Source organism: Rhinolophus sinicus, linkage group LG03 (genome assembly GCF_036562045.2).
Source record: "Rhinolophus sinicus isolate RSC01 linkage group LG03, ASM3656204v1, whole genome shotgun sequence".
NCBI lineage: Eukaryota > Metazoa > Chordata > Mammalia > Chiroptera > Rhinolophidae > Rhinolophus > Rhinolophus sinicus.
The window spans coordinates 162,949,965-163,022,053 of record NC_133753.1 but is presented as its reverse complement, the minus strand read 5'-3'; the positions used below and the strand labels follow the sequence as shown (position 1 = coordinate 163,022,053).

The 72,089-nt window shown below is 37.7% G+C and overlaps 2 protein-coding genes across 4 annotated transcripts; one reads left to right on the top strand and one right to left on the bottom strand.

Moving 5' to 3' along the window:
- Positions 1–32,098: 32,098 nt before the first annotated feature.
- On the bottom strand, positions 32,099–38,158 carry PLK2 (polo like kinase 2). Of its 2 annotated transcripts, none has more exons than XM_019743347.2 (14): positions 37,766–38,158; positions 37,072–37,179; positions 36,811–36,927; positions 36,484–36,613; positions 36,162–36,249; positions 35,606–35,701; positions 35,299–35,497; positions 35,063–35,210; positions 34,620–34,717; positions 34,170–34,299; positions 33,657–33,897; positions 33,408–33,537; positions 33,042–33,152; positions 32,099–32,905 (listed from the first exon to the last, which is right to left on the bottom strand). In XM_019743347.2, exons 1-14 carry the CDS (start codon positions 38,033–38,035, stop codon positions 32,714–32,716), a joined length of 2,058 nt encoding a protein of 685 aa, XP_019598906.2. In that variant the 5' UTR covers positions 38,036–38,158; the 3' UTR covers positions 32,099–32,713. The 2 variants fall into 2 exon arrangements, with proteins under 2 accessions (XP_019598906.2, XP_074185022.1); XM_074328921.1 differs by having other exon boundaries at positions 36,162–36,253; positions 36,488–36,613.
- Positions 38,159–62,179: 24,021 nt separating this feature from the next.
- On the top strand, positions 62,180–66,824 carry GAPT (GRB2 binding adaptor protein, transmembrane). Of its 2 annotated transcripts, none has more exons than XM_074328920.1 (2): positions 62,180–62,297; positions 65,039–66,824. In XM_074328920.1, exon 2 carries the CDS (start codon positions 65,050–65,052, stop codon positions 65,911–65,913), a length of 864 nt encoding a protein of 287 aa, XP_074185021.1. In that variant the 5' UTR covers positions 62,180–62,297; positions 65,039–65,049; the 3' UTR covers positions 65,914–66,824. The 2 variants fall into 2 exon arrangements, with proteins under 2 accessions (XP_074185021.1, XP_019598541.2); XM_019742982.2 differs by having other exon boundaries at positions 62,182–62,297; positions 65,141–66,824.
- The last annotated feature ends 5,265 nt before the right edge of the window (positions 66,825–72,089 follow it).

Sequence of the window (72,089 nt, the reverse complement as noted above, 5' to 3'; positions counted from 1 at the left end):
CTTTGCTTGTCTGTCTTGCAACCTAATGAACATTGTAATAATAGCTTTCGATACCACGTTTTGCAACTTCATATTTTCATGCACCCTTAAATTGCATCCTTCCAATGTACAAGAGCACATTAAAATAAATTTTTAATCTTATTTTATATGTTAACTTATAGAAATTCATATATTTTAATTTACCAAAAATGTGATTAAAATAAATGTTTTATTATAATGATAACTTTTGTGATTCATTCTCACAGCTATGGTATCATTTAAAGTTGATAAAGACTTTCCTTCTTTAGTTGCCAATCATGGAAAGGAACACAATTTCATTAAAAGTCTACTGATTTTGGAGAAGAGAGTGCTAAATCATACATCTAAATCACATCAAACTATGAGAAATACTTTTTTATCTTCCTCTACTCTCTCTAATATTCTGTCTAGATAAACTAACTAGAAGAGAAATATAACTTACAATTTGAATCATAATGAAACTGTTCTCTTTTCTTAAGACATGTCCTGTTTCTCTTTTATCAGTAATAGCCAAATCTTATTACATATCAAAGTAATACTTTTTCAAGAACTTTTAAGTGAAAACAGAGGATCTATTGTTGCCTGGCTTGACCTCTGACTTATGTCTCTTGGTAAAGTGTTACATGAATTATACGATATTCCTCTGAGAAAATGTAAGCTATCATTTTGAGTGAGAATTACGTTAATTTTATTTGCTGTATAAGAATGAGGTGTTAGAGTCGTGGCGTCCAGCCTGGGTCATCCAGAGCAAGGAACAAATGTACTTAAAGTGATCAGGAACTGCTTAGAAAGATGCCAGTGAAAGACCACATTTAATTGTAAAGAATCTGCTAGAAATAGTGCCCAAAGTGTTAAAATTGCCTCTGATTCCCCAAACTGATTATGTCATTTTGGTATATTATTAAGTCTTCCTCCATTCTCTGTTAGTATGCCACAGTTAATTGTATAGTAATTAATAAAGGATGTCTGGTATTAAGATAAAATTTTACTTTCCAATCCAGTAGAATCATTTATTGTTTCAGAAAACCCAAGTTCTAAAGCACATCTTAAAAGTATCACCCTATGTTCTCACAGTCCAGTTGTTTTATAGACGTTCTTACTGGAAGTGATCTTTTTGTGCATACTTTCCCTTACTTCTTCCTAGGTAGAGAGATACCCTGTTGTTGTTTTTCTCTTCCTCTCCTTATAGGAAAACATCAATGAAAAGTGGGAGCTTCATGATATTTTTTTTCAATTCTGCAAAAATATAAGCTATTCAGATTTGAAAGTTGACTTTTTCCACTAAGGTAAAAAATGTAAGTTAGAAAACAGAAACTCTTACCTCCTCTTGTGAGAGCCCATGTGATCACATGGGGCCACCTGTATAATCCATGATAGTCACCCCATTTGAAGATCCTTAACTTAATCACATCTGAAAGTCTCTTTTACTGGGTAGGGTGACATAGTCACAGGTTCCAGGCATGATTGGAAATCATTGGGAAGGGGGACATTATCGATCCTATCATACACGTAAACCTGATGGGAAAATAGGGACTGGACAAGAGGAAAGTTAGTTGGAGTTATAGTTCACTGAACATCCAAACCCATTTGTTAATGAATGTAACAAGAATGTTCTAGTTTTTGTTCTCAGACTCTATGCCACAACTCCTTCTTGTTAAAGAGATTAGAGACACTTTTATCAATTTCACAGATAAGACAAATTTGGAGAGAATAATTAATATGCTAGGTGGCCAAATCAGTATTGAAAAATATTTCGAAAGAATAAAGTATTAAGTTTAATTCAGAAGGGTAAAATTTAACAAATGTACACGCCTAAATTTAGTGCCCCATATCAACTTTGCAAACATCTTTATTCATTCATTCACCCGACAACTATTTATTTAGTGTGTACTATTCTACAGGTACTATTCTCAGCTGTGGAGATGTAGCGCTGAACAAGCCAGTAAAGATCCCACATTAATGGATCTCAAATACTAGTAAGAAGAAGCAAACAGTGAATTAATAAATAAATTGATATATTTTTTTAAATGTAAGATATTGTTAAGTGATAATAAGAATGACTGATGGCTACTTTATAATGGGTGGTCATGGAGGGTCCAACTGTGCATAGATCAGGGAGAAGAGCATTCTTGACAAAGAGAACAGCTACTGCAAAAGCCCTAAGGAAGTAGAGTAAATACGGAGTGAGGGATGTTGTGATGAGATGTAGCTGGAGAAGAAACCAGGAGCCAGATCATACAGGGATTTATGAGTCAGTGTTGTAGAAATTCTCTACTTCTACATTTTCCTCGCTTCCATTTTCCTTTGATCTTAGGCACCCAGCCAGACTACATATTTGTGCCTCCCTTTCTATTAGGTGAAATTATGTGTCTAAGTTCTGGTCAATGGACTCTGAGCAGAGAGGATGTTGTTTGCTTTTCAGTTGGGACTGTGAAGTATAACTGCTTTATCCATGGCTTCTCACGTTACATTCTTTTCCGATATGTGCAGAGTACCTATAGGAGAGCAGAGGCATAAATAATAAAATGGCAATAGTTACATAGCTATCAACAGTTATTTTCAATGTCAATGGATTAAATGCTCTAATCAAAAGACATAGGAGGGCTGAATGGATAAGTAAACAAACCCTTATGTATGTTGCCTACATGAGACTCACTTCAAATCCAAAGACAGACACAGACAGAAAGTAAAGGGATGGAAAAAGATATTTCATGAGAAAACAAAAAAGCTGTGTTAGCAATATTTATACCAGAAAAAGTAGACTTTAAAACAAAGGCTGTAAGAAGAGACAATGAAGGACTCACTTCAGGGTACTTATTTGATGACACCCAAAATTCTACTTCGAGAGGATGTGTGCATCCATATGTTCATTGCAGCATTGTTTACAGTGGCCAAGATGTGGAGGCAGCCTGGGTGACCGTTGATAGATGAATGGATAAAGAGTAGGTGGTACATATACACATACAATATTCCATAATACAATGGAATATTGCTTGGCCCTGGAAGGGAATGGGGTCTTGCTATCTGTGGTGGCCTGGATGGACCTGAAGAGTATTGTGCTGAGTGGAGTGTCAGAGAAAGGCAGATGCAATGCAATTTTGCTTATAAGTGGAATCTAATGAACAAAATTAAAAAAAAAAAAAATCAGAAAGAAATTCAGAGATGCAGAAAACATTTTGATGTTTGCCAAATGGTAGCGGGGTTGCAGACATGGGTGAAAAAAGGGGAAGGGATGAAGAAGTACAAATGGTTGATACAAAGTAGTTATGGGGACGTAGGGTATAACATTAAGGAATATAGTCAGTAATATTGCAATAACTATGGTGTCAGATGGGTAGTAGATTTGTTAGGGTGATAGAAGAGAGGGGTTTAGGGACAGGTTTAAAAATGTGAAGGCATTATAAAGTACAAATCGGTAGTTACAAAATAGTCAATGGGAATGTAAAGTAAAGCGTAGGAAATATAGTCAGTGGTATGGTAATAACTATGTATAGTGCCAGGTGGGTACTAGACTACTCAGAGGGGTCACTTTTTAAATTATATAAGTGTCTAACCACTATGCTGTACACCCGAAATTAATGTAAAATAATATCGAATGCTAACTGTAATTGAAAGAGGGGGAAGGTGAAGGGGAGTAAAAGGTTCAAATTTCCAGGTATAAAACAAATAAGTCATGGGAATGTAATGTACAGCATAGGGAATATAGTCAATAATATTGTGATAGCATAGTACGATGTCAGATGGTTGCTGGACATATCATGGTGATCACTTTTTTAGGTATATGAATGCTGAATAACTATGTTGTATCCCTGAAACTAATATAATATTGTATGTTAGCTATATTTTTAATATAAATCTTTAAAAAAATTTAAAAAGAAAGTGTTGGAAATATTGCCCACATCAAAAATACAAGTATACATTTATGCAGATCCATGCAACTTACTTGACAAATATTAATTTAGCTCTTACAATGTGTCAAAAATGTTTCCAGGTACAAGAATCCAATGGTGAACAAAGTAAAACAAAAAAGCACTCAGTATACTGTCCTCACAGGCAAGTGGGAAAGTCAGATAAACAAAAGTAAAACACATATAAAATTATAACTTCGACTAATACTATGGATGATCAAATGGAGGGATACAAGGTATCATTAGAACTTATAATAGGAAGATTTGACATTATCAAGGAGTTTAGGGAAGGTTTCCCTGGAGAAGTATTAATTGAGCAAAGATCTAAACAATGAGAGTTAACTCATTGGATATGAGAAAGGTCAAGGGGATATCAGGAAAATGAAATCACTTGTACAAAGGCTCAGAGGTTGAAAGAAACATGGAGAATATGAAACACTGAACTGAGGCTAAAGGGCCTGTATCCAACAGAGAAGGGCAAGAGGGAGTGAGGGATAAAGAGGCAGCTCAGGGCTAGACCATGCAAAATCTGATGGATCATCTCAGGAACTTTTGTTTGCAAGTTTGCGGTGAGAAGCAATGAAAGAGTTTCAAGCCTAGGGAGGGGAAAGGAAGGTAACACGATTAGATTGCCTTTTGGTGAAAATGTAACTCTGACCCCAAGTAGAGGAGCAGTTGAACAGCGAGCAGAATGGAGTCGAGCAGATCAATAGTTCAGGTGAGGGGCGATGGTAACTTGGAATGAGATAAGCTATGGGTTGGATGGAAGGAAGTGGATGGATTTCTTTGGGAAGGCCTTGACAATTTCATGTGTGAGAGACGGAGGTGTCAAGGATGATTGTGAGCTTTCAGACTAATACAACTATGTCGTTGAATTGGGGAGTGGAGGGGCATGTTAGTCACTGAGAAATTAAATAGTGAAACAGGCCTAGGAATTAAGCAAGAAGACTAGAAGTTCAGTTTGGGATATGCTAAATTTAATCTAATTTGAAGCCTCCAAGATGAGTTTTCAAATAGGCAAATACATGGGTATGTAGCTCAGAAGAAGTCAGAGCCAGAGACACCTACTGTGTGTTACTTGTAAATATGAAATAATTGAGTCAGGAGTGGAAAAGAGTGAACCATGGACCTCATTGTAAAAAAAAAACAAAAAAAACTCCAGCATTTAAAAAATGAGATGGAGACAAAATTCTTGTAAGGGAGACTGAAAAGTGGCCAAGGAGAGACGTGAATAACTAGGGGTGTGTTGGGTTTAAGAAGCCAAGGAAAAAGAGTATTTCAAGGATGAAGTTGTTCATTGAGTCGACCAGGGTTGAAAGATCAAGTAAGAAGACAATATGAAGAATAGATTCTTCTGTGCTAAATAGAAGATTATTTAAAGCTTTCAGAGGAGTTTAGCTTGATTGATTCCCTAAATCTCATAATTGTGGGAAGGACTAAGAAGGTTTTCAATCTACTGGTGTCGTCATCAAGGACTGTATGAGAGTCTGGCTGATATACCCAAATTCACAAAGATGCACAATACTGTTTTTCCCAAGTGTAGAAAGTGATATTTACAGGTTATGATTTTAATAGGTTTAAGTGGCCCCCATAGCCATCATTCTAATTTCATTTTGGAAATATGGAGAAGCATGCCTGATATTTCTAAAAGTTGTTTAGTAAATCAATATGGAAACAATTTTTAATAATAGTGTGAGTGGGAAACTGAGGAGAAGGGGAAAACTAAAGAAAAGTAGCCCACAAATATATCACCTCAAGACTCTAAATCATCTATATTTATTTACTTTTATTTCTTATGAGATATGAGGATGTATTGCTGTGGCTTTGCATACTCTTGGTACTCAATGCTTACTACACAATTTTTCAGACAATGAAAAAGAGGTAAACTTAAATCAGACAAACAAGAATTTATTTTTAAAGAAATACAAAAAAATCCACATGTATCTTCAAAAAGAGCATGGGCTCACTCCTTCTGACTAAATGGAAAATTATTGATAATAGGGAAGGTTTGGATACTTTTCTGATTACATAGTACATTTCCTGATCTTCTTCCTTCCTTTTCTTTTATTATTATAACCAATATGCTTAAAAAAAATTACTCTGTAGGCCAGAGACAGACTCTCCTATGGGGTGAAAAAGAAGAGGGAAAGGAGAGCCACCATTAAATGAAAAGCTGCCCAACAGTGAGAACACAGCTAGAAAACTTACAAGAGACATTTCATTTAGTCCTCAAAATAAACTCATGAAATTCATCATAGTCTCCCTTATCTTACACACACATAAAATAAGACGCTGAAAGGAATTTTCCTGCTGCAGCACAAACAGTGAGTTTCACACCTCTAAGCTAGACTTCTTGTTCCTCATACCACATCATGCTGCCCACGTTGGGTTTTAAGACTGCACAAAGGAATATTCTGTCATTTCAAACATCATATTTACTTGGCTATGGAAGCCTGAAGTTCTTTTATATGAAGGATACATGTTTGTTCTAAATTAGACTTAAAGAAGTAATACATTTGGGCGAAAACTCAGGGTGTTGGATTGTTTTCTCTGAGAAGATAATAAAAGATGGAGAGGTAAAATGTCACTGGACAGCTGAGAGGAATAGAACATGAGATAACAGAAGAAGAGAGTATCAAGAAGGACATACGGATACCCAGATATCTCCATAGTTTTCCCTTCAACCTACGCTGTTGAAGGCAGAGTCACTGTGTAGTTGATGAAACATTGCCTCTACCTGGCACAATTAGCTAGGTACTACTAATATTTTTCTCCCCTCACATAGTCTCCAAAATAATTTATCTCCATTTCTGAAGCTACAATTTTAAGCAGAAAATAATAAGGACCCTTGTACAAGTTGGCTTTGAAATAGTGCAAGGTGCCCAGATAGAATGGCCCATCGATTAACTCTTAACCACACTGGTTATGATTAAAAAAAAAAAAAAGGAACAGAGTAAGTTCATGACTAGAGAATTGTGAGTTCTAGCTAGTGTCTTTCTCAACATTTCCCAAATAGAATCTCTATAAATAGTCACTCTCCACCCAGTAGAATTTGATTTGGAAATTAACAGCTGCCTCAGTGAAGAATTTTAGCCTCACGGGGGGAAAAAAGTTTATTAGAGAAACAGCTGTTAATTGCACTACTGCAGTTCTCCAATGTTTGATCTGAGCCACACCACACTGCTCTTTCTTGTACACAGCAGGGCTGTTTCAAAAGTGGAACATCACATCCTTAAAGTGACTTCAGCGTTGTTTTAAAATCCCATCTCGTATCAGTCAATACAACCACAAGGCCAGATACCTGATTCAGTGCCTTTTCCTCAGTCCTCTTGGTGGAACAGTCCTGGGCTTGTTCTACTAGTTACTCTGAGCTCAGCACTTCCCTTTTCCTTCATGGCGCTTTGCTGGCATATAGAATGTGGTATGCACGCTGCAGCTAGACTACATCATGAGCCATCACAGGGGCCTTTTTACTGTGCAGTAGAGACTGTTGGAAGGCTCTCATCACAAAGGGCCTATTTAACCTCTGTAGGGAATTCAAAATATGTTTTCGATGTTTTGGTTTTACTGAAACATTTCAAGTATTTTTTAGAAGACATTATATAGACTACTCAAATTTTCTTTACTTGAATGATTCCTCTTTCCCTCAGTTCCTCAGTATTTGATTTGCTTAATTACAGATTCCTATGAATATCAAGCAATAAAGGAATAAAAAACAAGAATAGGATACATTACTAACCTCATTTATTTACTAAATATGCAGTAAAATCTGTTATGTTCCGGAGGCTGTTGTAAACTTCTAGAACATGTTTATAAGTGGCTACAATATAAAGTCATATGTAAGAAGTTCCAAAAAAGGGATATAAAGATGGTGACAAACTACTTTAGAGAAGTGGCTGGGATGATGAACAAAGTACTCAAGAAAAACAGATTGTCTATTGTCAAGTTAGAACACTTTCTGTTCTCTTCTGTTGTTCTTCTGTATCATACGGGCGGGAAGTCTGGGAGGTACATTTCCATGAATCTCTTGCTAGTTACATTTTGGGTAAGATTCTATCAATGAGAGGCACTTATACAAAATTTGGAGGCAAGAGAGACACAAAACCATATTAGTGTTCCTTTAACAGTAGCAATCCAATGCGTGAGCTACAGTACAGTTGAGGTTTTTTAGTGGTTTTTGGCATTTTCTAATAATTACCTTTTCTCATGCTCCAGGCAGTGGTGAACATTGATGGCAATTTCCTGTGGTTGCTTGAACTTCCTGATTCTATGACTGTTAGTGGCAAACCTAAGAACTAGCAGTAGACTTCCCTAATCTTTATTTCCTGCAGTCCTTTCAAGCACCTACATCCTTGTATTAAATCCATTCCTACCTAAATCTCCTACATACGGCACTCTAGTATAACCTATAGCAGTAAGGAGGATGGGGATAGGGGGGCAGTGGGGGGTGATCGGAAACCAGCACTGTCTGGAGAGCAGCATGAGCACAAGTACATTGTATTATCATCATCATCACTATCATCATTGCCAGTATTTGTAGGCTGTTTACTATGTGCCAAGCACTATTCTAAACACATATTATCTCACTTAATCCTTAAAATGACTAACCTAGTTGTGATTATTGTAAAAACAAGGAAATGTGTGCCAAGAGGGGTTAATTAAACTTGCCTAAGGTCACAGAAATACCAAGTGATGAAACCAGAATGCATCATGTTTGAACAATGAGGATATACATTTAAAAAAAAAAAAAAAAAAAGAAGAAGAAGATATGGCCAGAGACATCGGGCCAGAACATTGAAGGGTGGTCTTAAATAGTGTAAATTACTGATTTTGTTAAAACATTTTATTTTAAAATATCTATAAAGTTATAGGAAGTTACTAAAAAGCAACAGAGAGGTCTTGTGTACCCTTCCCCCAGCTTCCACCAATGAGAACATCTTATATAACTATAGTGCAATACCAAAAGCAGAAAACTGACATTGGTATATGCTACGAACTAGGTTACAGCTTATTTAGATCTTATTCACCAGTTTTTATGTGCACATATGTTGTGTATAACATGGTCAAATAAATTACCATTTTATTTCAAAAAACTTAATTCTACAATTTTAATATGCCCTAACATATTTTAAGCATCTCCTATGTAGTTACTAAAATTTCTAGAATATGTCCTGTGGATCTTCCACTTATTAGTTGTGTAATGTTATACAAATTACTGTATCTCTGGGCCGCAGTGTACAACTTTATCTCTAAAGTAGTTCAAACGCATCAATTTGGGCCTTTTGAGAATTAGGTTAATTAATTAGTGTTAAATGCTTAGGACAAAACAACACTCGATAAGCCCTCAATAAATGTTATCTGTTACTATGGCTACTGTTATTACCTAACAGTAACAATTATCTCCCCCCATTTGTGAGCCAGCAGGCTCTGCTAGAATATGATCAGAGACAAGGAATTCATTACTTTCTAAGATAGCCTTTTAGATGATTAAACAGCTCTACTTATTGAAAAGCTCTGCTTTATGCTGAGCCAAAATATGCTTCCCTGGAATTTCCATCCATTGGACACTCTTTTTTTCCATTCCAGCACTACATAGAAAGATCACTATATATATATATATATATATATATATATATAAAATTTCTTTTAATGTATGAAGTTACTGCCATTTCTTCTTTCAGATTCTCTCTTGTTTGGTGAACAGTTTTCTAATGACATAACAAGAGCAGTAACGCCTGCCTTACACTTTCTAAAGCTCTATCACATGTCTTATGTGTGCCTCTCAATACATAGGATAAAATTACCACCATCAACATTTTATAGGTCAATAAATTCGGATTTGGAGAAGTAATTGACTCATGCAAGATCACAACTAACAGGTGGTGGTACTGAGAGTTAAATACAAGCTGCCTCTTAAACACAGGATGTCCGAGCCTCTCTCCTCTAGACCATGTCTATTTTTAAACGTCATACTTTAAGTGTAAACTCCAATTGCACACTGAAGGACACTCTCATGTCTTCAATTGCATCATTTTATTACTGTAACTTGAGTCTGTTATCAGTCAGAATTCAGCCAGGAAAAGATAAACCACCTTACAACTTCCAAACATGGGGAGCTAGAAAAGAAGGAGTTGGTTACACATGTGCTAGAAGAGTGAGACGCCAAATATGGAGGCAACATTAGCAAAAGCAGGAAGTCATTACCACCCCTAGGACACAGAAACAGAGTCCACAGCCAGGTCTGCACAATAGGAGCTGGGAATTGAGACGCAACATGGACTGTCTGGGAGAATGAGAGCCACAAGACACAGGAAACGGGGGTAAACAAATATTCTTGCTTCTCCTCTCTTCCCACTCTCCAACTGTTGACTGAACATAACCAGTAACCCGTATCCGGGGGGATCCTGGAAAATACAGTTCCTAAATTACAGAGAAAGGTGAGGAAGAGTGAGAAATGGGTCTAAGAGCAACCTAGCTGTTGGAGGCACACATCGCACTTCTAATTCACATCGAGCTTATTGTCGAGGTAGAACCAGGTCATTTTTCACATGAACCCTTAATAAACTTGTTCTTTTTATTTTTGTATTTGGAAATTGGCTTTATGAATGTAAGTAATGGCTTTGCTTTTATCTTGCTTAATTTGATCTTTTGACTTTTGGTCAGCCTTTTAGATGCTATGAATGTCTTTTATCCCACCTAGCCTTGTGTAATCTAGAAATTCATAAATATGATTTATATATTTATATTTAAATTATTATTAAATATGCAGCAGAGCTAACACTTCAGATCAACAATAATAGAGAAACTAGGGTAGGGGGTGTGAGGTACACACCTCAAATACAAATTTTAAGGGGATGCCAAAAAACTAAGTAATCAAGATAAACTATATATAGTATTTAATATATATATATGTATTTAAATTAGTTTCAGGTGTACAAAACAATACAGTATTTCACCCCTCACAAAGTGATCACCCCTCCCCCAATCTATTGCCCCTCTGACATCGTATATATTACAATTCCGATAAATAATATTTTAATGCAAGATTTTCTTAAAACCAAAATTGATACAAAAATTAAACCAAAATTCCAAGGTAGACAAGTTATCAAAATTACAGAGACAGAATCCACAGCTGATTAACGTTTATCAAATGCTCATCCAGCTGCAAATTCTCCTTGCTATGCTCTAACCTTCCCCACCCTTTTCATATATTACTGAAACATTAGATAAAGTATATTGTCAGATAGCTTTCAAATATATTTTGTTATGTCCTAGAATCTAGAACACTGATATTCTAATAGTATAAAGAAAGAGAAAAAAATCAAGGTCACACCTGAGCCGATACAAATTGGTGGACATCACTCTCTAAAACCATTTTATACTAAATGAATTCCCAACTCAACAAAACTCTGTGCTAAATCTCCCAAACATGTCCATAACAATGCTACCTGACAAGAGGGAAAGTGTGGGAAATAGAAGTGGATAGAAATAGTGATCTTAATTGATTGTGGTTAAAATATTTTGCAAACTTTACATATCGCATATTCTTGTGAACATGTTCCAATGCTGTGGAAGGGACACTTGCATGCAAAGTTTTATTAATTTTGTAGTAGATCCAACTCTGAATTTAGATGAACTTTTAGTAAAATTCTACTCATGTAAAATAAATAAGAGCAGCACCTTTCATTGTGCATTATTACACAGATCTGATTTCTTCCTAGATCAAATCACACCTTCTGAACAAAATCCCTTCTCTATACAGAAGTAGATTGCAGCAAATGGTTTTGATGTCCTTTAGTTTTTAAAACATGCTTCATTTTGTAAAATAAAAGCTGCTTATTTCAGAAATAGCCCAGAACAAAGGTGACAGTTAACTTTACCGACACCCCAATATAGGTTTTGCAAAAGGAAGTCAGAATATAAAGTATCTTTATTTTATAATATGTCTCATTTACAAAAATGATACCTCGATTAACATAGAGAGCTAAATTCTGTCATTTTGTTGTTGTTTTGTTTTTGTTTATATTTTCTTTTTCTTTTGCTAAAAAAGACAAATATCTTGGTATAGTTTAACCAACAAAAGTAACTAAGCATTAAATCTCCCAAAGGTAGTCTTACCATTGGTACTTGCTACAGAGAAGCATGTCTACAAATAAGCCCTAATTTCTGGATAAGATTAAGGATTTTAAAGAAATGATTCAAAAATGCTAATACAAATGCTGTAAACTGAAATACATAAATGTTTAATAATTAAAATTAATGGTCTTCTGAAAATAGCATCATTGCTTTTTTTTAATAAGTTGAATACAGAGAATGGCAAATCCACAATGAGCATCCTGCTCAGTGTTAGGAGGTATGATAGAATGGTAAGAAAATCAGATCAAAATGATTGATGTCTAAGAAAGATATTTTGGGTCTTTAATCTTGGAGATGGTAAATGCCGATTTTAGAACAAAAGGACCAATCTGACTCAGCTAATACCAGTACATTTCTTTATCACTTTGTTAAAACCACCCACAAACAAGAGACAGCTCTTCTTTGCTCACGTCATAACTTCTCAAATCTCTAAGTTTGTAAAACTACCTGTTGACTCTAACAAAGTGCAATCGGCATAATTTCCTACAGCTTGAGATTTAAACAATGCATTCGATTATTTAATTGATGCTGATTTTTGAACCTCAATTTTAAAATACTAAGATTTGATCATTTAGAAGCACGGATTGCACCTAAAATCCACAGTAAAAAATAAAATAATGTAAAACCTATGCCAATTTATCAGTAGGGTGGTGTTATTTAGACAGTGGTCTAAGTTTTGTCAGTAGCATATTCACAATATTTCATTTAGTTGTTTTGTTCTAGTAAGTGCCATCTATTTTTAGATACATTGTATTATTCTTCATTTGTTAGCCTTATGTTCATTATTCAATCTTCTTAATTGTTTTCAGGAACATCTCTAAATCTATCAGATTAAGTAAAAGTAAAATCCGATTTCCCTCCTCCATAGAACCGTACTTTCAACCAGTATTATCAGTAATAGCTATATAGCTAATGACTTCATATCTTAAAATCCTAGAACCACCATTGTAGCAAAAGGAGCAAAACGTGGGGAAAAATATAAAATATACTGAATTTTGCTACTAGTGAATACCATCAGATGGTTTCAGTTGACCCAAATGGAAGGAAAATTGACATTGTGCCAATGTAAATATTTGTAACAACTTGGTTCCATGTGGTCTTGTTTATGAAAAAGAGGTCAAGAATACCCCTAACAACCCACTCAGTTCAGCATTCACATTCTGATAATAAACTAATTTTTGTCTGTAAAATGTTAAATTACTTGTGGATAGAATGAAATTTATATTAGCATATTCATTATTAAACTTGAAATAAGTTTTGGCACGCATTACTCATGAATAAAAGAATGTTGGTGCAATGAAATCCCCTGAGGCAATTTTCATAATACAAGGGTTTATTTCTTCAACGAAAACCTTACACTACTAAGGCACTTTTTGGAAGTACAATTTAATACTTCAAAGTACCTACGTAAAAAGAAAATGAAATTTATTTTTTGTAGCTTTAAAAAAAAAAAAATCCATAGATTTCTCCTTGAGACGACATGGCAGATACAATTCAGAACATATGAAATAACTCTCTGCTTTGTTTATGCTGATACAAAGATCTAGATTCTCATTCTGACCACAATTTCCTCCTATGTACATGAAAAAGTATTAGGTATCAAGCCTGACTTGAGCAAAAGGTAATGAAATGTTATTTTATTGGAAATACTTGTATTTAGGGATAAAACAGAGTCCTCAATATTGTACCTACCATGTATCTTTATTATTTATAGAGCACTTTGAATTCCAGAGTATTTCAATACATTTTATTAGTAATTTCTCATTGCATACTTTGCAGTTGTATAATTACTGTCATTTGATAAAATCATGAATAGAGATATTAAGGCTATGGTTTACACTGTACCAAAAATATCCATTTCATTCAGTGCAGCTAATATAGTCATGGAGGGAAAAATAGCAGCTCAATCAAGACATTTGGCACTATCCGGACAATAACAAAAATCAAGCAAAAATGAATACACATTTTCATAGAGATGTCCAAAGTGAATTGACTATGGTCACCCAAGATAGAAGCTTGTTACAAAACTTCAGACCTACCATCTGCCCTACATCTGAATTAACTCATAAAGATAGATGAAATGGGAAATCTACTCTTTCCCCCTCAGAAGGTATAAGTAATTTCTAACATGTGCATACAAAACTACTTCTATAAGAGGAGTATTTCCTATGTTCTTTTGAAATTAGTTTATCTCAACTTTTATCACATTAAGAATTGCGCGGAGATTTCCCCAAAATGAATATTTTGAGGAAAAAATATAGCTGATATTTATTGTCTTGACTCTGTGCCACCCGCGATCATGGATTATTTTGCCAAATCTTCAGAAGGTTCATAGTACTGTGACATGGATTTTTGCCTAATTTACAGGGGATGTGACAAAGGCACAGAGAAAGAAATCAAGTAACTTACCCAAAGTCACAAAACTAGTTTCGATAGAGCTGGGACTTCGATTCAGTGGTCTGACCTTTGAACCTGTGTGCTTTACCATCTCATCAGATGGGAGGGGGAAAAAAATCTGTAGCGTTCAGCATGAGGTCTGTCACCGAGATTTGTTCTCATGCTTGACTCCACAGAGTCATGATTCAGTCCCAGATAGAGAAGGTACTTCAAGTAGAAGCTGAAATAGTTTTTTTCACTAAAAACTCATGAAACAGAAATACTTTGACACTCATAAGACAGAGGGCTACACAAAATGGGGGTGGGTGGGTCTTTTTACCCCGTCTGCATGCAATATATGACACTGAAGTTTCCGGAATATACACTCTCACTTTTGCACCTGGAGGGTTCAGCACTAGAGCAGGACATTGCTTACAATAGGTAGGAGCACTCAGCGGATGAGTCTGGTGGAAGCCTCTGCAGTTTCAAGAGGGACTAGAAGAGCAGGAGAAATAAAATGGCCTATGGCTAAAGCAGCAAGACGAACCTGTAAGAGAATGGCAGTGAGATATCCCCTGCAGACTTCATAGATAAGTGAGGAAAGAAGCATTTTACTTGAAGTTAAAGATCTACAATAACAAGTGGGAGTGAGAGCCCAGAAAACCAACATCAGAACTACTCATCTCATTCTATTTTTACTTCCCCTCCCCCGCAAGCCTGGAGCAAAGTAAGACAATGTAAACTATGAATTTAGTCCCCTTACAATGTCCATTGTACACTAATTCTCCGATAGTGTTCTAAACATTTCTCACTCCACTGTTGATGTTTTGTTTTGTTTTGTTTTTCCCTTTTTCCCACCCTGCCCCCTTCCAGTTCAAGCCATTGTTTTTCAGTCTAGTTGTGTAGGACACAGCTCCCTGGCCCATGCTGGTATTATGAGCCTTGCGCTCCCCACCGACTGAGGCAGTTGGTTGCCAGTCCTCAGTGAGCCGCTCACAGCAGCTCACGGCAGCTCACACTGGCTGCTGGCCACTCACGCTGGCCACTGGCCACTCCTGGCAGTGCACAGTAGCCCACGGCAGCACAGCAGCCCGCAGCAGCTCACTCCAACCTCTAGCTGCTCACGGCTGCCCAGCTCCAGGGAGAGCCATTGTTCACAATTTTAGCAGTAGAGGTCTCAGCTCACTGGCCCATGTGAGACTCAAACTGGTGACCTCGGCGTTAGGAGCATGGTGCTCCAACCACCTGAGGCACCGGGCCGGCTCCACTGTTGATGTTTTTGATTTTCCTGTTTTCATTATACATGAGTTCACTGAGCATTATCAGTGCATTATGTCATACTGTGATTAGCAAGGCTTGAGTTTATCTCCTTTATACAGCATATAATTGTCTCTGGCCAAAAAAGTAAATTGACATTGTAGTTGTAGTCAACGTTAATGCATAGGTTTAGGAAGTAATCCAAAGAAAACATGTCAACACAATAGCAGCCATGTAGGTGCCAGGACAGGGCTAGACAGGTGCTATTATCCAAGCCCAATCATTATTTTTTGTTTTGTTTTGTTACATGCTTCTGACATTTTGGGGGCTCTATAGATGAGAAACCTTTATTATTGCTTTTCACGGCTATGACAATTCCCAGTGATTCCTAATACACAGAAGAAAGTCCAGGCATGGTCTGATGGATTTTATATTCAAGGGCAAAAGAGTAGGAAGATTATGACTGGATATATTGAGGAGAATGATTATAATATACATGTACACACACGTGTGTGTGTGGTTGTATGTCCCTTAGAAGAGGGACAGGCAGCTTTCTTTGCTCAGTGTCAGCAGCACCAGAATCACATGCTGGTCATGATAGGCAACTGAGACAAGTGAAGCAAAAATAATCAAAACAGAAGAGAGTCTTCTGAGTTTCCAGGAATATTGCCAAAGGTTAGGAGTCCCCTAACATGTGCAGCAGTAAGGATCTGGGGTTCACCTTACAAACATACTGCCTGCCCAGTGTTTTCCTTGGATGAGGCCTGGCAACGAAGAGTGGCCCAGCCTTATTTTGCCCCTAATGGAAGCATGAACTTTGGGTCCACAATAGCTCTATTTAGATATCTTCACAGTATCTTCCATAGGCCCCTCAACGGAAGAAGTTTCTGCCTATAATTGCTTTGCTTATGACGCTCATATTAATGATTGGTAATAATATCTCCTTTTGGTAGAGCACATTGCATTCTACAAAAACATTTCAAACTCGTTATTCAACGTGATCCTTACAACACCCATAATGTAGAGTTAGGGTGGTGTTAGCCTTGATTTTCAGGCTAGTGAGTGGCAAAGCCAGCACTGCTGACTTGCCTCTCCAGCTGTGGCCTCTCCAGCTGTGGCCTAGTTCCTGAAAAAATGAACCCTAATTGGCAGAGAAAATTCATCTTTAGGTTTTGCTTACTCCAGTGGATTCAGGGGGCAGGGTGGCCTCTTTAAAATGTTGGATGAAGTGAACAAAGAGATGGACTTTATTTTATTTGCAATTTTTGACTTCAGGTTTTATTTACCACTGATTCTGCAAGGATGAACTCATTGTTAACTTCTCTGACAATCAATTTCTGACTTTAAAATGGCAAAAGTACTATTAGTCACCCATTGACATAGCTAAAATTAAGAAACAAATCAAAGAGATGCTCTAGAAATAGAAATGTGTGGTTTATATTGAATACACTTAAATATAATATTTAAACTGAAATTAAGGTTTCACCAACAATTCTTGCCACATTGAACTCATCGTAAATGTTTTTTGTGTTTTCTTTTTCATTTTAAATGCCTCAGCAGTGAATGGACTTTCCAATTTTACAGATTGTGCCATTTTCTAGACCACTGCTACATACAGGTAAAAATGTGTTCTTCAGAGTCTGGCTCAGAAAAAAACCTAAGATGATGAAGCAGGCTTTGTTTCAACACTAAAAGTGCCACTTTATAATCCAGCAATGACACAACAGTTCTGTTGGCCCTGGTCACTGTCTCACTCACAGTGACAGTCTTCATTAGTCAGGCTGGCATGCCTCCCACTCAGGGAAACTATAGAATGTGTATTCTCTCCAAAAAGAGCCCGATGGACAGCAACCAGACAATTCAAGTCTTCTTAATGAATGACTCTATTTCAACAGTCTAGAGTTACTAAGGGTAAAACTATTGAGCCAGAGAGACATCTGTGGCTTGCAAATTTGATATGGTATGCTTATGCTTGAGAAGCCATTTTCAGATAAGAAGTGCAAACTTTCACATTGGATTGGATTGTCTAAAGCACCTGAACCAACAAAATGTTTTCCATAAAGGTGCTGTTGGCCATCAGGGTTGGCCTTGAAATGATACAGAAACATTTTTTGGAAAGAACCTGAAATTATGATTTTCATGAATGATATAATACTTTATCGGCTATACCTAGGAAGTGATTTTCTTGTAAATTGGGTTAGTGTTATTTAGCATACCTACCTTTCTCTTGCTTTCAGGAAGACAACAAGTTAATATACTGTTGAAAGTTTTCTAAGAAGTAGTTAAACACCTGTCTTTTTAAGACCTATATTTTAAAAATCGAAGTGCTTCCCTTTTTCCTAATAAATAGGGTCTACCACAAAGAAAACAAACAAAAACAAATGAAATTGCTTCATTGCCCAAAAGGTTTTAATTATTTGTTTATTTTCTTAAATAGAGGGACTCCTAGTGCAAAGTACTCAAAAATGTTTACCCTTCCTCATGGCACCTGCCTTATATTTTGGACAGGTTGGTTAGAGATGTGGATTTTTTGTTGTTGTTATTTTGCTTTATTATATAAAGTGAGCAATGTACTTCCATTGGCTTGTTAAGATTCTGTCTTTCATGCATCTTGCATGCACTTAAAACAAACACACAATGTTTGGAAAACAATCTACAGTAACTTCAACATAGTTAGTAGATTGGAATATAACCAAACATTAAGATACTGTCTACTTTATTAACTTAAAATTCCTTTATGTTGACAAGAAACTTGCCCCTAAAGACACTGGGTACATGTTAATAATCAGACTGGTACTGTGACAACAGTGCTAGGGAAATAATATCAATATATTTAGTAACTTTTCTGAAAGACTCATAGTACTTCACTGAAAGAAGTCACCAAAACACTAGAGAAATTAAGACCTTGTCTGTGTCACTGAAATAAATGATATTTAAAAAAAAAATAATAAGTTACTTAGGTCATTTTGATGCTTAACAACTAGAGTGGAAGAACAAGAGCCCAAACCTAACTTCTTTACAAAATTTTGAAGTATTGTGATGTGACGTATAGTATCTGTGGAAATCTTTAAATACATGTAATAAAAGTCCAATATTTTTCCCAAAATTTTTATTTAACTTAGATGAATTAGGTGGAATTGTAATTTAATTTTTTTTAAATTTTAGTTTTAGGTGTACAAAACAACATTATTAGACATTTACATCCCACACAAAGTGATAACGCCCGCCCAAGTCTACTATCCCTCTGACATTGTACATTGCTATTATAATACCATTGACTACCGTGTTTCCCAAAAAATAAGACCTAGCCGGACCATCAGCTCTAACACATCTTTTGGAGCAAAAACTAATATAAGACCCAGTCTTATATTGTGTTAGATAAGACCCGGTCTTATTTTACTATATTAACTTTTGCTCCAAAAGACGCATTAGAACAGATGCTCTAGCTAGGTCTTATTTTCGGGGAAACACAGTTTATTCCCTATGCTGTACTTTACATCCCATGACCGTGTGTATGTGTGTATGCCGGGGGTGCCAAAAAAGTATACAGGTGAACTCTTTGGTCAAAGTTGCTCAAGCAGTAGTTTGCCGTAATCTGAAGTGTCTGGAGGCTTCTGGTTTGAGCACCTCATAATTGCAGAAGTCAAATGTGACTTGTATTCATCTTTTGTTATTGGTGTGTACTGAGTATTACAATTTTAATAGTTTTTTCCTTTCTTAAAATGTGTATACTTTTTTGGCACCCTCTGTGTATAATTAATTTATTATAGTTGATATTCAATATTTTTCTACTTCAGCTTCAGGTGTACAGTGCAATGGTCAGGCATCTACACAATCTATGAAGTGATTCCCCTGATAAGTCCAGTACCCATCTGACATCCTACATGATCTTTACAACATTATTGATTATATTCCCTGTACTGTATTTCACATGCCCATGACTATTTTGTGACTACCAATTTGTATTTACTAATCCCTTTACTTCTCCCCTATTCCCCAGCCCCGCTTCTGTCTAGGAACCATTAGTTTTTTCTCTGTATCTCTGAGTCTATTTCTGTTTTGTTTGTTCATTTATTTTGTTCTTTAGATTCCATATATAAGTGAGATCACATGGTATTTGTCTTTCTCAGTCTGATTTATTTCACTTAGCATAATATTCTCTAGGTCCATCCATGTTGTTGCAAATGGTAAGACTTCATTCTTTTTTATGACAGAGTAATACTTCCGTGTATATATGTACCAGAATTTATTTATCCAACCATCTGTTGATGGGCATTTAGGTTGTTTCCATATCTTGGCTATTGTGAATAGTACTGCAATAAACATAGGGGTGTATATATTTTTTTGAATTAGTATTTTAGATTTCTTTGGATAAATACCCAGGAGTGGAATTGCTGGGTCATAAGGTAGTTCTATTTTTAATTTTTTGAGGAAACTCCATACTGTTTTCCATATGGCTGCACCAATTTACAATCCTGTCAACAGTGCATGAGGGTTCCCTTTTCTCCACATCCTCACCAACACTTGCTGTTTGTTGATTTATTGATGATGGCCATTCTGACAGGAGTGAGGTGGTATCTCATTGTGGTTTGTTTTGCATTTCTCTGATGATTAGTGATGTTGGTATTGGCATAAAAACAGACACATAGAACAATGGAATAAAATAGAGAGCCCAGAAATAAATCCATGCCTATACGGTCATTTAATCTATGACAAAGGATGCAATCATTTACACTGGGGTAAAAACAGTCTTTTAAATAAATGGTGCTGGGAAAATGACAGATACATGAAAAAAAAATGAAACTGGGCTACCTTCTTACACCACATACAAGAATAAACTCAAAATGGATTGAAGACTTAAATATAAGACCTGAAACCATAAAACTCTTAGAAGAAAATATAGGAAGTAAACTCACAGACATTACCCTTAGTAATATTTTTACTGATATATCCTCTCAGACAAGGGAAGCAAAAGAAAAAATAAACATATGGAATTACATCAAACTAAAAAGTTTTTCACAGCAAAGGAAACCATCAACAAAACAAAAAGGCACCATACTGAATGGGAGAAGATATTTGCCAATGATACATCTGATAAGAGGTTAATATTCAAAATTTATAAAAAACTCATACAACTCAACATCAAAAAATACAAACAATCCAATTTAAAAATGGGCAGAAACCATGAAGAAATATTTATTTAAAGAGGACATACAGATGGTCAATAGACATATTAATAAAAGTCTAATTTTTTGTTATTATGACTCTCAGTCTCATTTCCTGATTTGTTCTCTCCACTAAAATAAAAAGTGACTTCAAGTAACCATGCTATGTCACTCTTATGCCATAACTACTAAGAGAAAAGCCACTTAGAATCTGGCAAGCCCTAAGTAAAATTTTAAATTGCTATGCAGTATATTTCAGTGTATTATCTGCGTCATTAAAGCCATCCAGCTGTTATATGCCCAGTATAAAGTGCATTCTTACTTTTAATTCTTAGCTAAGCCCATATTTGTACTAATACAATTGCAATTCTAAATGCATCAGTAAATTGACAATGTTACTAAGTTCAAAGTGAAATTCTTTTGCCGTATTTAAGAACTCAGAAGAACATTATTTTATAACTTCCTTTCCTAGATAAATAATTATGACATCTTGGTATGCTTAGGTAGTATTGGCATTTCAGCAAATATTGACTATAGAAGATAGTGTTGACATATTTAAACTTTTTTCTCCATAACAGTTTTACCACACTCCACGTAATATTTTAAATGTTTTAAAGTCAGTGAAACCTATTATTCTCAGAATATATTTAAAATTTATTCATTTTTCCTGTCAAATTATTTTTCCAGTTGTGTCCTCCTGAATTAAAGGAAATCACTTTTATTTCAGAAAGGGATTCTGTATTTCTATTTCAGTCCTTCCTCTTTGAAGCCAGGATGAAATCATGTCACTGTTTAATACAACCATATACATCCAAGTTGAAATGACAAGTAATTGATTATGAGTCAGAGTCTGTAAAAGATTAGAGATTAGAAAAATCATATCCTGCCCAGATACATTTCTTTCATTCTCATTTACCAGATGGCACCCGTGTCATTGACTACCATTAGTCATTTTTACCACCATTTTCATACTGGTCTTAACAGGCAGATGAAATAAGAAAATATGTAGTGTATAGAAGAATCTAAATAAATTTGGATAGCCTGGATTCATTTTTCTGCTGCTCTATTCAATGAAGCATAAAAATAAGGTCATAGACAGTAATAATATTGAAAATTCTAACCTACCTTTCATAGCAGAAGGAATTGAAATCAAATGTGCAGTAACATGAGAATGGGTCATACCAGACGCATCTTAGCTACATGAAATTCACGTGAAATATCAATGAGTACTTCATAGGGCAACCATATATGTATCCTTCGTTTGACTGGGGCAAGACATAGTTAAAACTTTCTCAGGTAAACTGAAACGTGTGGTGGTTACCTCCTACATGAATACATCATATCTTTGGCAGTTCACAACTTTTCTTTCTTTTTTTTTTAACTTTTATTTATTTTAAGTGTGTTTTTCCAAGACCCATCAGCTCCAAGTCAAGTAGTTGTTTCAATCTAGTTGTGGAGGGCGCAGCTCACACTGGCCCATGCAGGGATCAAACCGGCAACTTTAGTGTTACGAGCATCGCGCTCTAACCAACTGAGCTAACTGGCCACCCCCACAGCTTTTCGATACTAGCGAGAAAAAGCCAAATTGGACTGTTTCATTAGTAGCTAGCACAGCATGTTCTATGCCATGTACTGGATGTTGAAAGACCCTCTTCAGTTGAATTGGAACTGCAAACTTATGTTTTAGGAACAGTGTGACATTTGTTCAATTCAGGTTTCCAGACTCTGTACTGAACTGAGTTTCTATGCACTTTTGAATATATAACTCCTTTCCACAGTGTGCCATGAAATTAAATCAATTAAAGCTTGCACTTCTCCAATAATCTCAAAATTAAAAGTTTAATTTAAAAATTTTGCTGTAATATATTCCATATGATACGTCCACCTGCTTTATGAGGTAGGTTCTTCACAGGAGGTAGTATATGGAGAAAGATGCTTTACAGCTTGTACAACTGCCCTGTTCAGTGTAAAGAACTACCATTATGCTGCCTTCCAAACCCAAAGTGTCTTGCAAATCACAGTGAACACGGACTAAAATTTATTTTAAAGCATTGCAATTCTATCATTATAAGGAATTAGAAATGTGAAAAAGTCAATTGTAGGCCATTCTTTATTACCTGGGGAAGAAATGTCTGCATTGAACAGTTAGCTTAGCTACCTGGTCACCCAGTTGATTTGAGGGCATAAATTTCTCTTCTAGAGGGATTTTTTTCTTACTGAGGTTATGGATTAAACATCTAAGGGTTTTGGAACTGTGATCTCAGAGACGATGCTAACTTCCCTGTTTACCTTAATATTGTCCTACTACCGTAAAGATCTGGGCTTTCATCCAAACCTATCTGGCATGTTCAAGATCTTTTCAAAGTAAATTTGGATTATGAAGGACAGTTACTACATACATCAGCAAACTATATCTCCAGGAACATTTCTTGTGATCTGAAAAGTTAATCTAACAAAAATAGTGTTCTAGGCCAAATAAGTTTGGAAAAGCTTTCATAGTCAGTTTCTCTCTTGGAGATTTACAATGCAGACATACCATAGTGAAGTTTCTGGGAAGTCCTGACTTAAAGAAGTCTGTCCACTTTTATTTAACCTTGCATGTCCACCAAATAATTTGCCAGTGAATATGTTTTTCAGGGGATATTTTATGATATCAAAGAAATTTGGTATTCCTTAGAAAACAGTTGGGAAATATTTTTAAAGATAGTTGAAAATGGGCTGTAACAAGAAAAACCAACAAAGGCAGACTCAAAATGTGGAAAATGTTTATGTGACTTCCCTTCAATTTTGTCAGTCATATGAAAGTAAACCGCCCTCATTTTGAGGCATGCCTTACTTGGTTCCCCAGGAGCATAATAAATAAAGCAATTAATAATGAAAAGTGCTAATAATTTAATTGTTAAGTATAAGGTTATACTCATTACTGAATGACAATATAATACGTATGATATGGGATATAGAAAACCACCAGTTTTTATATAAAACAAGGAGGTATTAGGCACAGGGAAATATTAATAAAGACAATGTTAAAATAGGGCATAAAACTTACATTTTTATTTCTCCTCTTTGTTATTCTTTTGAATAATAAGAAATGGCTTGTTCTAGCTCAAAAATGGTCAAATGTCAATATTATATTGTTCAATCTAATAAATTCTAATATAATTTTTATTATCATTATCTTACAGCAGAGAAAAATAAAAATTAAACAGTGTCTTATTCATGATTACTCAGCAAGCAATTGGCTCAGTTGCCTCAAGCTTAATATATCTGATTAAAATTCTAAGCCATTCCTGCCATATCACATATTTTTATAATTTGTTTACTTTTTATTTTGGCCACAAATGTTTCCTATTTGTGGAACTGATTATTTTGCCATAAGTTTTGTATTTTAAGAAAATTATAACTTGCGTATTTTATTTGAAGTTAACTGTAATTTTTTTAAGACTTTGAAAATGTACTAATTTCCATACTTCTATTCAGATCAAACAATTTTATTTTCATTGCTATTTCTGAATGCATTTATAAAAGTCAATTTTTAGTAATATTCCTAATTCAGTTCTTAAATTACTGTATAAAGATTTCTGTACTGTCAACTACATTGTTTGAACTTGATCAACATAATACTTAAATATTGATATGTGGGTGGGGAAAGAACCTGAGATCACTATATCAGATTGCACGAAACTCAAAAGTTATTCTTTTTTAAAAATAGTCTAGGTAATAAAGTTGTATTTGGAGGAAGATTTAACTGCTTCAACTCAAAGTACATTATTTAGCTAAAACTGAAAAGTCTGGTGCTTTTCTTGGACCAATTTAGTCACTTGCCCTTCCCTATGACTAACCTATATGGAGAACATTCTTTAGAGTTGAATCCTTAATCTCTCTGTAGCAAAACTATCAGACATACCAACAGAACAGTGATTGGAAACTTGGAGGTTGTTCATTAAAGAATACATGAGGGCAAGTCCATGTAAGGTAGGCACGACTTGCTGCTATAAAGCTTCGCCTCCAATGATTATGTTTCACTCTCTATTGATACGATAAAAGGAATGAAAAGAGTAGCCACACTAGCCCACACAGTTCCGATATTTCAGAATTAGTAAACTGAGTCTATCAACAAGTCTAAAGAAGGGAACAAGGACAGATTATGGTAACTGCTAATAAAATTTATGTTTGAACCAGCAGTGCAATGAAGTGAGGAATGATCTCATTGTTCCTAGTTTACTAAACTTCCAAATTCACCTTTATCCCAAATTTCATGATGCATTAAGAGAACGACGTGAGATGAATTTAATTACCTTATGTTGATTAGGTAGAAATCCTGAAGAAAAGAAGTAATTCATATTTTGGTGAAACCTTGGTTTAGGAAGGCTTTGGTAGGTCTTCATTTGTCTGTGCCGGGACTTATTGCTTCATTTCTCTTCAGCTCTACCTAACCTTTAACATTGTTGAAACCACTAACACGTAAATATCTCAGAAAGGATCTTTTGGTGAAATCTATACTTTCCCCCAAATCATCCAAAATATACTTTATAGAAATGGAACCAGGTTTTGCAATCAGAATTTGAAAATAGACAGGTTCCCCAAAAGTTTCATCTGACTCTATGAAAGAGGTTCTCATTTGGCTCCGGAGCCAAATGAGTGAAGCAGTCAGATGAGAGCCATGAAGAGGGCTTTCCCTGTTTGCAGGGGGCGGGCACTTCTCGGTTCCAGCTGATTGGCCATACATAGAAATGCAAATGAGACATTGCCAGATATTGAGGTTTTTCAAAAGAAGTCGAAATTTTTAATTTTTATCTGAAAGCTCCCAATGATTAAGTGATGACAAATACTTGACAATGCTTTAAAATCTGTGCTCCAACCAAAAGTCTATTTGCCAGTTTCCAAATGACCTTACCCTTTAATAGATTTGTTTCTTCCCTTTTCATATCTACTAGCTCTTGGCTCATGTCTTGTTCTCAAAAGCATATTACTGGAATGAAATTATATGCCCATATCAGAATAGATTGACATTCATCCCCAAACACCAGGAATAGAATTTGCCAATGAGATTTTTTTCTTGAGATTGACTCTTATGCTCAGAAGTATATTTGATTTTTTTAAAATTAATATTTAATATATTTAAATATCTAGTTGTTTGCACTTACTAGTTTTAAAAACTCATATTCCGTTTTCATGTTTCAACAAAAAGCTTTTAAAGAGACTTTAATATACAGTCCCATTTATAAACTTAAACTCCCTTAAATATTTTATATTGCGTATATAGCACATTTGAATTCCTTTCAAAATGTTGTATTGCAGTTTTCTGATGTATCAGGTGTTCCAAGTATGTAAGCATTCTTTTTTTTTTTTTTTTTTTTTTTTTTAATTGAGGAATATTGGGGAACAGTGTTTTTCCCCAGGGTCCATCAGCTCCAAGTCATTGTCCTTCAATCTAGTTGTGGAGGGCGCAGCTCAGCTCCAAGTCCAGTCGCCGTTTTCAATCTTTAGTTTCAGGGGGCGCAGCCCACCATCCCATGTGGGACTCGAACTGGCAACCTTGTTGTTGAGAGCTTGCTCTCTAACCAACTGAGCCATCCAGCTGCTCCTGTAAGCATTCTTATAGATTGAAAAAGTTAAACTTATAGATATGAGAAATTTAAATTTTCATACATTATATTGCTAAATATAAATGTTATAAAAATTTTATCTTAAAATTCTAAATCTATGTAAGTCTACTAAAATTTCACTTTTTAATTTGGATTATAGTACTAACATTAATGTATTTTAAGTATTAACACACAGTTCTAATGTTAAGCCTAATATGTAGAGATTCTTTAACAAAAATACTAAGTCCGTGATTTTGATTATCTTTAATATTTATGTGCTGAATATTAAATCTTCTTGGAATTAAAAGATACTTTTCTACTAAAGAAACTTATGTCACCTAAATAAATTTTGTCTGTAACTTAGGCTGGCTGAGGTTTTATATACAACCAGTGCTAGGACCAAGATACTTACGGTACTGCTATCTGAGATGTCAAGGGAACATACCAAACTCTATTAATTACTCAGAATATGGGAGTGGTGTCCTAGTTCAGAGCCTACATGGTCTACATCCCTAAGTTTGAATCATTACCCTTGTGGTGCTGAACCTTACCTATACAGGCTCGCAAAAACTGAGAGCTAAAATTTCAGGGATTGTGCAAGCCAATTCATTAAACACAACCATTATTAAAACTTAAATTACATAAACTTACAATGAAATAAATTATATTAAAAAGAAAGGCTGCAGATACTCAAAACTCATTACTATCTAATTGTATTACTACCTTTTACTATTATCTATTTCTTGAAGTTATGTTTATTGTATCAGCATGGTGGAAATATAATGCTAAGCTACTTTGCATCTCTTCCCAATTTTGTGTTCAGGACATCACACGGGTGTCTTGAAATAGGTATGGTGAAATTATTTACACCACAGAAATCAGCACGCACAACCAATCCGGGCTCTCTACTTCCCAAAGAGCTGGTTGTTAACCATTGCCTGGTGCATAAGTAGTTAATGTCATTATCTAATCCTCTCTCTGCTCTCCCTCCCAGGTGGCTGTATCACTTGTTAGGATTTTGCAATATTTTAGCTCTTGAAATATTTCAATATATTTTATTTAGTTCTAAAGTTCTTTGAAATTCACATAATCCTCCATTTCTTGCATTGTTTATGTTTAGTGGGACCACACAAATCAGGCAATAAATTGATAATCCAATGAAACTCTTTTGGCACGTTCGACTACATGACCCTAATTTTAAAGTTCATTGTGCTACTGTTGATTACAAAGCAGTACATAAGAATGGCATTGTTGAGTTTAGTCCATTTAGCCTAGTTGTCTCATGTCTTGTAGAACTGATTTGTTACAGGCCTAGAAGAAATAATCTGTACTCACTTGCGTGGTTAGGTTAAAATATATAAGCATTCAGTATGTTATAGCAGAGATAGCTCAGTAAATTTGCTATTTTTATCTCAACTTGGGATGAAGTTATTGTACTTCAATCACTAGAATCAATTTTCTTTCATGTATAAGTGTATTATAATGCTAATTTCAGGGGCAAAATCCATATGTTCTATTCAATTAAATTCCAAACATTGAGAACCATGATATTGGATTCCAACATTGCATATGGCAGTTTAACTTTTTAGTTGGAATTTACTAAGATAATTAAATTGTGCAAAGAGATGCTTTCCATTACTAAAGTTAATAAGGCATAAAGAAGTGCTAGAACAAAGCACGAATCTAAGCACATATAGAGTAGAATCTCTTGCAAGTAAAGGAAACAAAATGAAATCTACAGATTCTGTTTATAGAAGAGTTTATTCCAAGCCTTAGAAATATACTGACTCTCCCACATATGGAATTACTACAAAGTACCACATCGACTTTTCTGTGTACCTTATGAAAATGTATCTTATTCATTTTTAGTCACATCTATTTTCATTAGACTAAAATCTCTGTAATGTAAAAAAGATTTGATGATGTTTCACATCAGAGAGGCCTCAAACTCAAATGACTCCAGTCTCAGTACCCCTGAGCCTGTTTTATTCCTTCTCTAACTGTCCCCTGCCTCTCATCCTCCAGCCTAGTGAACCACAGCTCCTAGCACTTATGTCATTTTGGAATTTAAGAGGAAGAAAGGGTAGAGGTGGTGCAAAAATAATGGAAGAGAAAAGTTTAGAAAGAACGAAGGCAGGCCATTTATTAAACTCAGATCCATCCCTTCCCTGTCCTGGTACTGTTCCACAAATTATGAATGACCCCTGCAACTACATTTCTCAGGTTTCTTTTCTACTAGATTGCAGTTCTTTTGGTCAATGGGAGATCAGAGAGCAAAAGGAAGAAACAATCTGGACTATTCTGTCCCCTTTCTTTCTCAATCAAATAGGTACAAGAGTCACCTCAAGGGATGACTTGATTTACTTCATGATTTCAAACTCCTGGTTGGCAGTACCCAGCATGATTCTACTTTCTGCCAGAGACCCCCAGTTCTGGCATCTAGTATTACCACTCTTCTCTGTCTCTTTCCAGCCATAGTGTGGTAGTGGCTTTTTCCTCTGCTTATCTTCTGGTTGCATCATCACCCACCACCTCCAGGTGTTTGGCTTCCGAGATCTTGCATTATCTGTATAACCAATAACATCCACTAAATTCCTTCTCTTTGAAATTCCTAAAACGAATTTTGTCTCCCTGACTGGACTATGACTGACGCAGAGAGGAAGACTGGAAGGGGGAGAATGAGTTAGCTGTTTTCTTTTCTGGGTGCCATTATGGGTATGGGAGGACACGAAGGAAAGAGAACCAGAAAGCAAGCAAATATTTATTGAGCACTTTTGGTATACAAGTGCTTTATTACCATTTAACCTTCACAGATGAGGAAAGTGAAGCTTAGAGAGGTTAGGAATTTACTGGATCATATTGGCAATACATGGTTGAAGAGGAATTTGAATTCAGGACTGATTCCAAAGCTTTTCCACGGGGGTATGCTTCCTCCCCAGCAAAAGGTTATATTCAGAAATAGTTCTTGAAGGGTTGAGGGTGACTAAAATATAAAAGTAGTAAATGTCAAATATCCCGGGATCTGGGTTTCTGCCATGGCCACGTCAAGCTTAGCTGAACGTAACTACTACTATGCTTCAAAACTATACACCTTTAAATAACATCTTTTAGCTCAGTCTATATACTTCCAGAGTTTGGGATGGCTAACTGAGAAACATTCTTGAGGACCGAAGGTATTCATTAAGCACATGTGTTATTTTGGAATTGTTTTTATGGAATTCAGTTTCTTTTGGTTTGGAAGAGTAGAATTTATTTGGGAATTTTTTATCCTCCTTCCCCCCACAAAGATTTATCAACACTGCTATGTTTTATGTAGATGTCCTCAGTACCCAAAGAAATCTGCTCGTTAGAAGGGATGACAGGGATCCATCCTATGGGCTCTCATCCACCCCTACGATGTTAATCCAAAACCTGGTTACTCCCAAATCTTGCTCGCTCTTGAGATGTAGACATGTATATTCAACTGTTTTCTGGGCCTATTTGGGTATCCTCATATAAGTTTCATTCAACAGGTCCTAAACGCACTATATTTTCCTGAATATCAGACTCTTCCTTCTGTATTCCTCATTTGTTTCAGTTAATGGCCCCTCAGTATTCCACCTGTCCCCCACTGACTGCTCCAGCCAATCAGCATCCTCAGCCCTACCCTCTTGCTCGGGTTTCACATTCAGTCAGGGGCCAAATCTTATTAAAAGCAACTTTCTGAGTCCTTCTCTAACCCACTGTCATGTACGCATTCATTCAGTATTTGGCAGCCTTAGCCAGGCCTGGTTCCCAGTGCTGGGAATACTGAAATGCACCAGGTGGGCCGAAGGAGATACTGCTTGTCATACACTTTGTATCTTCCTTTTCAGTAAGGCCTTTCTCACCTGGATCAAAACATTGATCTCTTTACTGTTTGGGTTGTCTTTCTCCAGCTTCTTCCCCACTCATCTTGCCTATGTTCCCAAAATGAATTCTGTGAAACTGAAGTACAAGGTGACTTCCATCCTTCAAATCTTTCAGTTACTACATGTAACCTTCAGTGCAGCCTAAATGCCTTAGGATGACAGATGAGAGGCATGTCTGTTTCTTCCAGCCTTTATTTACATGCCAGGCTTTACCTATCAGACTTGTTCACCCACTTCTACTGTGCATTCTTTCACCCTCAGGCATCTGTACATGTAATTCCCATTGCTTATTACACCCTTCCCCATTTCATGCTTCTTTTTAACCCCCACTCATCTTTCAAAACCCAGTAAGAAAGAATTCCTTCCCTGGAATCTATTCTCTGAGTCTTCCTCAAGCCAGGGGCTCCTTCCTCATGATTCCTATTTTCGGGTTCCAAGATCACCCAGGGTATACTTTTATTATAATATCATAGCACTTATCAGACTAATAAGCAAATGCACTGTCTCCTCCACTTCGCTGTCACTTCCTTGAGGGCTGGGAGAGGCACTCTACAATCACAATGCCGCCCCGATCCTCAATACATACAAGAATGGATGAATGCATATTTTGAAACTGTGAAGTAATATACAATCTTACAATGTGAAACTCAAAATGAAAGAACATTTTTTTACTATTTGCAAACTCCTATTTCTTCTTCTCGGCTTGTAAGAATAAAAATCGGTTCTACTTTTGCACACCCAACTATTTGTGTAGTTATCCAGTTTTATTCAACTATTATTATAAAACCATTTTACAAAGACTCACATTGTATATGGCCAGCGGGAGTTAACATAGGACCTTTGGAATATTCAATACAAATTCTCCAGATTTGATTTTTATTAAACATACCAGGTGCAGTTTGTAGTAACTTTGGAGAAATACAGAAGTACAGTTACTGTCTCTACAGTACACTGTACAGGATCCCAGTGTAAACAGAGCCTAAAGCACGTGAGTGCTGTTTTTCTCAGGACAGTATTTTCCTTATAGTAGGATTACAATTGAACAAAAAAGTGTTTGCATCTTATACAGGTCACTATAAGTTCGGAGTAACAGGATGAGCAACTTTTTACACTCATCAAAGAGTAGATCCTGCTGGAAGAGGAAAACCTCAGATTTGCCTGTTGGATAATTTAATAGTTTAAACACCATGGCTTGGTTCACATACCATGCCTCATCCACCATGCACCAAAAGGAAAATAAAATGACTTATTTACAAAGTACTTCCCACTACTGGAATTCTTTGGTCGTCCCGCCAGCGGCACTGGAAGTGTTTAGGCAGGTTTCAGCTGAGTAATACGTTTAGGTGGTACAAGTATTATAACGCAGAGTTTTGCCCATGTTAACATAAACTTCCTGTACCTGACACTTAATAGCAGAGGTCTGTTTACACAGGATTACACTAGCTTTCAGCTGCAAGCTAAACAAGTTTTGAGGAAATAACTCCAGTGAGAAATTGGTTTTAGGTTTAATAGGAGGACTGTATTTGTTTCTAACAACAGCGGTGTTTTTGCTATACTCTTCTCAAGCTAGATCTACCCAGGGAGTGTATGACTATATTTCCAGTATTAAAGATTGACTTCCTAGAAATTATTATTGGAAACATTAAAGCTCTAAGTTTATAGTATGCTTCCATACTCAGTGTGTTGCCAGAGTGCTAAGAATCCATGACCACAGAAAGGTGTGATGTGGTGATGCACATACCGAACACGGAAGACGACTGTTTTTGTTTTTCCATACTCTTTATTTATTGCCAACAGTTTAAAATTGTCAACATAAAAAAAAACAAAAAAACAAAAAAAACATTTTGATAATAAATACTGCTCTTTGGGCTGCAATAAATAAAAAGTTTATTAACAAGGAATGCACTTTTCCAGCCACAAGTGTCTTCAAAAATTAACCAAAAAAAAATTATATATGGCCATAGTTCACAGTTAAGCAGCTAAAAGCTGCTTCGATTACAGGCTTTAAACAACATGGGAGCTTCCTCCCTTCTCCCTCCCCTTCAGGAAGTATATTCACAGTTCCAAGTCCTCTGTCTGAAATGCTCTCAACAGAGAGAAGAGTCAATGCACCTTTCTGTGAAATTGTCTGAAAAACCTTTTAAAATGGGTATGTCAAGGAAAACTGCATTCTGGTTCACTCTCAGGTTGTCCAAAGTCAAGAACTGCATGCCTCAGCCTGGTCTGGCTCCACCCAGTCCAACAGGTCACAGAGGAATTGTTTTCGTACCACCACCTGTCCATCTTCTTCAACATACTGTAGATCATTCTACTGGCTTCCCTGTAGATCTCACAGTGGAAAAGAGGAGTCCCATAGGGTCCATTCAAAAAGTCTTTTAGTTACATCTCTGTAAGAGCATGTTCAGGGCATATTCCATTCGATTTTTTAATTCTAACGAACAGCCAGACATCAGCAGAGTTGTCAGTCTAAACGTTGTAGATATCCTGTCCTCATTGATGTACGTAAGAAGGTATTCTTCATTTTGGCTACAGATGATTATTTTTGTATGGTCGTGGTAGAAATTCACCTTTAAAAATTAGACATAGATATTAGCTCTCTCTCTAAATATTACGAATTACAAAAATTTAGTCAATGATTAAATTGGCTAGGTAAAAATAATTTTCTAGGACCTAAACATGCAGTTTGTTGAAGGGTTTATTTACCTGAAAGGTGCCATCATTGAAAAGCATCATTAAGGCCTTATCAGATTTTAGCCACTGAAGGAGGTAGAGCCGAGGTCTTCGAATATCAGTAACACTAGGCAGATCTCCACCCTGGAAAAGATTGGGAGAGTTAGTGCCTATAAAAATTTTGCAGTGTGCACTTAATTCTTCAAAAAGTGAATGCTTCTTTAACTTAACCAAGCATCAGAATGGCCTAGAAATTCCTGGCCCCGGTACCCAGAGATTCTGATTCAGTGGACACAGCGTAGGACATGAGAATCTGTACTTCTAACAAGCTTTGAGGCTATGCAGATGCTACTGGTCTGTGGACTACAAATATCACTGCTCAAAAGCCACACTACTTACATCCATAAGGTTCTCCTCCATGTAATGAGAGAAGTATTTCAGCACCGTCACTTGACTAATGAATTGTTCAGGAGCATCTGTTGCTGGGAAAACAGAGCATTGGCCAAGCTCTGCATAATAGTGAACTGTTCTAAAAAACAGGAACGGTAGGGAGAGAAGAGGAAAAAAACAGGAGTTAGTCATTGTTTTCAGATTTCTTCAGTGCAAGACAAAAGAACTGACAGGACTTCATTAATTAGATACACTTACTTTTTGTCCGGAAGGAGGCTCATGTGAGCACCGTTGTTGAAAAGGACACCTACAGTGTGGTCTGAGAGCTGGTACCCAAAGCCGTATTTGTTAGAGTAATCGACCCATTTGGTGACCCACTGAAAGGAAGTGCTCAGCTGCTCTTTGGGAATGCAGTCAGCTGCTGGCATGTTTTCTAAACATCCTCGAAGGACTCTTGCCACTGTGTCTGCAACACTTCCCATGGTACTGTCTTCAAGACCTGAAAAGTCAGAGAAATTTGTAGAATAATTAACAATAACAACAATAACCGAAAAAAAAAAAAAACCCTTAGGCTTTGGTAGATGCTCAGTTTCCCTCCACTAATTCTGAGGACACAGAACTCAAAATTGTTCCTTGTCTTCTTTCAATTCCTCTATTTCTGTTTCCTCTATGTTCAATTAGTCACTTCAATATAGAAGTACTTCAGTTCCTTAGTATTAGGCACTGGCATGTATAATTTCATAACTTAAAATGATGTTGACCACCACTTACATTCACTGCTACTGCTGCAGCTGCCGAGAGTCCCTCTGACTATCATCCGGATAGCATCTCCAATCTGCTGCTTGTTCTCCACTGCGGGTGTTCCAGATCTGGCCACTGTAGTGCTAGGTGGCTGGAGCTCCTAGGAAAGAGAAGAGCCAGGCAATGAGTCAAGCATCTGAAATTCATTGAAGGTGGAGAATTCTAGGTTCAGATAAGATTATGGCAATTGCTGGGAAAGCTGATCAAGAAGCAATGGACACAAGCCAGGCAAAAGATACTGCAGTAACTCAACCACACACATTGCTAAACTAAGACAAAAATCTCTCCTTTTCAAGGATTGGAAGAAAATTAAGTAAACGCAACATGATTGAGCCATGAGTGCCACAGTCCAAGTGATAGTTAACAAAGAATGAAAATGCTATACAGTGTTTCTATCTATTGTGCTGTTTTCTGGCATACCTCATCTGTCCTATGTTTGTTGGGTTGCTGAGTTATTGAAGTCTTTTTCAAATCATGCCTAAGCTTGTAAATTTCTTCATCTTCTTTAGAAATTCTATCTGTAAATCAAGGGAAAGAATTACGAGTGTTATTATATCCTAACGACGTAGGAACAGAGCTAGCAATATTTCCTTCTTTTGAATTAATAACCAGTTACGAGCATCCAAGGCAAAAACAACATTTTTATCATTGCCATCAGTTGGAATTATGCAAGAAGCCTACTTTAATGCATAGGACACAAAAAGCTATTACCCACAATTCACGTGTGGATTTATTATGCTATATAAACTTCAATCGTATACAAAGATACTTGACTAAATTATGCTAATATATACACCTCTTTTAACTAACTTCTAAAATTTAAATATGGGTTACAGAAGAGCCAGAGAAGTTTTACAACTTACTGTGTGTGTCAATATATCTTGCTTTGTCTTTTTTGCCACCAAAAAGAGCAGCAGCAGCTTTCTTAAAGAAATTCTTAGCTGGGCTTGACAAGTGGAAATCTGGAACTGTATGACAACAGCTAGAAGAAAGTCTGTCTGGAGTGAAGCCCTGTGGAGTATCAGAAAAGACGTTCAGTAAACTGCTGGGTAATTGGGATCAATAGAATGTAATAAAAGGGCTCAAGAAACATACCAACCTGCAAAAAAAATTCATGTCGAATGATGTCATCCAAACTGGGCCGATCCTCTGGATTTTTGGACAACATGCTAGCTATTAAGTGCTTAGCAGGAGCCAGCAATGAAGACGGCATTGTATACCTTGCTTCTCTTATGCACCTGTAAGTTTCTTTCAGATTTGTAGTTTCAAATGGGGGTCTTCCTAGTAACATTGTATACCTATGTGAAAGGAAACACTTCTTTAGAAATGGTCATAAAGCAACTCTTTTCAAGTATTAAAATCTAAAACGAAATTTGCTTTTTCATCATTTTGGAGTATTTACTTACATTACACAGCCTAAAGCCCAAATGTCTGATTCACAGCCATGTCCTTGCTTATTGAGGACTTCAGGGGAGAGATAATTTGGGGTACCACATATTGTCCTAGAACGACAAAATATGAAGATCTCATTAGGAACTATTCTGTTTAAGCTTAGTTCTCTGGCTAAAACCTTGAAAGTACTATGTTGAATTTTTATTTGGAAACATTTGACTTTTTTTTGGCATTTGAACAACTGACATTTGATCAAGTGATTTTATTTTAGTTCATGTACAATTTTTTCAGCCAACATGACAGTGTTTTTAATCAACTGAGACCAGGTACAGCATGACATTTTTATACATATCAGGCAAACACTAGACAGATTTCTTTCATAATTAACATATAGGCATAAGATACTCTGGCCTGGCCCATAGTAGGCAATTAGTGTTTTCTTTAGTTAACATTGTTGTGGTTTATAGAATTTCAGCATCAACTGATCTTCTCTGAAACATTAACTGGAAAATAATAAGGGCACATTTAATCTGCACAATACCCTATAAGATGTACTGTTCTGACTCTTACCTCCTTCTGTGTTCCAAGGGTTCCAGCCTGGCTGCCAAACCGAAGTCTCCAACTTTTAGTTCCATGGCTTCATTAATAAAAAAGTTGCCTAGGTGATAAAACACAACAAACCTGAATCCCTTTGAAAAGGTGTTCTAACCAAGTGCACACAAATCAATTTTGGAGGCAGGCAGTCAGTAGTTTAATATTAAAGTCACCCATTCAAAAGCAAGAAAGATTGCATAGGCTAGATCCCAAGTAAGAACATTCGTACAAAAAAAGGAAGAGACAGAAGAAAAGAACACCTCTAACACAAAAGTCAGCCTCTGGAATGAGGGCTTACCTAGTTTGAGATCTCTGTGCAAGATTTCTTGTTCATGAAGGTACTTCAGTCCAGACACAATCTGCCTGAGGTAGTATCGGACTTCCGGCTCTGTCAACACCTTTCTCGCTTTCAAGATATGAGCCATGGACTAGGAAGATAAGGAAAAAAGAGAATCTGTCAAACAAAGTTCTCAAAATCAGTAGTTTCCTTTCGCAGGATGAGTAATGAAAGCTAATGTTGCAGTATAATAATTACCTCCACAACTACAATCCCAGATTACATGCAATTTGAATGCCATCTCAGTTTGGGGGAAGTAAATGTACTGAAATAGGACTTAACACTTACCCTTCTACTGCAGTATTCCAAGAGAATGTAAATGTTTTCTTTGTCTTCAAAGTAGTGGTAAAACTGCACTACGTGCTTATGATGGAGAATTCTGTGAAGCTCTATTTCTTTGTCAATCTAAAAGAAAAAGCAGGACAATGCTTTTTAGACTCCCTTTACCTATAAAAAGCCAATTGCTTACACATGCAGAAGATATTTTTCCTAACAGGGAAGGGCCATCCTGCACACAAAGAAAATATTTTACTCAACAGTCATACACACCTTTTCTCTTTGATGAGGTTTAGCTACTCTGCTGTGAGGAATAATTTTTGCAGCATAGACTTTGTTGTTTGTCAAATCTGTCATCTCATAACATTTTGCAAAGCCACCCTGAAAAGAAACAAAGCCGAGAAGGAATTGAGTATGGCAGAAAAATGGACGGCAGATATATTTTTTTAAATAAATAAATAAATATAAGGAAAAAAGATAAAAATATTGGGGGGGGGGGTGGACAGAGGGATGCAGTTTACTTTTTAAGAGCTCCTTCGTGAAACGAAAAGCATTCCTGAAAATACTAAAACTGTTTCTTTCTCCCTTTACAAAGAGGAGCTTCAGGGAGGGGTTTGGGGTCGGGGAGATGAAAAATAATGTCTGAAGACATTGTCAAGAAAATTCTCTAAGAAACAGGTGGAGGGAGAAGGGTCTGGTGTAGAAAACCCTCGTTTCTGGCTTCAAGATCAATTTCTTTGAGCTGCGGGAGGCAAACAGAGCCGCCGAGGATTAAGGATGTAAAGCCAATCCGGCGCTGTCAGTGCACAAAAGCCCGAGGGCAGGTGAGCAGCCCAGGTCGCGCCGGGATCAGTCTCCCCAGAAGCCGAGGAGCGGCGGGCGCGCGTAGACTCAGGGTCCACCCGGCTCGGGGATGCCCGGGCAGACCTCCCTCCCGCCTGGCAGCCGGGCGCCCGTCGCTCTTCACCTTTCCCAGCACTTTGCCCCGGCAGTAGCGCTTCCCCGTCGTGGGGTCCACGATAATCCTCGAGATCTCGGCCCCCGAGTGCGAGTGGTGGTGATGGTGGTGCGGGGCCGCCGGCGGCACCTGCGCCTGGGGCTGCGGGGGCTGCGGCTCCTCGGGGGTCTGCTGCGGCCGCTTCTTCTTCGAGTCCGCGCCGCAAGCCTTGCCCAGCGCCTGCTCGCACATCTTGGTGCTGGCGGCCGGCTGGTAGGTGATAGTCCGCAAGAGCTCCATCGTCGCCCGGCCGCCTGCTGCCGCTTCCGACGCGCGGACTCGCGTCCCAGCTGGCCCTCGCCCTCGATCCCCGGCCGCCTCCACACACGCACGCCCGCTCCCTCGTCCACTTGTGCGAGTGCGAACGCCGGGCGAAGGCTTTATATGGGCGGAGAAAGGGGCGGAGAATCGACACGGGATGCGACGTCACGGACGACGCCCCGCCCACCGGCCGGCGCGAGCCAGCGGCCTGAGCTGGGGGCGGAGGGCGGCGCAGGCGGTGCACTGGCCGCGTCGGGCGCTCGCTGGGACGGGGAGCCCAGGACGAGCGTCCGGCAGTCGCCGGCCAGCCACCCCATTTTTAGAATGCTCCGAACTTTGGGGTTTGAAATAGAAACCCGAGGGCTGAGGCCTGCCCTCCTTCCCGTCTCTCCTCGGCCTCGCCCTCACCCCGCGCCCACGCTCCCGGTGGCCAGGCTGTGCTTTGGTGGCAGCCCGGCGGGGTGCTTCTGTACGCGCAAGTCCCTTCCGCCACGCGGCCCTTCCTGACCCCACATCTGACGCCTCTAGTGTCAAGATGTGAGCGTGCCGTGCCGGAGTCCACTGCACGGACGCGTGAGACCTCGCCCTGGCCGACTGGAAATCGGGGGTGCTGCCGCTTTTACCCCACTAGTGACCGTCTAGATGGGGGCACTACGGGGAGGCAAAGCCAGTGAAAGGCAAGGGTTCTCAGAGCAGGGTGTTCGAGCTCACCCCTGCTTCTGAATTAGGCGGACTCGGGCTGGGGCCGATGGGCTGACCCTGGCTGAGTCCCACTTAGGCCAGTGTGGCCTCTCCCTGTCACCTTAGCGCCGGCCTTTGTCAGCAGTCAGGCCCTTAACCCTTCAGACAGAGGCCAGTGCCTCGCGGTACGCTTTGCCTTCAAGTTGCCACACTGGAAAGCAAGGGTGCCATCTCGTGGAATGTTCCAGAAGCGCAGTTAGCTGTCTGAGGGCAGTTGTTAGACAATGTGGGCCACCTTTGACAGTAAGTGGTGTTGAAAGTGCTTTTGGTGCTAATTATAGTTTTGCAATGAAAGTCATCGATCAATTCTTATCCCTAGGAGAATAAGCAAAATGCTGCGTGATCCAATGGCTCTTTAAGCTACCTAGCTGCACTGGTGATGAGAGAGTCAGTCCAAGGCCTTCTGGGGGGGGGGGGGGGTAGGATGAGGGGAGGATAGGCAAGTGACCTAAAACAAGGCTCAGTTTCCTATTTCCCCATCTTGCTATTCAGGTTTGCTAATCTAGGAACACCATGTGTTCTTGCTCTAATAACCATGTAACATTTATCGAGCACTGATGTGCAAGGCACCATGTGTAGTATTTTGAAATAGTAATAACTTATTTAATCCTACAGCAATTCTGAGGGGGGGATATTGTCAATCCTGTTTTACAGGTGAGGAAACTGGGTGTCATGCAGGGTCTGAGCTCCCGCCCCCCACATAAGAACGCAGGACATGGTGAGGCCAAAAAGGAACACCCATGGAGCCATAGATAGGGGAGTCATACCACTATATTCTCACGGGAGGCTGGGTTGGAGACAGAGGAAGCAGGAGCCACGCTATCTGCAACCTGCCATCCACTTTTGCCAACCAACCGATCTCACTTGTTAGCTGCAACCTGCCGTGCTAACTGCAATGTGCACTTGCTAGCTCAGCCACCATCTTCTTGCTAGCCCCCATTTTTTGCTAGCACAGCAGTTATATTAGTGGCCAATGGCTCACTGGTTACAGCTGATGGCCATTCAATCACAGTTGATGGCCATTTACTACCTGAGCCAGCACCTTTCCACATGAGGCCAAGAGCCTGGAAACTGCACTCCTGGCCCTGTCCCCACCACACTCTACCCCTACAGGGTCTCGCCTCACAGTCTACGTGACAAATGTCTTCCACAAGGGGCCCTGTGCGAGGAGCCTGAAGGTGAATGCAATATGCTGGACATAGCCAGGCTCTCTGGGCACAGCCAGGGTTTCTTGGGGCTTCACCAGTTCTTCTGGGCACAGCCAGACTTCCTGGATTTCTTAGGGTACCACCAGTCTCCACCTGGCACAGCCAGGGTTTCTCAGGGCACTGCCACTCTCTCTGGGCACAGCCAGACCTCCTGGGCTCAGCCAGGGCTCTCAGGGTACCCTGCTGGAACAACAGCGACTCACAGTCAAGGTGCTTACATATTCTCGATGGCGGCCCGTCAAGATACAAAAGCAAACATCCACCAGTTCCACTACATGGTGGTACGTTCCCAAGCAAACAGTCAAGCTGTCCATTAAATTAGGGATGGAAGGCAATTCCCCATAGTCCATAGTCACTCACTAGGGCTGTCCTGGGGGTGAGGGATGACCTTGACCTCACCCTCATCTCCCACCAAGGACTCAGCAAGCATTTCCTCCTGGGACTACAAGTCCCGCATCCGGGCTGCCTCAGCAAGAACTTCTCAGCCCACACGGCCGCAACAACCTTCGCTTTCTCCGGCCCATGCTGGTTGGGGAACCATCCACATCTTCCCACCCCTCCACAGGGGTCCAGCTCTCCGGCAGCTGCTTTTCCTGGTCTTCCTGAGACTGAGTGTTCATACACAGAAACTGTTCCACCACCCTTCAAAGAGCTTTGGCCGGCACCGTACCCTGCTTGTTGTACCAGGTGTCATTCGGGGTGTCATGCAGGGTCTCAGTTCCCGCCCCCCACATAAGAACGTAGGACATGGTGAGGCCAAAAAGGAACACCCACGGAGCCATAGGTAGGGGAGTCATACCACTATAGTCTCCCTGTCGGCTGGGACGGAGACACAGGAAGCAGGAGCCACACTATCCGCGACCTGCCATCTTCTGCTTCTGCCAACCAACCAACCCCACTTGCTAGCTGCAACCTGCCATGCTAACTGAAATCCGTGCTTGCTAGCTCAGCCACTGTCTTCTTGCTAGCCCCCATTTTCTGCTAGCACGGCAGTTATATTAGTGGCCAATGGCTCACTGGTTACAGCTGATGGCCAACTAACCACAGCTAATAATGGCCATCCAATCACAGTTGATGGCCATTTACTACCTAAGCCAGCACCTTTCCACGTGAGGCTGACAGCCTGGGAACTGCACTCCTGGCTCTGTCCCCACACTGGGACTTTAGAGAATTTAAGTAACTATTCTCTCTATATATATTTTTTAGTAGATAATCCAAATTATGTTAATTAACAGAAGACAAAACTCGTTATCTAAATTAACAAGGTGCGGTAAGTAGTTTCTTGATAGTAAATTCCAGTGCTATTTAGAATACCATATTAATAAACCCCTGGGAGTTACTTAGAAAAAGGGTTTAATCCAGTCCACTATCAAATTTAGGTATTCATGATGTCAAACAAACATTTTCAAAGATATTCTGTCTCAAATACTTCCAATATAATGTAACAGAAAGGAGGCTTCATTGGCACTACAGAGCAGAATGGAAGTCCCCTCTGTGTCTTCTCTTTTTGATTCTTCAAACAGTTCAAGGCAAGCCCAGGCATGTTTCTCAAAAGTGAAAGTAGGCTTTGCCCCAAGGTTGTCAAGGCTGGAATAAGGGCTGGGGGTAAAAATGAAGAATTACATAATCCTCCCATTCATGCATAAACCTGGGGGTGACCTTTGCTCCCCAGATTTATGCAATCCTATTCAGTAGATTGTAATAATAGGCTTGCTGGTTCAGAATATACTACCTTAATTTCCAGAGCAAATTTTACACCGTGTCTTTATCTTATTGGTTGATAATGAATTTTTAATCTGTTTGTTTATGGCCTTCTAAGATAAAAGGACTGTGAAGAATAGATTGACAAGATATTTTTCTTTATTATTTCAATTATTTGATTATTGTATACTATTGTATATATTTTTACCAAATGTGCTTAAGCATTTGCTAGGCTATTGAACATTCCATATGAAATTCAGTTCTATCCTCTAAAACATTTGGGCATTTAATAAAATATTAATACTCTATATGTGTTATGGAGTCTTCTGCCCAACTGTGAAAATTTTATATTTTGACCTGTGGTGCCATCATGTGGACAAAACCAAAACTAGTCCATAGAACAAAAAAGGAAATAAATGTACTTTCCAATGGAGAGAAATCTTTAACCACAAAATTTTTCTCTATAGTTCCATAGATTTAATGCAAAAACAACTATAATCCCGATAGGATTTTTAGTGAAATTTGACAAGCTGATTTGTAAACTTTATATGACTGTGTAAGTGATCGAAAATGGCAAAGTTGCTTTAAAGAAGAATTAAAGGAGGAAGACCTTTATTTATAGCTATCACGACTTATAATGAAGCTACAGCAATAAAGAAAGTTTGATCCTCTTGCAGAGATATACTGACCAATGGAATAGAATACAGAGCTTAGAAATATATCTACATATATATGAAAGGTTGATATATGTCAGGAGACATGACGGATCAGTGAAGAAAGCAGGGACTATACAATAAATGGAACTAGAAACAAATGATTTTTCCATATTAAAAAAAATGAAACCCATATCTCACGCTGTATTACTTCTCTGGGGCTGCAAAGTACCACAGACTGGGTGGCTTAAACAACAGAAACTTATTTTCTCACACGTCTTGTAGGCTGGAAGGCCAAGACCAAAGTGTAGGCAGGGTTAGTTTCTCCTGAGATCTCTCTCCTTGGCTTGCAGATGGATAATGTCACCATGTCATCACATGATTTTCCTCTGTGCTCGAATATTGCTGGCATCCCCTTGTAAGTCCAAATTTCCTGTTATGAGGATAGTAGTTAGATTAGATTAAGGCCCTCCCATACGGCCTCATTTAACCTTAATTACCTATTTAAAGGCCCAATGTCCAAATACAGTCCCATTGTGGGATATTAGGAGTTAGGTCTCCAATATATGAATTTTGAGGGGACACTATTCAGCCCCTAATACACACACCATGTACATAAAACCTACTTCAGGTAGAGTAAGGACTTAAAGATCAAGAACAAAGCAAAGTATTAGTATAAAATGTAGGAAACCAACTTTTTAAGTATAGGGACAGGAAAGGTTTGTTTTTGTTTTTTTATTGAGATATAATTGACATATAATGTATTAGTTTTAAGTATACAACATAATGATTTGATATATGTTGTGAAATGGTTAACACAGTAAGTTTACATTACCACACAGTTACAATTTTTTTTCTTATAATGAGAACATTTAAAATCTACCTTTTTAGCAACTTTCAAATATGCGATACAGTATTGTTAATTATATCACCAAGCTGTGCATTGCATTCCAGGACTTATTAATCTTGTAACAGGAAGTTTGATATCCTTCACCCCTTTGGCCCACCCCCACCCCCCTCCTCTGGAAATTACCAATTTGTTCTCTATATCTATGAGTTCCATTGTTTTTAGATTCCAAATATAAGTAAGAACATATGTATTTGTCTGACTTATTTCACTTAGCATAATGCCCTTAAAGTCCATCCATGTTGTTGTAAATGGCAGGATTTCCTTCTTTTTTAAGGCTGAATAATATTCCATTATATATATATATAAATTTTTGAAGGACACTTAAGTTGTTTCTATACCTTGGCTATTATGAATAATGCTGCATTGAACATGGGAGTACAGATATCTCTTTGAGATTACAATTTTGTTTCTTTTGGATATATACCCAGAAGTGGAATTGCTGTATCATATGTTAGTTCTATTTTTGATTGATTGAGGAATCTCCATACTGTTTTTCATAGTGGCTACACCAATTTATATTCCTACCAGTGCACGTGTTCCCTTTCACCACATTCTCACCAACACTTGTTATTTCTTGTCTTTTTGATGATAGCCATTTGTAATGGTTATAAAGTGATATATTGTGGTTTTGATTGCCCTTTCCCTGATGACAAGTGATGTTGAGCACCTTTTCATCTACCTGCTGCTGGCCATCTGCATGTCTTCTTTGGAAAATGTCTGTTCAAGTCCTTTGCCCATTTTTTTTTAAATCAAATTGTTTGTCTTTTTGCTATTGAATTGTATGAGTTCTTCTTATAGTTTGGATATTAACCCTTTGTCATATACATGACTTGGAAATATTTTCTTCCATTTTGTAGGTTGCCTCTTCATTCTTTTGATTATTTCCTTTGCCGTGCAGGAGCTTTTTAGTTTGATATAGTCCCACTTGCTTATTTTTTCTTATGTTGCCAAATACAAAAAAAAATCATTGTGAAGACTGACATCAAAAAGCTTATCCCCTGTGTTTTCTTCCACTAGTTTTATAATTTCAGGTCTTTTATTCAAGTCTTTAATCTATTTTGAGTTGATTTTTGTGTATGATTTTTGTGTATGGCAGAAAGATAGTGATCCAGTGGTTTCATCTCTTGTCTGTGTCTGTCCAGTGGTCCCAACACCGTTTGTTGAAGAGGCTATCCTTTACATGTATATCCAAGAATATGCTATGGGGAAAGGATGATCTCTTTAATAAAAGCAACGCTTTCTTAACATGCAGAAAGCATTGACTGTATAGCAAAAGACTAATAAATTTGGCTAAATTAAAGTTAAACAGTTTGATTCGTTAAAAGACACCTTAAAGTAAAAACAGATAAGCTATAAGTTGGTGGAGATATTTGCATATATATAACCAACAAAGAATTAGTACAAGAGTATATAAAGGGCTCCTACAAAATGATAAGAAAAACAACCACCCAACAGAAAAATGAGTGAAAGACACAAGCAGCATTTTGAGGAAAAGGAACTACTTACGAGTATAGCCAATAAACAAGACTAAATTCTTAAAGTCATTAATAATCAGGCAAATGCGCATTAAGATAATATAAAATCATTTAACAGGTGAAAATTAGGAAGCCTAAAAATATCAAGTTTTGGAGAAGATGTAGATCAACAATTTACTTATATAATTATGTTGGGAGAGTGAATTGATCATTCTTATACCCTATAACCCAACAAGAGAAATGCTTGCATATATGTACCAGGAGACATATACAATCGTAGTCATGGCAACACTTTAGTAATAGCGGGGAAAAAAAGAACCCAGACACAAACCAAATGCCTATGAGATAAAAGAATGGATAACTAAATCATGGTAAATGTATGTAATGGGATATTATGTGAAAATCAATGAATTATAGATAACTCATTACAGTATGACTAAATCTTAATGTTGAGTTTAAAAATGGCATATTAAAGATTACTCTTTATAAAATTCAAGAACTACACCTAAATATTATGTTCATACATGCATACACATTGATTTAAAAATACTATTTTAAAAAACGAGGAAATGTTAAATACGAAATTTAGGATAATAGTTACCTTGTCTGAGTGAGGCAAGGGATATAGAAGAGGGAAAGAACATATGGGTTTGTGTAAGTTATTGCCAGGGATTTAGTTCTTGGGTTGGATTATGGGAACGCTCAAAAGGAGCATGCATGAATGCAGAGATCAATGATAATTATGTCATGAGCCAAGGAATCTGGCTAGTCCAATTATAAGTACCTTAAATCCAGGTTAAAAAAAAAACATTTCTGATGAGCATAATAAAGTGAGGGAAGTGAAACCATGAGAAGAATAGTACAGAGGCTGAGCAGGTTACATCTGAGTTGAAGTATCCTAAGGCTTCAATCTGAAGGGTGAAAAGAGCCTTCATTTTATATACAACCTTCATTTTATATAAAACCTCGTTTTATATTCATTACAATATATTAACTTGGATATTTAAATTTAATATCTAATCTTTGAAAAGTAACTTAATGAATTTAAAATAAAAGGTTAATTTTGTTATTCAAATTTAAATATTAAATACATATCTTTTATGTTGTGTTCATTTTGACAGACTGGCATTTTGTAAACTCAGTGGCAAATCCTACCAGTAATCTTTGATGAAGGTTTATATTATACATTTATCAAAATATTTGACCAAAACTTCTTTCATTCATCTATCTGTCTGTCTACCTACCTACCTACCTACCTATTTATCTATCTATTTTCTGGACATGGTAATAACAACAATGTTTGAGAGTATGGCGGCTAAAAAAATAACTTTTCCTCCCACCTTCTAAAATTCTTCCAGCTGAGCTAGTAATCCAATTAAGCAGACAGATTAACAGGAGAAAATGTACAGAGTTTATTTTACAAATACACATTCAGGGTGCCATAAGAATAGAGAAACCAAAGAAATATTGGGCAGTTGAGGTTTATATGCCATTCTGGAGCTAAGGAGGAAGGGGGATTGTGGTTTGGGATTTCAAAGGGCACAAAGGCAATTCATTTAGCGATGGAAAAGCAAATGTTTGGTAAATAAATGTTTGCTAGGCCATCTCTAACAATGGGATACAGAGAAGACTTTGAACAGTTGGGCCTTGCTAGGTTCCTCTGTGTCTATCATTCCTTAGTTTGTATTAAACTGTAATGAACTATGATATCTCCCTTTCTGGAGCAGGGCCTCTGTCTAAATTCCATTTAGGCATTTAAGGAGAGTTTAAAGTTTTTTCCCTGAGTCTTTTGTTCCTTAATAACCAGCTTAAAATCAATATCCCGAAAGGCATATTTTGGGGTAGCAAACTGCTTCTCTTTTAGAGCACCCCCTACCCACATTCACTGTTGCACAAACTGCAATTACTAATGTATTGCAATGGACTTAGATCTCCCTCTGCTGGTACAAAATGATAATGCCAATCAATGCTGGAAAGTTTTCAAGGTGGTTTAAAATGTAGCTGTTCCTTTAAGTCATATCCACTATGTCATTGTGTTGTGTGTGGCATTAGCATAAGAAGTAATCTCACTTTTGAATCTATCTTAAAGGGCACAATTATTTTCCAAAGCCAATTTACTTAAACTTTTATAAATAAAAAACAAATTACTAAGTGAATATAACACAAATGAAAAACAAGCTAAAGTTGTTTTAGCTTTGCCTTGTTCTTGGAAGTACAAACCTTTTGTAAGTATTAACATGAAAAACTGTCTCATTGATAGCTTAAATTTTTTTCTTTTTAAAAGTCTTTCTCTTTTCTTCTTTTGAATTCTTGCAGTTTGCTTATCCTCCACATACGTACTTCTGAATTTCCTGTTCATTTAAGATTTCTTCAAACATGTGCTTGAAAAACAATAATAAGGATATATTGTTTTCCCCTTATACTATCCAGTTCATTTGAGTTTAGAATCCTCAGAGTGTTCGTCACAAACTTCATAATGAAATACCATTCAATTGGAATTTTGCGTGTGGACTAACATCAACCTATAGCCCCTTAAAAACATTTTCTTGAAAGTAAAGAGTCCTTTTTTGTCATTTTAGTTTAATACTGACATTTTATAAGATGCCATTTTACTATTTGTAAAAACTATTTTAAAAAACTGGTCACTTATTGTTCATTAACCTTGACAATTATTTTATGGGGACGTAAACCGGGGAAAAAATCTGACTAGATATAGTTTTAGCTTCCCACTAAAACTTCCAATATAACACAAAAGAGGCAAGTGAAGATTATTAGAGCTATTCCAAAACACTGCTCTTAATACAGGAGAAAGAGTTAAAGTTATTAAACTTATAAATGTAGAGTATTTATCAAACTCAAACTTGATAAAGAAAAAAGGTATTTATCACACAATGACAAAGTGCACTCCATTTCTTTCAATGGTTGGATGTTAACTGCTTCCACCCCAGTCACTACCCACTTTGGTGGCTGCTATAACCCCACGGACTTCCCCTGAGGAAGAGTTTCAGTGTCATCACAAAGGAAGGCAGAGATATAGATATGGATATAGATATAGATATAGATATAGATATATGTATATCTAAGATATATAGCTATATAGATATATCTATCTATATCTATATCTAGATATAAAGATAGATATATCTATATATCTATATCTATATATCTATATCTATATCTATATCTATATATCCATAGATCTCTATATATATTTACATATATATATATATTTGTTCTTTCTTTCAAACATCCTAATCTCTAGTGCTTTTTTGGCCCTCCCAGTAAAGCCTCTTCCATAATACCCTGGAAGAGTTACAACTCAAATTTGCTAAAATGCTTCAAACATAAGCCACTCTTGAACAGCCAATTAGCATGGGGTTGTAACTGTGCTTGCTTTGTCCACCAAAGACTGACCTTAACATTATTCTTACCTTTCAGAACAGGACGGTTTTCATTAACTAGAGGTCTTGTTAAAAATTATTTATAGTCTACTTATTAGCTATGAGATCTTTAGCAAGTTATTTTCAGTCTTTCCCCATCTAGAAACTGGAGTTAATAATGCCTACCAAATAGTATTGTGGGAATTAAGTGAAATAGTCTATGTAAAATGCTTTGAAAGTGCTTGGAATATATTATGTTCAGTAAATATTAACTATGAGGAGCTTCCTATAACAATGACTATAGCAATTTAATACTTTTCCCTTGTAATCCAGACTTAGAATTTAGAAGCAAGATGGTTGTCACAGAAACAGGCATTAACATATTTCTTTGAGTTAGAAGACAAAGTCAGTTTTCTGATTGATTGGTTTGACAGTGAAGACTGCTTGCCAATTAAATTATATCGTGGAAGTTTTCCATAGCTCCATAGTTTTGACAAACATGTATTTAAAGTACACATACAATATTCACTGTTTCAGATATTATATTCTTTACAAGTCTTAATCTTATGAAAAAATTTACATGTCAACTTAAAAATATGTGAGGTAGTACATAGTTTTCATAATTCTTTTATTAGGAAGTACATGGGCCAAACTATCTGAAGTCCTATGAGTTAGAGGACCTGAGAGACAGAAAATGATTAGAAAAAATCAGGGGCATACGGAGAGAAACACAATGGAAGGCAGAAGAGACTCCAGGAAGTAGGTATGATGGCAAAAAAAGAGGGATAATGAAAAGTGCCAAACATTCCAGAGAGTAATAATTAGATAATAATCTTTGTGAAAGTAGTTTCTGCAGGTGGGATAGAGTTAATAGTCTGTTTAGGTCATTCAAAATGTTGGGCAGTAATGATGGGGAAAAAAAGTACTATTTATAATACTATCTAACCAGATCATTGGAATTGCTCTTATTACCGAAAAAGCAATTTAAAATGTTGGAAGTGAAGACTGTTTGAAGGAATACAGTGAGTAGAGGGGCACTGCCTTCAGGATGAGGAAGACAGCTCTTCCTCTGAAAGTGTCGGGAATGAGCAGAAGGCTGTGAGGATAGCTGGAGAGGATGGAAGTAGCCAGAGCCTCCACTTCCAGATGCTGGTCTCAGTAAAGTAGAAAGTGAAGTCCTGTACTGAGAGTAAAGGAGTAAAAAACTACTTGGAAGATATGCCAGGAAAGCCGTGATAGAGGAGTAGGAGAGAGACTGTGTTAGGGTTGTTGCTCAGCCTGTCTTATGAGTATTTAAAGTGTAATTTTATCAATATTGGTCCCTTTAAGGTTTTTCTATTTTTCAAATTTCCTACAATGAACAAGGAATAAAGAAAAAAAAATTAAAGAAGGGGTTAAAAAAAAGATTAAGGAAGGTGCAGGTAAACAATGTTATCAGCTTACATCAACTAAAAAGCTTCTGAACAGCAAAGGAAGCCATAACCAAAATGGTAAGGCATCCCATAGAATGGGAGAAAATTTTTGCCAACCAATTTTCTGATAAGGGGTTAATTGCCAAAATATATAAGGAACTCATATAACTCGATAGCAAAATAATAATAATAATAACCCAATTAAAAAAATGGGCAAAGAACTTGAATAGACATTTTTCTAAAGAAGACATACAGATAACCAACAGGTACATGTTCAGCATCACCAATCATTGGAGAAATGCACACCAAAAACACAATGAAATATATCATTCACACCTATTATGATGTCTATTATCAGAAAAACAGAAGATACCAAGTGCTGGTGAAGGTCTGGAGAAAAGATAAATCTTAGTGAAATGTAAACTGGTACAATCACTATGGAAAACAGTATGGAGGTATTTCAAAAAATTAGAGAACAACCATATCATCCAGCAATCCCACTTCCGGGTATATACCCAAAGAAAGTGAGATCGTAATCTCAAAGACATACCTGTATGGCCATGTTCACTGCAGCATGATAGCCAAGTTATAGAAACAACCTAAATGGCCATCAACAGATGAATGAAGAAAATGTGGTATATGTATGCACTGGAATATTATTCCACCTGAAAAAGAAGAAAATCCTGTCATTTGCAACAACACATATGAATCTGGAGGACATGCTAATTGAAATAAACCAGGCAGAGAAAGACAAATACTGCATGGTATACTTATATGTGGAATCTAACAAAAAGTCAAACTCATAGAAACAGAGTAAAATGGTGGTTGCCAAGGGCTGAGGGTTGGGGGAAATGGGAAGAGGTTGGAAAAAGGGTACTGACTTTCAATTATAAGATGAATAAGGTCTGAGAATCTAATGTATGGTATTGTGACTATACTTGACAACACGGTATTATAGAATTGAAATCTGCTAAGAGAGTAAATCTTAGGTTTTCTCACCAAAAAAAAAAAGAAGTAAATTAGTGATGAATGTGTTAATTAACTCAATTGTGGGAATCCTTTCACAACGTATATGTATGTAGAATCATCATATTGTATGCTTTAAATATAATTTGTCAATTATATTTCAATAAAGCTTAAAATTAAAAAAAAAACCACAATGTCATCAGCAAACTCTCTTGGTACTATAATACTATAATTTGAAGGTTGACTTACTGCATTTATGTGGAGTAGCTCAGTGGTTCCTGAGTTTGTTTTGTTAGTCCGAGGAGGATTATAAAGATGTCTTCTTAAACATTAGACAAGGGCTATCAGGCACTGGTCTGCTGACAGCTGACCAGATCGGCGAGAATGGTCAGCCATACTACCTGCTCATGTTTTGCTGGCTCTGAGTATGATGGTTTCTAATGAATTATCATTTGCAGAGAAGTCTTGTTTATAGCAAAGATAGTGCTAACCTGACTTGTATACAAAAAATGGGTGTGAGACTGATAATACGAACTTTATAGGACTGTTGTAGGATTAAATGGACAATACACATGAAGCGTTTAAAACAATAACTGACCCTTAGTAAATGCTCAATAAATGTTAGCTACTGTAGAACAGTTATTTCTAAAAAAAGAAAAAAAAAAAAAAGAAAGGGGGGAGGAAGGGTGTGAGAAAGAAAAAAAGCACATTGCAAAAACCAATATTTTAACCAGTAGAGGGCACTCTTCTCTAGGTTTTTAGGTCTAGAGCATTTGCTCCTGGAGTATATAAGGTCCTCTAACCTCTAATATATATATTTTTCCTACTGGTAGTACTGGGTCAAAGAAAAACAAAGCCAGGAGCTAGGTGAAATGATAAGGACAGATTACAGGCGTACCTCGGAGATATCGCAGTTTCAATTTTAGACCACGGCAGTAAAGCAAGGAGCTCAAAGCATGTCATAATCTTTTTGGTGGTGGAGAGTCTTGCCTTCAATTTGTAAAAAAAATGGAACATCTGTGATGCACAGTAAAGCAAAGGCAATAAAATGAGGTATGCCCGTATAATTATTAATATATTATTGCAATGATACAGTATGATCTGAACTAACTTTGATTTATACAGAGGTGACGTGGTGTTTTAAAGGGAAAATGAGGATGGGGTGAGCGGAAGCTCAGTAGAGTTAGAAAAATAAATATTTACAAAAAGCAGGAAGGCGTCCATGTGAAATCCATCGGGGTATGCTAACTGGCTTTTACCTCTCACAGAGACTGGGAAATGGTGCCTAACTTTAGGTGTTGGCTGGACCAAACAGTAAATTCTTGGCAGCACTGAATTTTCTCAGGCATGTAGTTTAAGGGGTGGGGGCTATGAGGGTCATCCTAGGGGTGCAGTCTTGAGCTATTAAAAACTGTTGGTATTTTTTTCAAGTCTTTGTAGGCCAATTTTGAGGCCTACTTGAGAAAGGGCTCAGAGGAACCTGGCTGGAGAGAATGTTTGTCACAGGGGACAGTATTAATATTAGTTTTATTGACAAAAATATAATCCCACTACGTCTTACTCTCAGTAGGATAATGTTGGTACTTCTCAATGTCTTATTTACAATAAGTCTGGTTTGGAGAGGCCTTGGGATCTCAACAGAATTTGAGAGACCACTTGAGAAACAGCTTTCTCTGTCCTGAGGGAAATGTTTGTCATATTCCTGTCTTTTTTCCTGTAAATAACCTTCAATAACAGAAGGGGTCACTTGTGTATCTCCTGCCAAGCATCCATTCCCCTGCTAGCCAAAGCTCTGCAGTATCCTTTGGTTAACCATGCATCCGCAGGAAAGAGAAGTAGTTAGCCTGATTCATTAGCTCCAGGGGGGGCGTGAGAGCCTCACCTGACTCATCAGAGCACCACATTCCTCTAGCCAAACAGTTCTTCCAAGGGTTGGCTTGAAGCCTGACTCAGGCCAGTGGTCAATGCTGGGACTTCTGGAACTATTGAGGAGATAGGCAATCTTGCTATGATATAGCAAGCCAGGAGCTGCTGGGGATTCTCCCTGGAGAAGGTTTGTAGAGGAAAGGGAGCCAACGAAGATGAGAGGCCAGTTCTGATGACGTTTCTTGAGCTGCTGCTTCCAGCCACTTCACTTTTTAAAAAAAAAAATTGTTTTAATTTATTTTGAAGTATTTCAGATATTCAAGAAGCTGTGAAAATTATTATCATGAGCATATATGTACCCACTAGGCAGTTTGAGAAATAAAAGATGACCAATGAAATTGGACTCATGGACTCTTCAGTTATATAGGTCAATAAATCTATTTTGTGCAAGTCATTTTGAGTTGTGGCTGTGTCCTGTACAACAGAAGACTTCCAATACATAGCCAATAAAGCCTGTCTTAAGATGGTCTCTCTCTCTTTCTCTCTCTCTCTCTCTACATATATATATATATATATATAAAAGCATGGTGTATCAACCAAGGTTTTAGTTGCAAATAACAGAGTCTATTTAAGCTGATTTTATACCTTTTTTTAAGACTATTTTTTTAGAGCAGTTTTAGATTTACAGCAAAATTGAGAGGAAGGTACAGAGATTTCCCATGTACCCCATACACCCACACATTGCAGGGCCTCCCCCATTTTCAACATCCCCACCAGAGTGGTACATTTGTTACAATTGATAAACCTAGATTGACATATTATCACTCAAAGTCCATAGGTTACATCATGGTTCACTCTTGGTTTTGTATATTCTATGAGTATGGACAAATGTACAATGTCATTTATCCATCATTATGGTATCATACAGAGTGTTTTCACTGCGCTAAAAATCCCCTGTGCTCTGCCTGATCATATCTCCCTCCTCTCCCAATTCCTGGCAACCATTGATATTTTTACTGTCTCCATAGTGTTACCTTTCCCAGAATGTCATGTAGTTGGAATCATACAATATGTAACATTTTCAGATTGGCTCATTTCACTAAGTAATATGTATTTAGGATTCCTCCGTGTCTTTTCATGTCTTGATAGCTCATTTCTTTTTAGCACTGACTAATATTCCATTGCCTGGATTTCGCAGTTTATATGCATATATCCATTCATCTACTGAAGGTCATCTTGGTTTGTTCTAAGTTGTGGTAATTCTGAGTAAAGCTGCTATAAACATTCTTGTGCAGGTTTTTACGTAGACATATGTTTTTAAGTCCTTTGGGTAAATACCAAAGAGTCACATGGAAAGGTATATTTAGCTTTGTAAGAAACCGCCAAGATTTTGCACCCTTTTTAAGCCTAAGCATAGAAAGTCCCAGTGAGCCCGGCCCTGAAACTTTCCTGCACTTGGCTTATCTTGACAGTATGCTGCCAGGATACATTCAGGTCCCTTTTACCCTACAGAAATGCTCTTCTTTGACCTACCTCTAAAGGTCATACTTAGAAGCAGAAAATATAAAGGAGCTCTGGCTCTGACTTTGTCCCCACTGTACGTCCATGCCTTGTCCACACTAACGCCCTACCGGCTGCCTGATGATGAGCTGTCTGTTCTCATGGCACTTTCTAGACCTGTCCCACTGAACCCCAGCCCACCAGAACTGACTTTGTATGCTTTCAGGAAAGCTGAACAGTCCCATCGCTCAATGCAGCTCTGTTCTCCCAAGAGCCTCATCTAATAGTGGGGATCTTGCCATGTCTACGTTAGCTGAGCCAGTGCTTGCTCTCCAGTTTTGCAAAACTATTTCAGGATACATACGTAGGTGGTAAAACTATAAATAAAAGCAATAGATGATTAATAGAAAAAGCTGGATTGTTGTTACTCTGAAGATGAGGGAGGATAATGTCATGGAGTGGGGCAAACTGGGGCTTCCAAAGTAGTAATACATTGGTGATTAGTTTATATCTAAATTATTTATTCTCTAAATTATATACATGTGTGTGTGAATATGTTATACAGATATGTGTGTATAAATGTTTTATATGCTCTTTGATATGTATTTATAACACCAAACAAATCTATTGTTACAGCACAGAATAATCCCTATTTCTTTCATTTATTCACTCAACAACTATTTGTTGAACGTGTTCTACATGATATGACAGACACTGCTGGACATAGGCAGTGAATACACATGCTCCCTGTTCTCATGACATTTTTATCCCCTCACCCCGTAGTGTGTAGCCTTCCACTTCTCTGTGTATACAAGGACGTGTCTTTATTCCAGACCACATTATCTCTTGTGTGAACCAACTCACTGACCTTCATCCTGCCCTGGGCATCCTACAATAAAAAAATAAACAAATATATATGAAAGTATTAGATAGTACTACATGCTATAATGAAAATAAAACAATGGTGTAAGAGTGAATGAGAGCATGTGTAGGGGTGAGATTGAGTGAGAGTATGTGTAAGGATGTTCTTCAGACTGGGATGGCCAAAGAAAGCCCCCTGAGGAGGGGACATTTAAGAGGAAGGATGAATGACAGAGTGATGGAGGCATGGGAAGATCTAGAAGAAAAACATTATATTAAAGAGAGCAGCTAACGCTCCCTGCCTAAAGGCAGGAACAAACTGGATGCATCGGAGGATTAGAGAGAAAGCAAATGTGTCTGGGCCTAGTGATTACTGGAGGAGGCTGGAAAAGATAATAGCAAAAGGCAGGGGCCAGAGCATGGAAAGCTTACCGCCCCTAGTAGTGGCTGGAGTTTAACTCTAACTCTATAGGAAGCCGCTCAAGGATCTTAAGCAGGAGGCTGATGTGGTCTGATTTATATTTGAGAACTATCACTCTGTCAGCTTTAAGGATACAGTATTGTAGGATGCCCAGGGTAGGATGAAGGTCAGTAAGTTGTTCAGGCAAAAGATGATGTGGTCTGAAATAAAGACATGTCCTTGTACAGACAGAGAAGTGGGAAGACTACATTTAGAACAGACAGAACTAAGCCCAGTCAGAAGTAAACACTAGATCATTTTCATTGTTCTCCATAATAGTAACAAGGGTCATCATACTCGGCCCCAGTTAGAGCACATTGCTTTCCTTCTGTACATTGTACAGAAGGTTCTTAAATCATGGCCTTCATGATCTTACACCTCAGTCTCTCATTTTTCACCCCCGCCATTAGTTACTGAAAACCTTCATATTTTATTAAAACCCAAGCAGGAGCGCTGCTCCAGCCAGGTAGACCTACCAACCCCCCACAGTCAGGGCCACCATTTTTGGCTCAGGTCAAATATTCTGAAATAGAGAGGGATTTGACTGTATATCATTTGGAATAAAGCAGATTTTAACCTGGGACTTCGCAGGAATTTAGTTACACAATTCGAGAGTGAGAGGGGGAGTTTATAGTAGTGTACAAGTTAAGAACATCAGCTCTAAATTCAAGTTACATTGTCTGAGTTTGAACTCAAGCTCTGGCACAAGCTGTATGAAATTGGGTATGTAATTAATTCAATCTTTCTATGCCTCAATTTCCTCATCTCTAAACATACCTATTCCTATGCTTGTGGGAATTAAAAAGAAAATCCATGTAAAGGGGTGAGGGAATGGTCAGAGGCTTGCACAACTGTGCAATCGATGGGAACTATTAGTGTCATTTTAGTGAGCTTGCAGATTCGTAGAGTTTTTAATAATATGCGTTTCTCTGATATACTTTGAGCACTTTGCAGATTTGTTTGCAACATTATCGAGTTCCCATTTTATAGTGAAGAAAACTTAAGTAATGAATTAAATGATTTACTCAAGATCATACAGCGCAGTCATAAGATATTAGTTCAAAAAAGGCCTAAGTCCTCACTACTGGCTTGCTGGGAACTTTTAAAAATGACTAAAGTTTGAGTGATAGCCTCAAAGCTTTAAAAGTGGCCTGGAACCCAAGCATCAATATTTTTAAAAACTCCTGAGGAAATTCTAGTGAACAACTAGACTTAAGAACCATTGACCCATTAAAATCCATTCTACAAATGGGAAAGTGAGGCTCTCTGTGATGGAATGACTGGCCCAAGCTATTTATGTCAGAAATAGTGATAGGCTCTGAAGACCAGAAGCAGATAACCTTAAAATTCTAGTAAGTTAACTTATAAAAGGAATACATCATGATGAGAGAGATGTGTCTTAAGAAAAGAAAGAACAATGTGACTTTTGCCTCATCTATTATAAATATATCTAAACAGAAGGTGGTAATCTTATAAGGAAGCACAGAAAATGGGTGTCAGGAAAATGGGTGTAGTTGGAGCATCACACTGGCTTGCCTGAAACCATGATCCGTTTCCCTCCATACTAATACTCTCGACTTCTGGGTGACTGTTCACAAATGTTCATCTGAAGATCAACTGGCTTCTGAAGTATGTCTCCCACAGGGAGAGAAGAGGGGCCCCTGATTATCAGGACCCTTTTAGACAGGCCCCTGCCCCACCTACTCTGGTAGTGTTTGTTTTGTTTCCTTCACCCTCTACTACTCCTCATTGAGGAGTAGAGTTACACAGGATACCATCCCAGTTTGGAGGAAAAAAAAAAAGTGAATCTAAAGCAGTTACTGTTCTCTGCCTCCCTTAATTTCTCACTCAGAAACAGTGTATAACAGATTATTCAGGGTCTTAAAGGAAAGGGCTTAGGAGTAATACTTTCCTCTGATGAGCTAGTACCCCGCCTAAGTTCCCACCCCTGTAGGATTTGAAATGGTAATAGTGATCTTGCTGTCCATGGGCAATGTATCTGCTATCTAGGAGTTCCCATATCCAGCCCACCTGCAGTGTGAGGTTTCAAAATATCCCAAGTTACTTAAAATTTATGATGTTATACTATGCCTCTCAGCATTTACAGAGGAAGTTGGCAAAATCAAACAATGACGGATTTGGTGTCCATTATTAATCCCGGTTTACAGTACTCACCTCCTTAAATGAACAACAAAAAACAAGCCTGCTGAAATAGTTTACCAGTTATCTGACTTGTGAAATTTTGTACGTACTCTAAGATGAAAGACGTCCTGCTATTAGAGTGCCAAATATGCAGCTTTCAATCTTATTCAGAAAGAAGTAAAATATTGTCACTTTTTCTTATTGGATAATTACTCAATTTTCCTAATGTGCATTTTTTTTTTCCTGAAGGAATAAAAGGGGAAAGGAAAAAGAGTGTTGTTTAACTGAAGTGGAAGCAAGCTTCAAGTTATGTTATCTGCTCTGCACAGCAATTAGGAAAGACTTATGATGAAAAAAGGGAGTTGGACTAAAAGGAAGTATATATTGAACATGAAAACCACTTTCAGATATCGTCTTTTGAATGTAATGACCATTTTTATATTGTTCATTTGTATTTAGTAGAATTTGAAAGAACCTCAGGTATCACCCAATCCATTCTTTTCTTATGGATGAAAAAAAGCAAGACTGAGCGTTGTGTTACTTGCCCATGATGCCAAGATTATATCTTTTCGGTAACATTGCTTTATATCTATGTGTTTTTAGCTTGAAGATGACTTTTCAGCAATACATCCCTTATGTGAGTCCATGCGTGCCAATGAAAGACCATTATCTCAGAAAGTTGAAATTCTCTGCTTTGACTGGGCTGAAAGTTAAAATTTATTAATAACATCTCTCTTTCTTACCACCAGCCTTACCAACCTCCAGGCTGAGGAAACTCCAAATAAAGTTTGAATTCATCCAACTTCAAGTCTATCTACAATTTAGCAAAGTATTCCTCCATTCAAGCTAGCAGATCAGTTTACCAAAGAAGATGGTAATCTGAATAAATAAAAACCATATATCTAATCATCTCAGCTTTTCATGACTATAAAAGTAATTGTCTTAGTATTCATTCCCAATTTTTTAAAATTAAGATGCAATTTACATATAGTGCACAAATCTGAAACAGACAACTTAAAGAATAGTTACATATAGATACATCTTGTAACCACCACAAAGATCAAGATACAGAACATTTCTAGCATCTGAGAAGGCTCTCTTATTCACCCCCCAGTCTATAGTAATCACAATTCTTCTGACCTCTACCATCCTATGTTCATGACAAGCTTTACAAGCTTTACATATTTTGAGAATGGAATCATACGATGTGTACTTTTTGTGTATAGCTTTTTTTGTTCTACATTATGTTTGTGAGATTCATCCATGTTGTTTGCACATGTCAGTATCTTGCTGTTTTTTTGTTTTGTTTTTCATTTCTGTGTAGTATTCCATTTGGGATATTATGTGTAAAGCAGTTATAAACAGAAATGACCTTCATTTCTGTTGAGTATATACCTATGAGTAGAATTCCTGGGTCTTTTTACTTTGTTTTAGAGTCTTCTATTTTAGTCCCAGACCATAATATAACTTTCTAAGTTGTCAAATGAACCATAAAAATTAACTTCTCTTTAGGCCTGACAAGTGTTCCGGGTGGCAGATTTCACAGTTCTTAAAATGGTCCACCAATAGGGTAACATCATTCGTGGTTCACTCCCTATGGCTTCCCCAGTGGGTTTTGCTCTCCCATTTCTTTCTCCATAACTTCCTGTTATCTATATTCTGACTTAATGTGAGGGGTGGGGGAGAGAGAGATTCTTGAAGGGGGCATCTAGGAACTTTCTTTCCATCTATTCCTCATGGAGATAGTGTAGTATAGTGGAGAATTAGAGGGTCAGAACCACAGGACTGAGTTTTGCTATCCAGGTTAATTTGTACTCCCCAGGATGGCTATCATACTTCACATAACATCTCTGGCCCTTAGAAGGTTCACTTTTTTCAAACCTGCCACAAATCAAAATCATCTGAAGAATTTTCATATTTGTTTTCATTATAAAAGTGGTGCATATTAGTGGAAAAAGATCAAATAGTATAAAAGAATGTAAAATGAAAAGTAAAAACCCCTCCTCCTACAGTCTACACAATCTCCCATTCCTCTAACTCAGAAATTCCTTTGTGATGTTCTGAACTTTTAACATAAAGATCTCTGAGCCCCATTCCAGACTTAATGAAGCAGAATCCCCGGGGTTTGGGAATTTATATTTTAAAAAAGCTTTGTAAGTGATTTGGATAGTTTTGCAGGTTTAGAAATGAATTCCTTGACTAAATAATAGCTGAGATCTCTTTTAGAAAAAACCATCTTCTACCCCCTCAAAATGAAAGGATTTAAATTTGCCAGCTATTAATAGGACTGACCCTACACATAACTAAAGTGACAGTGGTTTTATTTGACCTTTTCTTACTCATGAGTTCTCCCTTCACCTTCAGCTACTCAGTTTCTTCATTTTAAAATTTTCCTTGACTCACATAGTCAAACCCTACTAGTTGGAAGGCAGTCACTCATTCCATTAAAGCTGTAGTTGACTTTTGATTAATCCCATAAACCAGTCAGTATTAATGAATTTTCTAGCTGATGTACACATTCCCTTTCCAAGGTAACAATGCTTCGTGCTAAAATGTAAGTTCCCATAGTGCTCTGAACAACTAGCATGAAGTTTGGGGGCTCCTTCCAGCATAACCATGAAGATGCTTTTAGTCAAGTAAGCTTTCAAATAAAATCCACATACACAAATATTTGTCCATGTCTACCCTCACGGATATTAGTTCAAGTATCTGAAAGACAAAAAAAAAAAAAAAAAAACATAGTTAAAAAAATAGATAATTAACTGACACAAAATAAATTGCTGGAATTCTAAGTCGCAATGAAATGAAGTGGTTGTTAATCAGCAATTAACAGGAAAGGAGGGTTTGCTTGGATATAAATTGTCCAGTCCAATATACTGCCTCCTAGGCCCTCTGCTACCCAAACCACACAACTGTAGGAAGAAAAGCAGGAAAAGGAAATCTAGGCCTAATTGATATGGTAAAAAAGCAGACAATAAAAATGTGCCTTGCTAGGCCAAAGATAGGGAAATAGGAGAATACAGAGCTCAAGGCATAATATCTGATCCATATAAGATAATTATATAATAACTCTATTTTGAATATATGTAGCATTTCTTCCTTAAACTCAATGAATGTTTATATCTATTACTTAAAAAAAAAATTCCTATCTAGAGAAAAGGGTCAGGCAATATTCCTCCATTTTATTTATCTGTAGAAAATCTCTAGTGATAAAGGATTAAATAACATTCCTAAATTTAAAAGGTAAAATCTGGGTGAGCATCCTGTTGTCCTGACTTCTAGAGTAGATTGCATAATTTTACACAAATACTGTATTTATTATATCACATGCAGATTGTGTGTGTGTGTGTGTGTGTGTGTGTGTGTGTAAGATATTATTGGGAGGGGTGGCTAACATTGCAGTTAAATATGCTGGTGAGATTAGAGAGAGCATTCACGTTCGTAGCTTCACAATTTCATAACCTCCTTCACTCTGGGCTCTGCCTGGCACACTCCTATTCTGCCTTGATCAACCTCTTCTTACTCTGTGAGGCTTTGCTCATGTCTTCCCTTCCCTGACCACCCTGAGCTGGATGCCTCTTTTGCCTACTCCCACCATCCCCTGTGCATAACCTGGTATTTCTTAGCATTTACCACCTTGATCAGAAATGATCTGTGGATTCTGCAGCCTCTTCCACTAGGCTTTCTGTGCTGCAAGGGAGTTTGTTTAGAATTGCATCCCGTTGCTTAGCACAGTGCCTGACACAATGTCTGTGCCCAATCTACACTGATAATATTGTTCTAGTATATCCAGTTGGTAGCTCAGTAACTAAACCTTCTTCTTTTAAACCATCTTCTACAAAGTTAATCCTCTGTGATTGAAAAAGTTCCAGTACATATGAAAAGCCAATTTTTCATTACTATATCATCTCATCTATCCAATTTAGCTTTTCTTTTTTGTATTCCAAAGAGTTGGTCTCTGAGAGATACTATTAAATAAAGGTTTTGTGTTAGAAATGTGTTATTCACCCTAGCTAGACAGTTAGTATAGTGGTTTAGCCCACAGGTGCTGGAGGCAGATTGCCAGGCCACACTGGGTGGGTGATGAGTTCACCACTGTTTCCATTCCCTTCTCTGTAAGACCGGACAATCCCCTCTCATCGAGTTGTCAGGATTTACTAAATAGTATACAAAGGTTTTAGAAAGTGTATTACGTGCTTAGAATATGCTGGCGACTATTATTAAATCAAGACTACAGTTTTTTCTTTCATATTTGATTTTGTTGTATTTGCTTGCTGTAACTGCTCATAGCCTTTAATACGCTGAATATCTATGAATCTCCAGGTAAGTTGTATTTCCCACATTTAGTTGGTGAGAGACCTACTAGAAAGTCCCAGGAGGACTGCAACTCAGAATCACTCTTGGAAATTCTTATCATCATTTTAAATGAATACTTACACTTTCTGAACCAAAATTGGGACTCCGGATTGACAAGTATAGATGTTACCTGAGGCATTGGGACACAGTATTTGAAAGGAGAACTATTCTAGCAATCAATCATCCAAGCACACAAATAAATAAATAAACAAGACCCACGTGTTACTACATTTAAACGTCTTTCTTTTCTAAAAACTAAAGTGCAAGTAAAATGTCTTTTATTGATTCTAAATGGAGGGCTGCAAATATTGCTCAAATAAAAAACCATCTAGACTTTATGCACGTTTTCTGATAAAGTTGGAGAATTATTCCTGATAAAGATGAAGGGCTGGACTTCCTTATTCCAAAACGCATGTCATTTATCTTAATTCTGGTCATCTGATAAGAACTTCCTCTATATCCAGGAAGCTTCGCAAGTATGAAATAATCTGAAAAGAGGAGGTAAAGAAGGAACTAACTGACCAAAGTGAAAAAGAGGAAGAAGGTCTAAACCACAGTAAGTTTAAAACGACAAAATGGACAGAAGAGAGCTTAACATACCACTCTCAAGGTAAGTAAGAACCTGATTTAAGGTGTGTAGCTAATGAAAACTAAGAAACAAGTTCATTTTTTAATAATCAATGACTTTTTTAATCTTATCAAGCACAGTTATTTGGTGGCCTTAGGTGTTGATGGCAGAAATAACAATTTACAAACTGAGGGTAATGTTAATGATTCTTTACAAGTATATATGCTCACAAGAATAAGATTATGCTTTGTTATCTCCTTGTTTCCAAGCAGAAGGACAGTATCTGACTTTGAAAATTCAGTTTATCAACAATTCGTAGTTTCAAGACAAGGGAATAATTGTTATGTAACCTGTTGGAACTGTTTTCCAAAACAAAAACAAATAGTTTTCTTCCAGATTGGGTGAGGTGAAACTTATTTAGATATTAAACTATATATATATTTGAAGGGCTTTTGTTTAACATGTTTTTCATTCTAGTAGGTCTTTCTTGTCTCTCAGCGTTTTACCTAGTAAGTTATTTTGAAGAAAGGAAAAGGATGCATTTGTTTTTCTGTGTAAAAAGTCTTCTTGTCTTTATATCAGTGAACACTTCTTTGACAAACAGTTTTAATATTTGGAATGTACTAGAATGCATACTCTACATAGAACAACATAAATGGTAAAAATAAATTATCCTCTTGAAAACTAAGAGAGTAATTTGTTACTTTATCTTCAGGGGACAAGTTAGCCCTCCCCACTTAGGTTGTAGGCTTTTTAAAAAGCTGATTAATTTCCATCGATATTTGAAATTTAGTTCAAATATGCTGGCAAATAATTACTTAAATAAGTATTTATACCACAAAATACTTTAAATATGAACAATTCTCATCTGTTTAAAAAAGGAAATGCATTCGTAATGGTTAAAGTCATTTGCCAAACCTTTGCCCTTGAACACAATCATTGTGCCTGGCCTTGGAGAGGAGGAACCCTACAAAAGTTCTGAAGATATTAAAAGATGTTGAGATGTGAGATATACGTTCCTATAGTCTTACCAAATACATTTTATAAATTGACTGCATCTTATATTCAATTTGGTACTTTACATGAAATGCCAGCATGAAATTTTGCATGTTAATGTATTCTAACTGTACAAATTTGAAAAGGTTTGCTGTCATATATGAACACTCACTGAAAGCAGGGCAAACCTTGGTGAGTTTTCTTTAACATTATCGTTATTATTGTTATCCTAATGCAGGTTGCTCATTCATTAATAGATATTTAATAAACTAGCTATTCTGTGTCTAGTACTGGTGCTGGTAATATAAAGATAAATTAAATATGATTCCCCGCCCTTAAGAACCTCAGAGCTAATCAAGCTATACAAATTAAGTGACGGATGTGCTTGATAGCCATTTACAGAAGTTTGGGTAAGAATAATATTTTGGGGCAAATTTTACTTGAATCTTAATTCAGCATCTTTTTAGTTGTTAAGGAAACTACCTAACCTCTTTAATCTTGTCTTTTGCAGCCATAAAATGGGGATTACAATAGTATCTAGTCCATATGGCAGCTGTAGGATTAAATGAGATAATCCATGTAAAGGTGTTTAGAAGGTGACCCAAAGTAAGCTCTTAACTAAATATCTTTGATGATGACATTCAATAAGTGATGATAATCATTTCATAAGCACTACTAACAATATTGGCTGACTATAATTAACAATATCGTATATATGAAAGTTGCTAAAAGAGTAGACCTTAAAAGTTCTCATCACAAGAAAAAAATTGTAACTATGTAAAATAATGGATATTAAATAAACTTAATGTATTAATCATTTCAAAATATATACATATATCAAGTCATGTTGTACATTTTAAACTTATACAATGTTATATGTCAACTATATCTCAATAAACCTTGAACAAAAAACGACTATGAGATGTAACTATTTCTGTGTCTAGGCTGAAAACATGCAATCATAAAACTTTGTTGATAGACTAATAGAACAATCAGTCTAGACGAACCATTTTAAAACTGACAGAAAATACTCTAAAATTATCTTAATTGAATGAAAGTTGTTTGCTGAAAATTGTGAGCAGACTGGTGATAGGGAGGCTTTCAAAGATATTTTGTTTTATGTCACAGAGTTCTTTTCTTCTTTTAAGTATAAACTGTACCCTTTAGAAGACATATCTTGAGTTTTAAACTATCGATTTAAGCAATTAGGTGCTAAGATTTGGAGTCATTTGTTTATTTAATCATTCTTCAATAAATTTGACTGAGTTACTTTTGTGTGCTAAGTGTTTTGCACTCTAGGAATATAAAGATGAAAAGATCTGATCTCTGCCCACCATTTAACCAAGTAGGAAGATACAGAGTTTCCTGTAATTTAGATTATCATGCTATAATAGAGAATGGATTCATTAATGTGGTAATACAGAGGAAGGAGTGATTAAGGAAAAGACATTGTCTATTACCACTCCACAGGCTTCACAGAGGAGGTGATAGGTAATGGAAATGATTGCACTTGTCCCTTTCCTCTTATGGTGTTCAAAGCACTGCCTTTCACTTGAAAACTATTAGCCTGTTGTCAAAAACCGTGTGGAAATCTAAGTGATAAAATCACTCAGGCTTGGGCAGGGACAGGTTGTTCTAAATATTTTTCTCTACTCACAACATCTAGTACTGTATTGTGTATTAAACCAGGAACTCACTAAATGGTGCTTAATGCATTGGTAGAAAATGGTAGATATTTAATTATGCTGATGTAATAAATATGTAATTAATATGTCTTTAATTTATAGCAGGTTTCTGGATGGCAGGTCATTCAACCTTCTTTTTCTTGAGTTTTCAACTCTGCTATTATCTCCCACTCATTTCTGCTTCATTTTCTGATTCACCGACAGAAAAGAAGTTGGAGTTGATTAAAATCCCTCCTGACTCGGTACAAGTGTACAATAATGGTTGTGATGAAAAACGCATCAGATACGAGAATCAGCCTCCAAAATCAGGGTTCCTCAATCTCTCCTTTAATTGCATTAGTACTTTGTCAGATAATATTCTTTCAGATCTGAAAGAGAAATGTCTAAAAGAGTTTCTAAAATTACCTTTGAACTGTACCCTACAAAGAGTTACATCGGCCTGTACCTGTGAATTCATTAAGGGCAACACGCTACTACTAAACAACACTGTTTGTGCAAAAATGTTGAAAAGCTGTGGAAACACTTCAATGGCCATTTCTATAGGAATTTTCCTTCTTTTACTGCTGGTGATCTGTGGAATTGGGTGTGTTTGGCACTGGAAACACCGTGGCACAACACAATTTACCTTACCGAAGTTTTTGCAAAGGAGAAGCAGCAGGAGAAAAGACTATACTAAAACACTCTCCTTGAATCCCCATGTTATCAGCTCGAGGCATAAAATCTTAGTTCAAACCCAAGACCATAGATGTGCTGCAGGGGGGACTGACATACAGGACATCTATGAAAATGTGGAAGCAGGTCCTCCCAAAGCTGAAGAAGAAACTGATAAGGAACTGTACGAGAACACCCAGCAGCCCTGTTTCAAGGATCATATCTATGGAAATAAGATAACATCTGAATATTACAACTTCCAGAAGCCTTGTTCTTCTGAAGTCCCTCAAGATGAAGATATATATATTCTTCCCGATGCATATTAACTTTTAAAATACTAGGCTGAGTTATTGGAGGATAAATATTCACTGTGGCTTTTATTTTACTGATGTCATTACTAATCAAGTTCTGCTGAAATTCAGTGGTGTGTCGTCTATCACCACCCTTCTGCATCCTCCGTATGTGAATCCCTGTGGATTAATTCTAAATGTCCTCTCCATCATCCTTGCCCTGGATTAACTACGCATTGTGTTATATTGATTCTTCCTTCCAATGGTGCCTGTTACCTTTGTATTTCTATTCCCACCATCTTTTTCTGGCTCAGGATGATTGTCACGCTTTCCTACTGTCAGTCTTTCTGACTCTAGTTTCCACACCCTCAACAGTGCCCCATGATTATTTTCAGAAAATCTTTCCAATGGCGAATCACTCCTTTGCCTAAAACCTTCTCTTTGCAAAAAACATAATGCTCCTCCTTCTAAGTCCAACATCCTTGATTTTACACAATTGGTTACAATTTACTTTTCCAGTGGCTTCTACTAATCCCTCCCTTCTCTGCTTTCATCAGCATCATCTCAGAACACGCCAAACTCCCCCCTCCTCCCCAGCTTCTCCTGTCTGCCCCCCTCTCAATCCTGCCTCTGATCATAACTTCTGTAAGCTTCCTGAATCATTCCAAACCTACATTTACCTTCCCCCACCCCCAGCGCCTGTAGATTTTACTGCCTGTTCAATTCTTTGATCATTTAAGCATGTGAATGTTTGCTGTGACATTTTGTTATTTAAATATGTAATGTGAGAATGTCTTAAACTCCCTACTAATAGTAAGGAACTGCCTCATATTCACATTTTAGCTCCAATGCCTTGACCATCATATGAGGCACTCACTATTGTTCAATTGACAAGAATTGAATTGTACATTTTTCTAAGTAGTTTTGAATAAAATCTAATACATTTATCCATTCAAGGAATATTTATTGAGTCCCTTCTATATATTTTTTACTTTGCTGTACAAATGGAGATTGTAAAGTAGTAAAAAGAAAGATGTGGGTCCTGAACACGAACTGTCCAGTAGGAAAACAAAGACAAACAAAGAAATACTATGCTAGTTATTAACCTACAACATCTCATTTCTAAACCCATCCTTGAATTTCTTAGGCTGGGACTCTGCAAACGACACTTTTTTCCTTTGCCAGGCAGGTCCATATTCAGTTCTGGTAATAAGGGACACTGAGGAGAACTGGTGGGCAGCAGGACGCAAAAGAGACTCGCTTCTTTTTTTGCTGTTGTCCCAACCAGGTACTGTTGCCATGTAATGTACTACAACATCACCCATTGTTTGCAGTTTCCAGTTTCTTCCAGCACTTCTAGAACCAGCTTCATCGAACCTGTCAGAGAGGCCAGAACCAGCCAGGCAGCACCCTCTCCTTCGTATCTGAGAACCAGTTCTCCAGGGCCCTCCTCCAAGCTCCCGAGGGACTGACAGGAGACAAATGACACCTTCACAGCTCTGGGTTCCAGCCCTGTAGGGCACCTCTGTGACGGGCCAGCCGCCACGAGTCGATCAGTACCTGAATGGGGGAGTGGGAATGAAATAAAAGACACACACAAACGCTAATGCGGCCGGTCTTCAGTCATGCTGAAGCCCTGAGTTTATTATCTCTAACCAATATATACAGTTTGAGTACGTGCAGTTAAACGAAGAAGATATGCATTATCTCAGTGAAAGTAAATCTTTCCAGCTTCAACCTTACTTTGACATAGAAGATACAAGGTCACTGAAACTCACAAAAGTAAATATTTCAAGGAGACAGAATCTACTAATTGTCTAGAAAGCCCTTAGTTTTCTGTGTCTGGGAACTGGCCGTTTTCACCACATTCCTCAGCAGCCGTTAGGCGCTTTTCAGATAAGGCAGAGACAATGTTATGGGGGCAGAAACCGAGCCAGTCTGCAAGGTTCAGGGTTGCAAGAAACCATGGCTCCCCACATCTCCCCCTTTTTTATTTTATAAAAGCAAAGTCCATCCAGCCAGGATGGCGAGGTGATGGTGCCTGACTTAGGCATCCCAGGACGCCTGCCTCAACTTACCCGTCATTGGTACTCATATTTTATTAATACAAGCCCTGTCTTAGGTGTTGAAGCGGCTCCCAAGTACTCACCCGTCTTTGGCTAACCCGCCCCTCTAAATGCATGGGGGAGAAAGACTTAAGGCTTCGCCTTGAGCTCAAGCTGATGGATGTCAGCTCGTAAGTCTAACATCCTGCTGATGAAACATCTGATGAGGATGGGGAGTAGGCACAGAACCAAGCAGACACAGATGCTCAATGTAAGAAATATTATAACAGAATGGGTAATATAAGGCATAGAGGGCAAAACACTCCTAAGAACATCAACAAACTCAGAGGCAGCCTGAGCTGCATCAAATTTTAAGGGTTCAGCTTCTCTCATACTTTGAACTTTATCATGAAGCCAGCTTTCTTTTATACACACAGAAACAAGAAGGTTACATAAAGCGGCTGAGGCAGCAAGTACAGATTAGTTACGTTTTCTCAAAGTTTGACCCTGACTGTTCTTAGACCTTTAGATATTTTCCCATTTCCAGGGCAACAGGTGTCTGTTTGTTCTTTATGCTTATCGGAGTTTCCCTCAGCCATCCTCCCAAACTCTGCTTGAAGTTACATTTTCTTAACCCTTAATGCTCCAATTCCCTACATATCCCCTTTTTTATTTTTTATAAGATCGTGTCTGGCTTAGGTGGTCAGTACAGACATTTTTACTTACCCGTCATTGGATATCAATCATCAAAGCGATCGACTCCTGTCTTAGGTTGTAAAAACGCTTACTGATCATTACCCGTCATTGGCTACCGATCTCCTTTGAGGAAAGCCAGAGACAGCAGTGGCTTTTCCCAGGCAGGGGGAAGGGGAGGCAAGGCTCCTTTTTGGATCTTTTAAGGCAGCTCATTGGGGGTCCCCACTCGGTTTTGCCTGGCTTAGGTTGTATCTCCTGTGAGATATCTTACCCGTCTTTGGCTGCAAACCATCTTTTGGGGACCAGACAGAGAGACATAAGGTGTAAAATATAGAGATAAGCAAAGTTCCTAAAAAGACACAGTCTTACAGGCTCTTCTTTCCTTAAGGAAAGACATGGGGGGGACAGTCGGCTAGGCTGTTGTGTGACTGCATCTCCCCCTTTTTTGTTTTTGAAGCATGAGAAACACAGAATGTGCAGTTATTTCATTTACAGCCTGTCGGAGGGCTATTTGTCCACATCTGAGGACTATGTAAAATAAACAGAACAATAAACAGAATAGCAATATCTCCAGCAAACCCTCTACCCAAAGTCTTTATCCATTTAACAGGGTCTGAAGTGGAAAGTCCTTCTGCAGCTGTGGAAAGTGAGAGATTTTCACACCCTAGGGGCGTGGATGGGTATCTATAGATGTCTTCTCTTCTGTGGGCTGTCATTCATGGTATGGTTGAACACCGACCAGGAATTCACAAAGGTTTTTCTTTCAGACCTGGAGAAATACAAGCAAAGCCTCTTCCCCATGTTATCTCGCGGGGAGAAGTAGGATCAGCTTCCCCATGTAATATTTTAAACAAAGGTTGTAATTCACCGGTTGTCAACCGCAACTGAGGTCTAATCCAGTTAATGTCTCTCAGTAGCTTTTGGAAATCATTTAATGTTTTTAAACAATCTTGCCGGATTTGTATTTTTTGAGGCACAATGGCCTGAGGCATTAAACAATATCCCAGATAAGAGTAAGGAAGCACTTGCAGAATTTTTTTGGGGGGGCTATAACTAGCCCATAATTGTGGAGTTTTTTTTTGTAAATGAGCAAAAGCAGCAAGCAACTTTGGTTCACAAGAGTGGGCAAGAAGTATGTCATCCATGTAGTGGATGATGTAAATATCTGAAAATGTCCTTTAGGTAGGTTTTATAGCAGCTGATACAAATTTTTGACATAATGTAGGGCTACTAGCCATTTTTTGAGGTAGCACTAGCCAATGATATCTCTTAAAAGGTTTTTGTAAATTAACAGAAGGAACACTGAAAGCAAATCTAGGGCAGTCATCAGGATTTAAAGGTATAGTATAAAAACAATCTTTTAAGTCCAAAACAATTTTATATGTGTTTTTTGGTATGGCTGCAGGACAGGGCAAGCCTGTCTGTAAGGCTCCCATTAATTTCATGGTTTTATTAACTTTTTGTAAATCTTGTAATAATCTCCACTTACCAGATTTTTTTTTAATAACAAATATGGGAGAATTCCAGGGAGAATTGGAGGAAGCAATGTGTCCTTTTTCAAGTTGCTCCTGTACTAGCAGCTTGTAAAATCTTTTGTAGGGGGGACCTTTGATCTTTTACGCCTGGTAATTGTCTCATTGTCACAGGGGCTACAACAGGGGCCTCAGGCTGTGGATCTAGCCCTGCAACTACACTTGGAGGAGAGCTTAATTGTAACCTAGGCTTTTATTTTGATTGAGATTTTAATAAAGGCCCAGTCTGTTGAGCCTGGACTAATTGCATTTGAACAGAGAGGGAAGTGAGTGCAGCTTGTAATCTTTGCACCTCTGCTTCCAAGGGGGATCTTTACCCCGAGGATTCCATTGATTTCTAAAAGGAATCTGGGGACTCCGAGGACAATTTCCTCCATCCACAGCAACTTTAAGCTCAATCAGCTGTCCCTGAATCTTTTTTAGCTGATCTGCAAAAGAAAGTGTAGTGCCTGCAGGTTGTCTGCCTTCTTGAGCCATAGCCACCAAAGGAGGGTATTTGTTCCTATTATATTTGGCTGTTTTATCCTCTAAGTCTTCCTGATTCTGAGGGTCTAAATCTTCCCAGTCCTCGACCGGAGGTTCATAATAAATAGGCTCTGTATCTTTAAAAAGTTCTTTTGTGGGTTTGGCTTCCTCCCCCTTTTCTCTCTCTGCCAGAGAAGCGGCAGATGAAAGAATTTCTTCATTGCCAGCTTGTTTTACTTTCTCTAGCTTACAGCTCTTACGCCTGAGATCTAAACAATCTCTAATCAAGGTCCACAACCCGAATGTTTCTACAGGGATCTGCTGAGGTCCGTGGGCAGCATAATAATCTTGTAACTGCTCTCCCATTTTCTCCCAAGTTTCCAGACTGACAGTGCCTTCTTCTGGAAACCATGGACAAACTTCTTTTACAAATTCTAAAAACTTATCTAACTGTTCTCTGCTCACCCGACTGCCACGGGCGGCAAGCAATTTCTTAAGTCCTCTAACATACAGGTCCTTGCTGCTAGCGTGACCCATCCTTCACCCTAACTCGGCCCTTCTTTCAAACAAAGAAAACACTCTGATGCCCGTCTGGCCTCGCGGAGCCAAATCTGTCTTGGCTAAGGCGCTCCGGTATAATCCCCCGGACAGGTGGACAGAAGTCCAGTCGCCGTTATGCCGTATGACAGAACCGGAACCGCAGATTAGGGCCCAATCAAGCTCCGTGACAAGAAGTCGTGGAACTATCACTCACTCACACATTCATTCGACCGAGGGGTATTGTGCCTTACTCACCACGCATCCACTGATAAGCTCTCTACGAGCTGGGCCCTTGCCACGCGGTGTTCCTCACTGTTACCCCCGTATTCAGGTCCCTGTTCGGGCGCCAAGTGTGACGGGCCAGCCGCCACGAGTCGATCAGTACCTGAATGGGGGAGTGGGAATGAAATAAAAGACACACACTCTTCAGTCATGCTGAAGCCCTGAGTTTATTATCTCTAACCAATATATACAGTTTGAGTACGTGCAGTTAAACGAAGAAGATATGCATTATCTCAGTGAAAGTAAATCTTTCCAGCTTCAACCTTACTTTGACATAGAAGATACAAGGTCACTGAAACTCACAAAAGTAAATATTTCAAGGAGACAGAATCTACTAATTGTCTAGAAAGCCCTTAGTTTTCTGTGTCTGGGAACTGGCCGTTTTCACCACATTCCTCAGCAGCCGTTAGGCGCTTTTCAGATAAGGCAGAGACAATGTTATGGGGGCAGAAACCGAGCCAGTCTGCAAGGTTCAGGGTTGCAAGAAACCATGGCTCCCCACACACCTCCTTCTAGGTTCTGATAAGTCCCAGCCATAGTCATGGTGACGTTTCCTGTAGTGACTTGTCTGTGGTACCAAAATCTCCTTTTCACCCCTGTCTTTTCAGTCTACCAGTACTATTTTTTTAAAAGCTATTTCCTGTATTCAATT

Coding starts and splice junctions, on each gene's coding strand:
- PLK2 (XM_019743347.2), bottom strand. CDS start 38,035: ATGGAGCTCTTGCGGACTATCACCTACCAGCCGGCCGCCAGCACCAAG. Junction 34,718..35,062: donor AAGATATATTGACACACACA/GTAAGTTGTAAA, acceptor CTTGATTTACAG/ATAGAATTTCTAAAGAAGAT. Junction 33,538..33,656: donor AGCCTCCTTCCGGACAAAAA/GTAAGTGTATCT, acceptor CCTGTTTTTTAG/AACAGTTCACTATTATGCAG.
- GAPT (XM_074328920.1), top strand. CDS start 65,050: ATGGCAGGTCATTCAACCTTCTTTTTCTTGAGTTTTCAACTCTGCTAT.